This window comes from Capricornis sumatraensis, chromosome 22, assembly GCF_032405125.1.
Source record: "Capricornis sumatraensis isolate serow.1 chromosome 22, serow.2, whole genome shotgun sequence".
NCBI classification, from domain to species: Eukaryota; Metazoa; Chordata; class Mammalia; order Artiodactyla; family Bovidae; genus Capricornis; species Capricornis sumatraensis.
In genome coordinates, this window is record NC_091090.1 from 30045527 (window position 1) to 30117615 (window position 72089).

The 72089-nt window shown below is 41.9% G+C and overlaps 2 protein-coding genes across 2 annotated transcripts; one reads left to right on the top strand and one right to left on the bottom strand.

Annotated features, from left to right (window-relative positions):
- Positions 1 to 26554: 26554 nt before the first annotated feature.
- Positions 26555 to 35831, top strand: LOC138097876 (boLa class II histocompatibility antigen, DQB*0101 beta chain-like). The gene is made up of 5 exons (XM_068994092.1): positions 26555 to 26698; positions 28569 to 28838; positions 33809 to 34090; positions 34568 to 34678; positions 35329 to 35831. Exons 1-5 carry the CDS (start codon positions 26590 to 26592, stop codon positions 35340 to 35342), a joined length of 786 nt encoding a protein of 261 aa, XP_068850193.1. The 5' UTR covers positions 26555 to 26589; the 3' UTR covers positions 35343 to 35831.
- Positions 35832 to 53289: 17458 nt separating this feature from the next.
- Positions 53290 to 59398, bottom strand: LOC138069499 (SLA class II histocompatibility antigen, DQ haplotype D alpha chain-like). Its single transcript, XM_068960817.1, has 5 exons — positions 59284 to 59398; positions 54907 to 55155; positions 54181 to 54462; positions 53743 to 53917; positions 53290 to 53573 (listed from the first exon to the last, which is right to left on the bottom strand). The coding sequence occupies exons 1-4, from the start codon at positions 59363 to 59365 to the stop codon at positions 53763 to 53765; spliced, it is 768 nt and encodes a 255-aa protein (XP_068816918.1). The 5' UTR covers positions 59366 to 59398; the 3' UTR covers positions 53290 to 53573; positions 53743 to 53762.
- Between the last annotated feature and the right edge of the window lie 12691 nt (positions 59399 to 72089).

The following is a 72089-nucleotide window of genomic DNA, read 5'->3' on the forward strand; positions in this document are numbered from 1 at the left end:
GAAACAGGCAAAGGATTAGAAAAGTCAATTTATAGAAGAAAATAACATGATCCATACATATACGAAAAGATGCTCAAGATCTTTTAAGGAACTACAGAGTAAAACAACAATGAGATTTTTCTTTTTACTCAGTATATTGGCATACAAAAAAAGGTGGATAATAACCTTAGCATATTTTATGTTTAAACATAAGTGTTTGCTAAGGTTTTTGATACTTTGGTTGACCAGATGGCTCCTGATTGAAAATCCATGTACATTCTCCTAATTAAGGTCATCAGTGAAATTGAACAGAAAGTCCTCTGGAAGAGATCTCAGGAGGCCCAGAAGCTAGTGGCAGCTCTGAAACAGATTTCTTCAGTGACCCTAAGTGTAGACTTTCAGTGCCGTATTCTCCTTCTAAGATTTAAGGAGGACGAGACCTACTTTTTCCATGTATCACTGAAATGTGATCAAGATTGATGGCTTAAGACAGAAACTGTTTCTAACACCTTGGAAGACCAGGCACATTATTCAACATCTGAACCTATAAATCTGGCAAAACCAGTCTAATTACTTAATTTGGGGAAAATGCTCACTTAGAACCTTACAATTTTACAACGTGCATGGTGTTTAAAGCTGATCAAACTCAGTATTTTTCAAAACGTTCCTCAGATTGAGAGTGCTGACTCAGACTGGTTATTAACTGGTTGACTCTCAGAGGGTGTAGATTTAGAAGCCACACACAATATCAACTAAACACACAGAGCTATTGTGCTTGTTTCACATGTGAAGTACCCTTTACCCCACCCTGGGCTACACTATGGTTATGGCATTTGTGTAAACTGGCATTGAAACAGTACAAAAACGCTTTGTTGCATTTTATAAAAAATGTTTTCTTAAATGATGTAACGTTATTTTTCTGAAGTAAACTAAAACCCAGTTTCTCATAGTTTATGCCGCCTTCTTTAGTAGCATTTGAGGGAGGATCTCCTGTACATTTGTAATAAGTGAAAAACAATACAGATTGAAAGTCCTGTTTTATTTTTTCCTTTAAAAAATTTAAACCATGTAAAACTTTGGTCCAAATTATGCTAAGTTAAACTAAATTACACTGTATTAATCAATATAAATGTATTCCTGTAAACGTATTTAAGTTAAAATACACTATGTTTAAATGAAAAACTCCCAGCTCACCGAGAATCCACCCTGGGGGTGGGAGCTTTGCCCTACCCCTCCTCAACAATATGCTAAACATACAAATGTCTTCTCTGTAATAAGTGATGCTCTATGTCAAGTGTTATACTTTTATCAGCTTATTCTACCCTCAAGGTTCTACTCTTACTTTATGGATGACAGAGCTGAGTCTGGGAGGGGTTCAGTAACTTACCCAAGGTCCCATAGATGCTACAGCCCACAAGCTTAAGAACCAAAAAGCACTCTGCCACTTTCTTCTTAAAACAAAGCAGCAACATTTTTATTGATTTTAAATATTGAGGGTTTTTTTTCCCCCTGATACTGTTGAATGCTTTCCATGGAGACTTTAGGTAACTAAAATGCAACTCTTAATAGTGTTATTTCTTTGCTTGACACCCTTGAGTAGCTTCTCCTTACTTAGGGCAATGATTCTCAAAGTGTGGTCCCTGGGAGCATCACCTGGGAGCAGACCAGCAGCATCACCTGGGAAGTGCCAGAAATGCAAATTCTCAGACCCCATCTCAGACATACTGAGTCAGAAACTGAGGGCAAGCCTCAGAAATCTGGGTACAGACAAGCCCTCTGGGTGTTTCTGATGCTGTACGCTCAAGTCGGATCTCTGCACGACATTCCACACGGCAGTATGGAACGGATTAGCTACTCTAGCCTTATCTTGCTGTTCACGGGTTCACTCCTCAAAGTGCATTTGTATCCGCTAAGCATACTACAACTACTTCCCATCCAAGGACAGTGTCCCCTGGTGGTTGAGAGCAAGGATTCTGGAGCCAGACTGGCTGGCCTTGGATGTCATACTAGCAGTGTGATCTCCATTAAGTGACTAAATTGTCTGAATCTTAGTTTTCCCACATACAAAGTGGGGATGAAGATCTAGATTATATCTATTATCTACAAAATAGATAATAGTATCTACTTAATTTGTTGTTATGAGGATTAAATGAATCACTACCTGTGGACACCTAGAATAATGTCTGGAACACAGTGTTACTCTACAAATACATTATTGTACAGATGGTCCCCAACTTAGGATGGGATTGATTTATGATGGCTCAGCTTATGATTGTTTTGACACTATGATGATATGAGAGTGATATGCTTTCAGTAGAAACCATGTTTTAGCATTTTGAATTTTGATCTCTGGGGCTAGTGATATGGGGTAAGATGCTCTCTGGTGATGCTGGGGAGTGAGCCCCAGCTTTCCATAAGCCACACAATCACGAGGGTGAACAACTGATACACCCATGTCCATTGGTGCCCAGATAACCACTCTGTTTTTTCACTTTCAGGAGAGTGTTCAGTTAAATTATATGAGATAGTCAACACTATGATGAAATAGGCTTTGTGTTAGGTGATTTTACCCAATGTAGGCTCCTGGAAGTGTTCTGAGCACGTTGAAGGCAGCCTGGGCTAAGCTGTGATGTTGGGAAGTTAGGGGTATTAAATGCATTTTTGATTTTTGCTATTTTGAAATTAATGATGGATTATATTGGGACATAACCCCATTATAAGCTAAAGAAGACCTGCATTTGCTTGCTGTGTTAATTTCTTGTGGCTTTCATATCAAAGTACCACAAACGTGGTGCCTTATACACGATAGGCTTTGATCTTTTAAAGTTCTAGAGGCTGGAACTCAACATCAGTTTCGCAGGGCTGAAGTTAGGGTTCTCAGTAGGTCAGCACTCCCTCTAGAGGCTTTAGGGGAGACTACACCCTGTCCCTTCAACTCTTGGTAGCAGCCCGATTCCTCCACTGAGGGACCTGTCTGGCTAATCTCTGCCTGAATTTTCACTTTGCCTTTTTCTCCTCTGTGTGTGTAGTCTCTCTCTACTTCTCTCCTAAGGACACTTGTGACTGAGTTTAGAGCCCACTCAAATAATTCAGGATAACCTCCCCAAGGCAAGATTTTTAATCACATCTGCAAAGGCCCCTTTCCTTACATTTGCAGGTTCCAGGAATCAGGGCTTGACATCTTTGGGTGGCCATCATTCAGCTTACCACACGTGTGCTATCCTGTTTTCCCCTGGTACCCTTTCCTCTGTTTCTGCCTTCTCAGAAACTTCTTTGACTCAGAGCTCGCCTCCTTCAGGAAGCCTTCCCTCACTTCCTCTGTGCCAGGTTTAGTTTGGCTCCTCCATGCTCCCGTAACATCCCAAACACATCTTCTCACTATCATTTATTTAAAAATAAACTTTATTATTATTTGTAGTAGTTTTTTCTCCCAGTTTAAAAACTGTTAGTTTTACCCATCTGTTTGGCTGCACTGGGTCTTAGTTGCTGCGGCAGGATCTTAGCTGTGGCATGTGGGATCTAGTTCCCTGACCAGGGGTCGAACCAGAGCCCCCTGCATTAGGGGCATGGGGTCTTAACCGCTGGGACCATCTTCCAGTTTTATTGAGATATAGTTGACACAGCACTGCATATGTTTAAGATGTACAGCATAATGATCTAACTTACTTACTTTATGAAATGATTACCATAGGTTTAGTGAACATCCATCATCTCATATAGACACAAAATTAAAGAAATAGAAAACAAATGCTTTTCTTTTGATGAGAACTTTTAGAATTTACTCTCTTCACCCCTGTTATATACAACATGTGCCTGTGTGCTAAGTCGCTTCAGTCGTGTCTGACTCTTTGTGACCCTTTGGACTGTAGCCTGCCAGGCTCCTCTGTCCATGGGGATTCTCCAGGCAAGAAAACTGGAGTGGGCTGCCATGCCCTCTTTCAAGGGGATCTTCCCGACCCAGGGATCAAGCCCGTATCTCCTGTGGCTCCTGCATTACAGGTGAATTCTTTATTGCTGAGCCACCAGGGCAGCCCCACATACAACCTACAACAGGGTAAGTTGTATTTATCATATTGTACATTATATTCCTAGTCCTTACTTTTCTTAAAACTGGAAATTTGTGCCTTTTGACTACCTTCATTTTTTAGAGCAGTTTTAGTTTTACACAAAGTATGGAAAGTACGAAGAGTTTCTATATACACCCTCTTCCTGACCCCTCTTTACAAGTTCCCCTATTATTAATGTCTTGCACTAGTATGGTGCATTTGTTATAATCGATGAATCAGTATTGATTCATTATTAGTGAAAGTCCATAATTTACATTAGGGGTCACTCTTGCTGTTTTATTGTTCTAAGGGTTTTGATACATAATGTTTTGTATCCACCTAACAGACAGAATGGAGAAGGCAATGGCACCCCACTCCAGTACTGTTGCCTGGCAAATCCCATAGACGGAGGAGCCTGGTGGGCTACAGTCCGTGGGGTTGCGAAGAGTCAGACATGATTGAGCGACTTCTCTTTCACTTTTCGCTTTCCTGCATTGGAGAAGGACATGGCAACCCACTCCAGTGTTCTTGCCTGGAGAGTCCCAGGGACTGGGGAGCCTGGTGGGCTGCTGTCTATGGGGTCGCACAGAGTCGGACATGACTGAAGCGACTTAGCAGCAGCAGCAGCAACAGACAGAATAGTTTCGTTGTCCTAGAAGTCTCTGGTGCTTCACCTATCCATCCTGTTCCCATTCCCTTGAATTCTCGGCAACCACTGACCTTTTTATTGTCTCTATACTTTTGCCTTTTCCAGAATGCCATGTAGTGGGAACCACACAGTACGTGGCCTTTTCAGGTTGACTTCTTTCACTTAGCCATATGCGCTTACATTTCCTCCAAGTTTTGTGTAGCTTGCAAGTTTATTTCTTTCCATTGCTGAACAATATTCCCTTGTTTGGATGTCCCACACTTTATCCATTCACCTATTGAAAGACAACTTGGTTGCTTTCAAGTTTTGATAATTTTGAATAATGCTTCTATATAACATGCCTGTGAAGATTTTTCTGTGGATGTAAAGTTTCATCTCCTTTGTGTAAATATCAAGGAGTGCAATTGCTGAACTTTGTGGGAAGAGTAGGTTTAGTGATGTGAGAAACTGCCAAAATAATCTTCCCAAGTGGCCGTTCCATTTTGCATTCCCACCAGCTGTGAATGAGAGTTCCTGTTGCTCTGCTTCCTTGCCGGCATTTGGTGTTGTCAGTGTTTTTGGATTCTTACAATTTCAATATGTGATTTATGATTGTTCTAATTTGCATTTCCCTGATGATATGTGGTGCAGAGTGGATTTCGTATGCTTATTTGCCATGCGTCTATCTCCTTTGATGAGGAGTCTGTTCAGAACTTTTGTCTGTTTTTAAATTGGGTAGTTTTTCTTATTGTTGAGTTTAATGTTTCTTTGTGTATTTTAGATACCTGTCTTTTATCAGATATGTGTTTTGCAATATATCAGAGAAGTCTCCCAGTCCACGGTTTGGTTTTTCATTCTTTTATCAGTCTTTTTCAGAGCAGTTATTTTAATTTTAGTGAAGACCAACTTAATTTTTTTCCCATGGATTGTGCTTTTGGTATCTAAAAACCATTGCTAAACCTAAGGTCCCTTAGTTCTATCCAGATTTAATACATCAATATTTATTTAGAAAAAATGAATGTATTTAGACTTACCATGTATCTTCTAGCAATTTTATCCTTTTGCATTTTATATTTAGATCTGCCTTCCCTTTGAGTTATGTCAGTGTCTTTTGATTGTTCCTGCCTCTTGCTTTTTGTTACCTGTCTGTGTTTTCCTTGAGATTATGGACATCTTATGTATTCTAGTACTCTTACTAATAAGTAGGCCTCAAAAAATAGTTGAGGGTGTTGACAAAAATAATCAACAAACAATCTATAATAGGAATAGAAATGAGTTTTATTTGAACTAAACTGAGAGCTATAGCCCAGAAGTCAGCCTCTCAGATAACTCTGAGGAATTGCTCTGCAGAAGCAGGGTTTTCAGCACAGTTTTATGTCTTGTTACAACAAAGAACAGCAAATAAGTCAGGGGATACTTTCCCTTAGGATTTCAGGAAACTAGATCAGCATAGACACAGCAAGTCAGCATGGCCCTGGCACCTGGGAAAGGAGTCTTATGATCAAAGTAGGCCCAGCACTGTCCACAAAGGGAGACTTTTAATCTTTATTGTTAGCATGGACATTCTTTACTTCTGGTTCATGTGCCCTTTTCTTTAAAAATTAAATCAGATGTACAATGTACGAGGGCTCTCTTGGTGGTTCAGTGGTGAAGGATCCACCTGCAAGGCAGGAGATGCCAGTTCAAGCTCTGGATCAAGAAGATCCCCTGGAGGAGGAAATTGCAACCCACTCCAGTATTCTTGCCTGGAAAATCCCATGGACAGAGGAGCCTGGTGGGCTACAGTCCATGGGGTCATGAAAGAGTTGGACATGACTCAGTGACTAAAACAACAACAACAACAAAATGTACAATTGACAGGTCACAACCAGGCAGTTCTAATTAGCATCAAATTCAAGTTAACTCATGTATGTGCCCAAATGACTTCCCCACACCTTAGAGCTGAACATTTTTTCATTGCTATCAAAGGGAGTATCTTTATCTTGCTGAACAAGAAGTATAGTTGATTTATAGTATTGTGTTAGTTTTAGGTATACAGCAAAGTATATATACTGTATATATTCTTTTCCCATATAGGTTATTACAAAATATTGAATATAGTTCCTTGTGCTATAAGTAGGTGCTTATTGTTTATCTATTTTATATATAGTAATGTGTATATGTTACTCTTATATTCCTAATTTATCCCCACCCCTGGCTGCTACCCTTTTCCTTTGGAAACCATAAGTTTGTTTTCTATGTTTGTGAGTCTATTTCTATGTTGTCAATGAGTTCATTTGTATCACTTTTTAGATTGCACATATAAATGGTATCATATGATGTTTGTCTTTCCCTGTCCGACTTACTTCGCTTAGGAGATAATCTGTAGGCCCATCCATGTTGTTGCGAATGGCATGTTTCCTCTGCAGCTCAACCCTTCTTAAAGCAGCATGGCTGCTTGGGGCTTGGCCTGCAGAAAAGACTCAGGACCCTTGGGCTGGCCCTTGCTGCGTAAACATGAAGCAGCTGCTTCCTCAGGCCTCCAAGGACTCGCACGGTGATGCAGGAAGGTCTCCGAGTGTCAACAATGCTGTCTTGTTAAAAGACAAAGAATAGATGAGGGTTTTGTTTTCCTCGGAACTGGACTGACTTACTTCCAGCAGCATCCTACAAAAGAATGTCCTATGGGAAGGGGTCAAGGTGGGATTGGAGAGTCAAAGTTCAAGGGTTATGTGCCCATTCTGCCACCAATTCATCGTGACTCACTGGGTTATATATTATTTTTCTACTTATACGCCTATGGATTTGTAAATAAAAGCAAGCCCCTTAATCAGGGAAAGAATATAGAATATGTGTTTCTATTCTAAATGAGAGAAATTAACTCCAATTTCCTTTTTCATGGGGAGATATACACAGAAATCAAATGTGAGATTCTATTGGTACAGTGATCAAACACACCATTTTTCTGCGACAGTGTCAAACAAATGTGATTTAACTTAAAGTTTCAAAAACTTTTTATACAAACACATTCACAAATTAGGAAAATTCTTTTTTGGTCTCTCTTGGAGGGTGTCCCTGGGACATTCCTCTCTTGGAGCCTGAGGTTCACCAAGCAAACATTACTTTCTTTCCAGATTCTCCTTTAAAGTCTTAGAGCGTCGCCCTTAAGCTTAACAAGTCAAGCTGCAATTAAAGTACAGTGCAGCGATTTTGTTTATTCCCCCTGTGCTCTTTGGGTTTCCCAGTGGCTCAGCAGTAAAGAATCTGCCTGCAGTGCAGGAGACAGAGGAGATGTGGGTTCGATCCCTGGGTAGGGAGAATCCCCTGGAGTAGGAAATGGCAGTCCATTCCAGTATTCTTGCCTTGATAATCCCGTGGACAGAGGAGCCTGGTGGGGTACATCCATGGGGTCGCAAAATAGTCGGACATGACTGAGCAACTAAACAACAGCAGCGTGTTCTTCGCAATGAAAATGTGTACTTATCCTTTTGAGTATTTTGGGGGAATATATTTTTAAAGGATCGGTGGTTAACTTGTGTTTGGTGGACTATTTGACCATCTAGTAAAAGTCAGATTTTACCTCTGGGCCTTCCAGCAGGGAGGGATTGTCAGTAGGGAATGTCCAATGGTCAGTTTTGCATGGAACAGTGATTGGGAACCACAGAAATATGAAACAGATCACCTCTGACCTCCAGTTCCCCACCTTTCAAATATAAAGATGAAAACAGCTCTCAGTCCTTCCAGGTGCTCAGAATTAAAAAGACAGTTCTCTTTTTGATAAATCATAAGTCTCAGTTTCTTAATCCAGCAACTTTCTTCATATTAGTGAAACTTTGAGGCTGTTCAAACCTTGTTGGCAGAGAAATGAATATCAGCTCTAGTAACAGTCATTAGGGGTGCTTACAAGAAGGAAATTCATTATAATTTTCCTCCCCCATCTTTTTTTAAGCACACTAGGAAGTTCAGACAAAAATTGTGAATTGTTAATTAACCTTCTTGCAGTTTCGAATAAGTCCAAGCAGAGACACCTTTCTAGGTAAGATTGGCAGCTACAATCATGTGCTTCATTGACTCAAGTAGTGCATTTGCTGAGTTTTTTAAGGTATATTTTGTTGTTCAGTTCAGTTGCTCAGTCGTGTCTGACTCTTTGGGACCCTTTGGACTGCAGCATGCCAGGCTTCTCTCTCTTTCACTATCTCATGAAGTTTGCTCAGACTCATGTCCATTGAGTCAACGATGCCATCCGATCATCTAATCCTCTGTTGCCCCCTTCTCTTCCTGCCCTCAATCTTTCCCAGCATTAGGATCTTTTCTAATAAGTTGGCTCTTCACATCAGGTGGCCGAACTATTGGAGCTTCAGCTTCAGCATCAGTCCTTCTAATGAATAATCAGAGTTGATTTCCTTCAGGATTGACTGGTTGGATCTCCTTGCAGTCCAAGGGACTCTCTCAAGAGTTTTCTCCAGCACCACAGTTGAAGAGCATCAATTCTTTGGCACTCTGCCTTCTTTATGGTCCAAGTGTCACATCCATACATGACCACCGGAAAAACCACAGCTTTGACTATAGGGACCTTACATATGGGCACTAAAATGGATGAGTCTTAAAAAATGCTAATAATTTGGAGTATGATGGGATCTTATTAATCTTTGGTTATAGAAAGAAGTACAGTTATGAGCATAGAGGTCAATAGATGTTCAAGAAACAGTTCAAAAAATTTTTTCCATCATCAGCTATGTAACACATAGAGAAAACGCATATTTTTTTACTTCAGTGGAAGATATTATGACATAGGACAAAATACCAGGAAACACAGAATTTTCGCTTTCATAGATTTCTTAATTATAAGGCTTTACATACACACACACATAAACACACAGAGTCCTTCCTGTTCATAGTCTGTCGTTCACTCAGGAAGGTCGGTTCTGATCCAAAGTGGATGCAGCCCTAGATTCTGAGGTGGGGTGGGTAGGTCATTGCCATGAACTTTCCATTCTCAAGGCTGTCTAGTATAAGCCTGAGCACCTTGATTAGACCTCTCTGCCTACGCAGATCTCCCTAACCAGTTAGTGTTCAATGACGCAGGGACATATTTGATCTTGGGTTAAGGGCTCGGTGCCACTGGAAGCTTGACCCTACAGTCCAGGTTACCATACATGAAACTAATAGTCAGAGGCTGAACACGGAGATCCCAGCATCAGCAACCGCTGCCGCTTCACTCCCCAGACCACTGGCCAAACGCGCAAGGCTTGAGGGCCAAGGTCAACCCTGGCTCCGATAGAACAGTGACTTAAAGAAGGAGGCTCAGAGTCTGCGATAAGGTGGGGCTAACAGAAGTGGTGCCCGTTGCTTGGCTTTTTGGAGTGTCACAGGTCTGAGCTGGGAAAACTTCACTGCTCTCCCTAAATAGGGGAATCCCTGCAAAGTAGACAGAGTGGCACGAAGGGAGGGGATTAAGAGAGAATATGACCATTCAATGGTTCCATTCACTCTCACTTTTTGAGAAAGATGTAGAAAATTACCTAAAGGAAGTGTTTAGGTGACTGTGATTCCAACTTTTATGTGTAGCCATGCCTTCTATTGGAGAAGGCAATGGCAACCCACTCCAGTACTCTTGCCTGGAAAATCCCATGGACAGAGTAGCCTGGTAGGCTGCAGTCCATGGGGTCATGAAGAGTCGGACACTTACTGAGCGACTTCACTTTCACTTTTCACTATAATGCATTGGAGAAGGAAATGGCAACCCACTCCAGTGTTCTTGCCTGAAGAATCCCAGGGATGGTGGAGCCTGGTGGGCTGCCATCTGTGGGGTCGCACAGAGTCGGACACGACTGAAGTGACTTAGCAGCAGCATGCCTTCTATTACCAAGAATAATAAAGAGTCAACTGACTTCTAGGGAAATGAGGAGAAGTCAGTGATTTAATGATTGATGGCAATTTGGAATGAAAAGCAAGATTATTACTGTGAGAAAAGCTCCTCGAAATGTTGCAGAAACCAGTACTCGAGAAACCAAGCACTACACTTGGAGAGTTGGAGAACTCTGGTTTATTAGGCCAGCGGACCCAGGGGAGTTAACAGTCCAAGCTCTGAGCCCTAAACAAAGGGGTTACAGAGTTTTTATAGACAGGCTATAGACAGACTAGCTGTTAGTAGGCTGGTTTAAACTAAAGGGCTTCGCGCGTGCAGGAACAGCAGTCAAGATGGGGAGGGGGATGCCTGACCTTTACATGGACAGGCATGATTAAGCAGGGGTGCAGGGGCCGGGCAACTGCAAAGAGCAGGACAAGGACAGTGTGATAAGCTCCAGTTCCTAGTATTGTAAGTCCCCACTTTCTGAGACTACGTGACCTACATGATCCAGACTTTGCAAGGAGCAAGCTCAGTTACAGAGGCAGAAGGAGCAGGAGGTTATGTCATTATCTAAAATTTTAACTTTTCCTCTTCAGGTATCCTGGTTGACGAGTGAGGAAAGGTGTTGGCTTTCTGTAGACTTCAACCAAACATCCCAGATTCTTTAGGCAAATGCTTTTTATCTAAGGAAAATGATATTAAAACCTAGGCTATGCTTGTTCCTTAAGGCAAGCTGGCAAATAGAACATAGACTTTCAAACATTTTGACTATGAATCACAGTGAGAAGTGTGTTTTATATCATAGTCAGTATATTTGCACTCTGAATCTGAGTCTCTCTCTCTCTCTCTCTCTCTCTCTCTCACACACACACACACATAGGAAATATTTTAAATGCAATACTCTATGGGAATAAAAGGGTGAGATATTTTCTCTTCTTCTCTGCCCTAGTGCATTAAAATTACAATTATTTGCAATCCACTGAGTTACTTTACTACTGGGTCATAATTTGCCATTTAGAATCTGGTAATGTATCAGCCCTGGGATTTCTTTGGAAGGAATGATGCTAAAGCTGAAGCTCCAGTACTTTGGCCACCTCATGCGAAGAGATGACTCATTGGAAAAGACTCTGATGCTGGGAGGGATTGGGGGCAGGAGGAGAAGGGGATGACAGAAGATGAGATGGCTGGATGGCATCACTGACTCAATGGATGTGAATCTGAGTCAACTCCAGGAGTCGGTGATGGACAGGGAGGCCTGGTGTGCTGTGATTCATGGGGTCGCAAGGAGTCGGACACGACTGAGTGACTGAACTGAACTGAACTGAACTGAATGTAACAGAGGATGGACAGAACTAACACCGTGTTGAACTGCCTCCCTCCTTCTTTGTCTATATATTCTATTACCAGGGCCTTCCTATTGCTTCCTCCTCCCAGGCCCTGGAAACCACCAATCTGCTTTCTGTTTACCCACTCTGGATATTTCATATAAATAGAATCAAACAATATGTGTCACTTTGTGTCTGACTTCTTTCCTGTGGCATAATGTTTTCAAGATTCACCTATGGGGTCACATTTATCAGTTCCTCATCCCCTTTTATGGCTGAATAATACTCCACTGCATGGACAGACCATGGAGAAGGCAGTGGCACCCCACTCCAGTGCTCTTGCCTGGAAAAATCGCATGGACGGAGGAGCCTGGAAGGCTGCATTCCATGGGGTCGCTGAGGGTCGAACATGACTGAGTGACTTCACTTTTCACTTTCATGCATTGGAGAAGGCAATGGCAACCCACTCCAGTGTTTTTGCCTGGAGAATCCCAGGGACGGGGGAGCCTGGTGGGCTGCCGTCTATGGGGTCGCACAGAGTTGGACACGACTGAAGTGACTTAGCAGGAGCAGCATGGATAGACCACATTTGTGTGTCCATTCATTCACTGATGGACATTGGGTTACTTCGAGTTGTTGTCTGTTGTGTATAGTGCTGCACAGAACATGCACATGGAAAATAACGCTCTTCCTTGAGCCTCCTCAGAAGATGGGGATTGGAGAAACTTCACCTGACTTTACTCCCAATGCTTCTACTTAACCTCTTCAGTTTCGGTCTTATCCCAGATGAAAGCTTGTTTCATCACTGGACGGGAACAGGCAGCGCTCACGTGGCCTTTGGACGCAGCATAGTGTGTTGGTGTGTGTCTGCTTAGTGTACCCTGCCCAGTAAGTTCAGCACTGACCCTGCAGACGACCAGGAAATGCTGGAGAAATGATTCCCACATGTGGTCAGTTATACGGAACTCTTAACTTGGTCCATGATGATAAATGATTTTTCCAAAGCCTGGAAGATGTCAGTCCTTTGTGGTGACAGGCTAGGTTCCTCGCCCTTCAATCCTTCTCTTCTACACTGGATTACTTCTACCCACCATAGTTCTCTGCCTCAGAGCCCACTCTATAAAACTGGGAGTCTGCTTTTCTGTTAGTAAGTCCTTCAAGGCACTAGGGGCTTTGATGGGCTCTGTCTTGAGACCTAAATCAACATTTCCTCGGCGCCTCTATCACTGTTGCCGGCCCGGGTTCTTGGACACTTTAATCAAAAGACATTGATAAGAGGCCAGATGAGGAATTCAGACAAGGCTTTGCTGGGACCTGCAGACCTAGAACAACTAACATGTGCCTTTGCTCTTTCCCCACAAGGGGGCGAGCTGGTTTCTTAAATGGGGTGAAGAGCAGGGGCGGATCAGCAAGTCGGGCTGGAGGGGTGGTTTAGGCGGTCTGCTCACCCCTGGGTGGTGCTGTGTGCAGGGGTCACACGCAGGACCCTGCTTTTGCTCAGTTCAGTCGTTCAGTCGTGTCTGACTCTTTGCGACCCCATGGACTGCTACATACGCCAGGCCTCCCAGAGGAGTAACTCCCGGAGTTTACTCAAACTCCTGTCCATTGAATCGGTGATGCCATCCAACCATCTCATCCTCTGTCGACCCCTTCTCCTCCTGCCTTCAATCTTTCTCAGCATTAGGGTCTTTTCTAATGAGTCAGTTCTTTGCATCAGGTGGCCAAAGTGCTGGAGTTTCAGCTTCAGCATCAGTCATGTCAATGAATATTCAGGACTGATTTCCTTTAGAATGGACTGGTTGGATTTTCTTGCAGTCCAAGGGACTCTCAAGAGTCTTCTCCAACACCACAAGTCAAAAACATCAATTCATCGTTGCTCGGCTTTCTTTATAGTCCAACTCACACATTTATACATGATTACTGGAAAAGCCATAGCTTTGACTAGATAGACCTTTGTCTGCAAAGTAATGTCTCTGCTTTTTAATATGCTATCTAGGTTGGTTATAACTTTTCTTCCAAGGAGCAACCATTTTAATTTCATGGCTGAAGTCACCATCTTCAGTGATTTTGGAGCCCCCCCCCCCAAAAAAAAACCTCTGTCACTGTTACCATTGCTTCCCCATCTATTTGCCATGAAGTGATGGGACCAGATGCCATGATCTTAGTTTTCTGAATGTTGAGCTTTAAGCCAACATTTTCACTGTCCTCTTTCACTTTCATCAAGAGGCTCTTTAATCCTTCTTCACTTTCTTCCGTAAGGGTGGTGTCATCTGCATATCTGAGGTTATTGATATTTCTCCCAGCAATCTTGATTCCAGCTTGTGCTTCATTCAGGCCAGTGTTTCTCATGATGTACTCTGCATATAAGTTAAATAAGCAGGGTGACCATTTACAGCCTTGACGTACTCCTTTCCCAATTTGGAACCAGTCTGTTGTTCCATGTCCAGTTCTAACTGTTGCTTCCTGACCTGCATACAGATTTCTCAGGAGGGCAGGTCAGGTGGTTTGGTATTCCCATCTCTTTAAGAATTTTCCACAGTTTGTGGTGATTCACACAGTCAGAGGCTTTGGCATAGTCAATAAAGCAGAAATAGATGTTTTTCTGGAACTCTTTTGCTGTTTTGATGATCCAGTGGATGTTGGCAATTTGATATCTGGTTCCTCTGCCTTTTCTAAATCCAGCTTGAACATCTGGAAATTCACGGTTCACGTACTATTGAAGGATGGCTTGAAAAATTTTGAGCATTACCTTGCTAGTGTGTGAGATGAGTGCAATTGTGTGGTAGTTTGAGCATTCTTTGGGATTGCCTTTCTTTGGGATTGGAATGAAAACTGACCTTTTCCAGTCCTGTGGCCATTGGTGAGTTTTCCAAATGTGCTGGCATATTGAGTGCAGCACTTTCACAGCATCATCTTTCAGGATTTGAAATAGCTCAACTGGAATTCCATCACCTCCACTAGCTTTGCTCATAGTGATGCTTCTTAAGGCCCACTTGACTTGGCATTCCAGGATGTCAGGCTCTAGGTGAGTGATCATACATTGTAATTATCTGGGTTGTGAAGATCTTCTTTGTACAGTTCTTTTGTGTATTCTTGCCACCTCTTCTTAATATCTTCTGCTTTTGTTAGGTCCATATTATTTCTGTCATTTATTGTGCCCGTCTTTGCACCTTGGTATCTCTAATTCTCTTGAAGAGATCACTAGTCTTTCCCAGTCTATTGTTTTCCTCTATTTCTTTGCATTGATCACTGAGGAAGGCTTTCTTATCTCTCCTTGCTATTCTTTGGAACTCTGCATTCAAATGGGTGTATTTTTCCTTTTCTTCTTTGCCTTTAGCTTCTCTTCTTCTCACAACTATTTTTAAGGCCTTCTCAGACAACCATTTTGCTTTTTTGTATTTCTTTTTCTTGGGGATGGTCTTGATCCCTCCCTCCTGTATAATGTCACGAACCTCTGCCCATAGTTCTTCAGGCACTCTGTCTATCAGATCTTTGCTCTCTGCTTTTGCTTTTGCTCTCTGCACCCCAGAAGTGGCAGCTGAGTTTTGATCTTTTTGTATTTTGTTCATAATTTATCCCAGATATGCACATAGTTATCATTAGTCCCTTAACAGTTTCTTTGCATTCTGTTGCTGGAGATGTTTATCCAGGTGCAAGCACTGCAGCAAAAGGTCCCAGATCCCAGGTTCCCCTGTCTCATCACCACACTCCTTATTGTCACAATACTTACTTCTCTGAGCTACAGTTGAATTATTTCCATAACCACTATGCCCACTCATGAAAAATGGGGATCCTGACTTCTACCACTCAATGATTACGTAAGATAAGCAATGTTCCTCCCAGTACATGGAAGGCTCACATTAAATGAGAGTGGTTGTCTTACTACAATCCTCCTCTCCTTACCTCTTGCTGAATCACTCTGAAGTTGGTCCCTGTAATTTTCCTTTCCTGCCAACTGCTCTCTGCCTGCATGCTTGATTTCTGCTTCAATCCTTTCCTCACTCCTGGGCCTGCCTCCAGTCATACATTGCATTCCAGGACTCATGTATCCTTTCCATGTGCAGGCCTCTCCTACAGGGCAAGTCCATGATCTTTGACCTCTCAGTCTAGGGTGATTCGCTTGGTCAACATGACTACAGAAGAAATGAAGGGCCGCTTAGGTACATACAGGCAGCTTTCTTATTTGAAAGGTGAAACAGTTGTGTTAAGGATGGAAATGGGCTCTGTAAGCAATATAAGATGCTGCTCTTTGTCACTCTTCTGAATCACTGTAATCAAAGCTGGCACAAAACCAGATCAAGCTCTCGTTGTTTCTCCATTATGGGAGAAGGAGCTGAAGGTGGGAGGTGGAGGTTGGGTGGGGTGGGGAAATGACTTTTCGAATGCGGCAGTGAAGTCTCCCAGGCCAAAGGTTTGGGGCAATAATATGCATCATTTTATATTCCTTTTAGTTTATAAGAAACATTGCATTTCATTCTCACAGAAGCCAAGGGTAGCACAGCCCTCACGTGCAACCTGTGAGGATGCAAAGAAAGAAAGTGTAAACAAGAATGGTGTCTTGCACATATGAGTGAAGTGAGAGTCACTCAGTCATTACCGACTCTGCAACCCAATGGACTACACAGTCCATGAAGTTCTCCAGGCCAGAATACTGGAGTTGGTAGCCTTTGCCTTCTCCAGGGGATAGTCCCAACCCAGGGATCAAACCCAGTTCTCTCGCATTGGAGGCGGATTCTTTACCAGCTGAGTCACTAGGGAAGCCCCTTGCACATATGAGGGCATCCCTAAACGTCCCTTTCATTTCCTCCCTGGCTGCCTATTCCTCTTTCTTAGTTTCTGGTGTCAGTTAGGCGATGTTTCTGGAGAGACCTGCAGACAAAGGATCCAGGCTGCCACCAGCATCTGGCCTCCTGGATGCCACCCACTGCCTAACGCACCCTAGCTTCTGATTCACCTGAGAGAGGTGGCTGAGCAGGGGCACAGAGGCTAGTATTGATCAGGTCATACGGAAGACAAGAAGGTATCAGGGTCTTTCTTAAGACCTACCCTAATGTGGCTTCAACCTAAGTTTTAAAATTTATTTCTCACCATTTCCACCACATGCCTTCACTCTACTTGACAATTTTCTGACTCAGGAACGCATAACCACTCCCTGCCACCCTGCCTTTCTTGATTTCCTCTACACAGAGCTCTTTCCCCACTTCTCCTTTGAAAGCCCACAGTCTTTAAAAGGCATCATTCCCAAGAAGTCTGGTGCCCTGTAAGCAAGCCTTCTTACTACTGTTCCTCACTCCATAGCCCCATGGTGCTCAATCCACCAGACGATGCCATCTATTTCCCTTGAACTCGCAAATACTATCTTTGCATCTCTCATGCATTTCTACCCAGCCTTCACACAGAAAGGAATCAAGGCAGAATTTTGTGCTTCAGTTATTTCCATATCTCCGTGAGGTCTCTAGGGTGTAACCTACTGAGGTCAGCAGTTATATCCTCATCTTTGCATGTCCCTCCACTACTGAACTGATTTTTCCCAGCTCGGTAGTTCAAAAATTTATTGAACTGATTTCAACTTATTTACCCCTGTTTTAGTGGAAGCTGAAGGAGGGAATGGGATCCTCAGAGTTGTCAGATAAAACACAGGATGGTCTGTTAAATCTGAATTCCAGATAAACAGAGAGAAATTTTCAGTATATCTCAAATATTGCACAGGATACACTTAAACTAAAATTCTCTGTGTTATGTAAAGTTCCAACTTAACTGGCTAGCCCATATTTCTATTTGCTACACCTGGCAACTCTGGGAAACATGCTGCAATGGGTAACAGTGGGGGAACACACCGTATTCATTTGACGTATGTTAGAGGCGGAGACTCAAAGTCGATGCAGTTAACGAAGTTTTTTGATGGGCTACTTAGAAAACTGCTGCAACTTTTGTGTCTCACCTCTTCTGTCTGTTGCCAGCATTCATCTCTTCCACAGTAGCATCTTCTCTCACCCGAGAGACACACAGGTTGCTGTGGCCCTAACGAAGCTCCCGTGATGTCAGCAGGTGGGCCCAAAGCCTGTTGCACCTTGCTGTTCCCTCACTCCTTCTTGAGCCAAAAGTTAGTTCAAACAGAAGAGAAGGATCAAGGAGATCAAGGAGATGATTTTTCTAGACAAAAGCACTAGGTTAACCCAAGTGACGTGTCAAGCCAAGAATGACTTCTTTCTGCCATATCTGAGTAAACATTTGTGTCTTTTACGTAACTTTGCCATCTGTGTGCTCAGTCAAACAAACGAAGCAGCAGCCTCTCAAAAGTCACCTTCTTACCTCTCACTCTCCTTCCATCTGCTGCCACAAAGCAGCTCATCTGATGTCTCCTTGTCTGTCCATGGCCCGTCCTGGACCCTGCTCTCCCCTCTCACTCTCCTTCCACCCGCTGCCACAAAACAGCTCATCTGATGTCTCCTTGTCTGTCGCTGGCCCGTCCTGGACCCTGCTCTCCAGGCCTTTACTCTGTTCCTTTTCTAGTTATCATTTCTTCTACCTGATCTTGGATGTAATTCTATCAATTCTTCCTCCATAACATCTCTTGGCTCTTTCCCTTCCTTTTGATTCCCATCCCTCTGTCACAATCGAAGTTTATTTTTTAAAATTAATGAACTTTTTCATTGAAGTATAGTTGATTTACAATGTTATACTAGTATTAGGTATACAGTAAAGTGCCGGGGGCCAGCGTGAGGAACTCCGCCCATGGTAAAGGTCATGAGGAAGGAGGCTTGGCATACGCAAAGGCATGATCAAGCCTCAGGAAACCGCCTGTTCCTGAGCATCTACCCCAAAAGCAGAGTCTGTTTTATGCTCTCACCTACACCTCTGACTTTACGGGGGCTCTCCCCCATAACCGTTTCTCTTGGAGAAGGAGTAAACTTGCAGCTCCAAGGCAATAAAAATTCCTGGGTGTAACAAGACTGTTTCAGCTTATGGACTCCTCTGAAGGTTATCTAGCCCGCCTGTATAGGTTAGTCTGGCCACATGTGATTGTTTACAGCCTCCCAACCTGAGAGGCACGAGATGTTTTAGACTTACTTAAAGCAAATTCTTTTGGGGAGTTAGAAATTATTAGTATAGTGGGTTGGTTAGGAATTATATTGGCGAAGGGTTTTTCATTTGTTGTGCCAACAATTGCTGCTAATTCCCTACCCTGGGTGTGACAAGGGTGTTTCAGGTCAAACCTCTCTGCTGACAGACTAGCTTGTGTGACAGGATTATCCATACTCCTGCTACTACGCACATGATTGTTTACTATCTCTCAACCATAAACAGCACAGAGAGTTTTGGAGTATTTTGAGAGTCTTAATTAGCATAGGGCTTTTTCTTCTTGTTGAGTCAATGATTGCTGCCAGGCCTCCATATCCTTAGGCACCTGGGAATATATTAATCAATGTATTTGGACTATAGAAAAGGAAATATAGTAGTTTTTAAGGTTAGCAATACTAGACTTTTTGAGTTAATGAATTTTCTCTTTTGTAATAGATCACTGTACTGTATTATAAATCCCCCATGTCGTTTCTTTCTTGCTCCCTGTTTTTCTGGCTGAATTCCCATCTGGAGCATGGATGCTATTCCACGTAGACCAAGTTATTCAGCCCCTTTTTCTCTCCTACTATTTTCTGGCCGAATTCCCATCTGGTGCATGGGTACCCACCAAGCCTATTAATTTTGCCTGGGCTTCTAAGATCGGACTGGGGCGGCCTCAGTGCCTCCTCTCCTTCGGGAGAAGGGGAGGACGCCTGTGGCATACTTAGGTGGTGATTGGTATCCCATGTGAACCAAGTTATTCAGCCTCTTTTTCTCTGCTAATCTTCTAATCCCTCTCTATCTGTGATTAAACAAGTTATTTCCAAAGACGCCGACGCCGTCCCCACCTTCGAATTCCCTGGATCCACTGGGGCTGGACCCTGGTAGTAAAGTGTTCAAACTGATGAAGACTTTCAAGCCAAGGGCAGCAGAGCATTGAAACAAGTGTGGGGCCTTTCTGAGTACAGGGCCCTGTGCGGCCACTGGTCCTGCACCCTTGAGGCTGGCCTTGACTTTGAGTGTGGCGTTTGGGTAGAGGGACAGCTCACACTGGCATCCTGCTCATTTAGAGTGGAGGAATGCAACCCACTGTCAGAGTAGTGGGCCCCAGACAGAACGGTGCAGGAAATTCTCTTACAATCATTTCATGCTCTTTAAAGAGAGAATGGAATCAATCTTCCACACTGTTGTTCTGAAACAACAAGGCTCACACACGTGTGCATGCACACATGTGCACATACACATACAAACACACATGACATTTGAGTCAAATCCACACCAGCCTTACCTAGAGTCCTCTCTGTATTCACAGGGATGCCCAGAGGCCTGAGAATGTTAAGTTAGAAATCAGCTGGAAACAACCTTTATTCAGCCACTGTTTCCCAGGGCTCACTGCAGGCTGGGTGCTGTCCTTGAGGCTTACAAGGCACAGCTGAACACAGAAGCCCCTGCAGCCTCAGGACTCACTGGGAGAGGCAGAGAGTAAACATAACATGTAAATCATAACATACAATCAGATCATGACATGTGCAATGAGGAAAAACCGAGGAGAGGTGTGGAGCGTGACTGTGTGACCTCTGTTTAGACAGGGGTCAGCAAAGGTGTCTGGAGAGGGCCCCATTTGTAGGAAGAGGACTGGACTGAGGAGTGAGCTGCCCGAGAAGTGTGGTAGAGAGCGGAGAGCATCCCAGGCAGGGGGAATGGCAAGCACAAAGGTGCTGGGGCAGGGTGTGCCTCACAACTTAAGGGATGGGAAGGAGCCCAGTGTGATTGAGCGCGGTGAGCTAGGAGATGAGATCTGAGCGGTAGTGAGGGAGGTCCTGTGCCCCTTGCAGGCTGAAGGTGGGTTTAGGGGTTTAAGAGACACCAACCTCAATTTTGAAAGATGATAACAGTCACCCAACAGATAAGGAGGATGAAAAATTCCAAGTAGCGAAACAGCTCAAGCAGCGGTGCCGAGATGGGGCTGGCTGGTGTCTTGGGAGAGTAGCTGAGAGTTGATATTGGTGGAGCTGAGGGCGAGGAGAGGTGAGCCTGTGAGGGAGGTGGGGGCCAGGCCAGCCCCCTACGGAGCCGCCGCAGAGTGGGCCTGGTGTGATGGCAGGCCCTGGGGGAAGGGGTCTGCTGAGATCTGTGCAGTCCCCAGCAGAGAAGAGCTCATCCAGCCCTCGGGGGATTTCTTTCGCAGCCATTCTCTCCTCTTTGCTGAGCTCCGAAGCTCTGCTACTTCTCCCTGAGATGGGAGGAATTTCACAACGGGGCATGGCTGTGTGCTTGGAGCTGGGAGGCTGAAGGGTAAAGCACAAAGCTTGTGGACGAATGAGCAGTTTGGGGCAGGAGGGGTGGACCTGCTGGGAGCCAGGCTGGAACCTGAGGGACACAGTCTTCTCTCGGTGGGGGAGGGCCTGTTCCCACGGGCCTGCTGCAGCCTCATCTCACGCCACCCTCACATCAGCTCCCAGGAAGCAGTGCTGGCTGGTTTTTGCTCTGGTCTCAGTGACAGTGTCAGCGGCTTGGGCTTCACGGTCACTGCCATCAGGGTACTGGGAGGCTTCTGCATCAAGTTCTCATTCCCAAAGGCCAGGCGAGGGGCCTAAGGTTGGGCGGAATGGGCAAAGAGCCACTCACTTCTGAGAGTGGAGACTGGAAACTGCGCTTTTGCTCGCTTTGCCTACAAAGAAAGACATGATTTTAGAGGAGTGCTTAATCTGACGCAGGAAAGCCTCTGCAGTGACTGGTAGTGGAGAGCTGTGATGGAATAGAGCTTGCCTCCTTCTGTGGAAATTATGTGTTCCCTCATTTCTGTGACCAAAATTTTTGGAGTACCTCCTATATGACAGGCGTTGTTCAAGCTGCCCCAGTTATAAAAGTAAACATATATCCTGTTGTTAAAGTAAACATATATCCTGTTGTTTCATATTTTAATATTATTTAGGGATAAGAACAGAATCAAAGAAGATTGAGAAAAGTCTTTCTCCTCTCCTAGTATATCTTAATAATGAGTCATCACAGAACATTCTAGAACACTGAGAGGGGCTGGTGACCTGGCTAGATCATTCGAGAAGCTTAGCACATGTCAATCATTTCTGACTGGCCAATCAACTGGGGGGCTCAGACTAGGAGACAGTAGGTAAGTAATGTTGATTAGTCTTTAATTTGTGTCTGATTCTTTGCAACCCCAAGGACTGTAGCCTGCCAGGCTCCTCTGTCCATGGGATTCTCCAGGCAAGAACACTGGATTGGGTTGCCATTCCCTTCTCCAGGCGATCTTCCTGATCCAGGGATCAAAGCTGATCGCAAGCAAATTCTTTACTGAGACACCAGGGAAGCCCCCAGAAAAATAATAGGTATTCTAAAAGGTAGGTAAACTTTGAAAATACAGAGATATGCTTCATCCAGTAATCACCAAGTTTCAACTCTTTCTGATTACTTTCCTAAGGCTGCTGTTAACAGTACAACTAACAAGGTGGTTTAAAATGACAGAAATTTTTTCTCTCGTAGTTCTAGAGGTTAGAAATCTGAAACCAAGGTGTCAGCAAGGTTACGATCCCTCTGAATGCTCTAGGGAAATATTCATCCTTGTCTCTTCCAGTTTATGGTGGTTTCTGGTTGTCTTTAATTTTTAACATTTTAGTTATAGTGTATCTTGGTATGGATCCTTTGGATTGTTACTTAAACTCTCAGCTTCCTGGATCTGGATGTCTATTTCTTTCCCCAGGTTAAGGAAGGTTTTATCTATTATTTATTCAAATAAAATTTCTGCCCCATTCTCTCTTTCTTCTCCTCTAGGACTTTTAGTGAAGTTGCTCAGTACTGTGTGACTCTTTGCGATGCTATGGACTGTAGCCTACCAGGCTCCTCTGTCCATGGAATTTTCCAGGCAAGAGTACTGGAGTGAGTTGCCATTGCCTTCTCCAGGGGATCTTCCTGACCCTGGGGATTGAACCCGGGTCTCCTGCATTGCAGGCAGACACTTTACCCTCTGAGCCACCAGGGAAACCAAGCGAGTTAGTTTGCTTGAGGTTGTCCTGTAAGTCCCTTAAGCTTTTTATTCCGGTCCCCCACTTCCCTGCCTTTTTTGCTTTTTTTTTTTTTTCCTGCTCTGATTAAACAAGTTATTGCTCTGGTCTTTCTCCAGGTTCGCTGATCCTTCTTCTGCCTCATTTATTCATGTGTTTGAACCTCTCTCATGTATTTTTCAGTTTAGTTATTATATTTCAGCTCTGTGTGTTCTGTTTTAATTTTCTTATATTTTCCCTCTCTGTCGAAGTTCTCACTGTATTCATTTAGTTTTTTGATCCCAACATCTACCCACATGAAGTACACACTTCCCTCATCCTAAGCTCCCTGTAGGGTGATTCAGGTGACTACCTGGAATCAGAATGTTTGTCCATTTTGCCTTCTTGCAGGCCAGGCCAGCAGTGACTGTCCCGAGTAACTCAGCAGAGATAAGGATGGTGCAGAGAACTCTAGAAAACGTAGAGAATGCAGTCTGGCTTAGGGGGAAGCAGCAGGCAGAAGCCCAAACCACAGCCTTGCAGATGAGGTTTTAGCCAATCAGAAAAAAGATTTTAAGCTGACACCCTTGTTGGTAGTAGAAATATTGCGTGAAGAGGCCTGTGAGATCCAGAAATTCCCAGATGTGTTGCAGCCTCCACTGTACAGCCCCAGAATAGAGTGGAGGCCACTTCCCCCTTATGACAGGGGGGAGGGGATGGGCCAGAAGCCTCTGTTTATTCTGAGAGACCTTGAAGTGGAGCCTGAGGGGCTTCAGAATCCCTCTCTGAATTTCTTTGTTGCCCCCTTCAACCCTATTACTGGTCTCAGTTTGATGTTCCCCCTTTATGCTTCTATCCCACCCTGGAAACCCTCCTAGCCTGGAGCTACCCTTGTCCTGAGTGCACCACTGCAGTTGTGGAAGCCCAGTGACAGGTTCTAAGTCTCAGGTGCTCTGGGATTATGCACATACTTCAGAATATTGAAATAACCCATTGTCGTCATGTGCCACTAAAGGAAACTTCTTGATGTTGCTTCTTCCCTATTTCTTTTTACCTGGTAAACTTATTTATTTATTTTTTAAAAATCCTGTTCACACTGTTTTCGGAGAAGGCAATGGCAACCCACTCCAGTACTCTTGCCTGGAAAATCCCAGGGATGGGGGAGCCTGGTGGGCTGCCGTCTATGGGGTCGCACAGAGTCAGACACGACTGAAGTGACTTAGCAGCAGCAGCACACTGTTTTGAAAGGAGACCCTAAAATTCAGGAGAGAGAAAGAAAAGAGACACTTACTGTCTTATTAATTTTTCCAGGTACTATTCTAATTGCTCTATAATCTTTTAATACTGCCCCTAATTATGGGTAAGATGTATCTGATAAATGAAAAAAATATTAAAAAAAACACAATTGATATTTCTGCTACTGGAGATTTGATGCTTAGGCCTGGCACAATTCAATCTGTATCTACAAGCATCCATTCCCTCATTAACACTATTGAAGCTCCAGGAAATGCTTCTCCACAACTTTTGCTGTCTTCTGTGTCTGAATGGTGTTAATGTTTTTGGATTGTGTCTCTGCTGACATCAGATGGTTCAGGGAGGATCTGAATAGCTGAAGAGATTTTTAAGAGAAAAGTCAACTTAATTTTCTAAACATTTTCATTCAAAGAAAAGAATGCAGTGTATTCTTGTATAGCAAAAAATCACTTGCCAACAGGACTGGTTGACAAATTTTGTTTGTTTTCTTGTTCAACATATCGACCTCATGGTAGATGAGGAACATTTTACAATATTAAACAAGTCATATCACATGCTAGCAATGTAATGTTCAAAATCCTTCAAGCTAGGCTTCAGCAGTATATGAACTTCCAGATGTATAAGTAGGATTTAGAAGAAGCGAAGAACCAGAGATCAAACTGCCAAACCCGTTGGATCATGGAAAAAGCAAGGGAATTCCAGAAAAACATCTACTTCTTCACTAATTGTGTTAAAGCCTTTGTGTGGATCACAACAAACTGGAAAATTCTTAAAGAGATGGTAATAACAGACTACCTTACTTGCTTCCTAAGAAACTTTTATCCAGGTCAAGAAGCAACAGTTAGAACCAGACATGCAGCAACACACTAGTTCAAAATTGGGAAAGGCATATCTCAAGGCTGTATATTGTCACCTTGCTTATTTAATTTATATGTAGAGTGTATCATGTGAAATGCTGAGTTTTATTGCTCTAAGTACAGAGGGATGAATCACAAGCTGGAATCAAGGTTACTGGGAGAAATAGCAACAACCTCAGCAAGATGATACCATTCTAATGGCAGAAACTAAGACGAACTAAAGAGCTTCTTGATAAGCGTGAAAGAAGAGAGTGAAAAAGCTGGTTTAAAACTCAACATTCAAAAACTAAGATCAAGGCATCTGCTCCCATAAATTCATGGCAAACAGATGGGGGAAAAGTAGAAACAGTGACAGATTTTATTTTCCTGGGCTCCAAAATCACTGTGGATAGTGACTGCAGCCATGAAGTTAAAACATGCTTGCTCCTTGGAAGAAAAGCTGTGATAAACCTAGACAGCATATTAAAAAGCAGAGATATCACTTTGCTGACAAAGGTCCAGATATTTAAAGAGATGGTTTTTCTAGTAGTCATGTACAGATGTGAGGGTTGGACCATAAAGTAAGCAGAGCACTGTAGGATTGATGATTTCAAATTGTGTTGCTGGAGAAGACTTGTGAGAGTCCCTTGGACTGCAAAGAAATCCAACCAGTCCCTCCTAAAGAAAATCAGTCCTTAATATTCATTGGAAGGACAGATGCTGAAGCTGAAGATCCAATACTTTGACTACCTGATGTGAAGAGCTGACTCTTTGGAAAAGGCCCTGATGCTGGATAAGATTATAGGCAGGGATGAGAAGGAGGTTACACAGGATGAGATGGCTGGATGGCATCACTGATTCTGTGGACATAAGCTTGAGCAAATCTGGGAGACAGTGAAGGAAAAGGAAGCCTGGCAAGCTGCAGTCCATGTGGCCGCAAAGAGTTGGACACATCTTAGCGACTGAACAACAACAACATTATTCTTAAGCTTGTATATACGAAGGCCTAGACGTAAAATGAAGCAGGATTCACATTTCACATAGATAAGTCTGAGGCAAAAAGGTTCAATATTTTGCTGATTGTCATAAAGCATAACAATGGTAGAACTGCAGCCCAAAACCATTTCCTTCAAGAGCTGTGTTCTTCCCACGGCATCTTAAGGCCTCGCAGAGTGTCTAAGCTAATAAGGTGAGCATCTCTGTGACAATAATTTTATCTCCTTGAAATATGATCCCCACTTATTTCCCCCACCCCCAAACCCCAAAACAATAGGTTTTAAATAAATATCACAGACATGTCTACTTCTGAATCACTTTTTCTTTTCATTCTTTAAACTCCTGAGACATTCAATCTTCATATCTTTTATAACTGAGAGAAAATCTTCACCTGAAATTTTTACTCAGTGTAATTTGATGAAGACAGTGCCAGATTGAGAACCTTAGAAAATAATGTCTGCCCAGGGACAGATGAGGTATTTCAACTCCAGTGCTGATTGGTTCCTTTCTGAGGGACTCTCCAATCCTGCCATACATGGGAGCGCCCATAGACTTTTATTCTGTGAAGTGAGTTCACCAGATTCACTGGGTTTGAGCTGTGTTGACTACCATTACTTCTTCCTTTGTTCTCTATTATGTCTGGGATGGTGGCTCTGCGGATCCCCAGAGGCCTTTGGATGGCAGCTGTGATGGTGACCCTGGTGGTGCTGAGCATGCCAGGGGCTGAGGGCAGAGACTCGCCACGTAAGTGCAGGGCAGCTGCTCCCTGGAGCCACCACTCTGGGGAGCAGGCTCTGAGGGACCCTTGGGCTGGGGTATGATCTCCCAATACTGTCTTTCATCACACATTTCCTTCCATTGTGAATGAGGGCTATGTTACATTCTCATTTCCACCCTCTAAGGACAAGGTGAGGACAATCCCCCTCTTAGAGGTTTGAGCCTGGGTGTAACAGGGAGGAAGAGACAGAGTGTGTATCCACTATAAGTGCCAGGACAAAGTGAGCATGGGCATCTCTCTGCTGCCTTTTTTTTTTTTTTTTTTAGAAGATACCAATTTCTCCAAAGAAGACACAGCAGAATTTGTCATTTCAGGGTCCCCCAAGATCTTGTCTGGACTAAATACTGTGGGATCCTGGGTTGGCGGGAAATGTAGGGCAGTAGTAGTCCCTGTAGGTTCAGAATTTGAGGAAAAGACTCTACAGTCCTGACTCTGAGTGGAGGGTTTATGAAAGCAACTCCTGGTATTGGAGGAGCTCCCTGGGTGATCACAGACAGAACCTTACCCTCAGGTTTCACTGATTTATGGTCAAGCTTCCCTGGTGTCTCAGATGGTAAAGCATCTGCCTGCAACGCAGGAGACCCAGGTTTGATTCCTGGGTCGGGAAGATCCCCTGGAGAAGGAAATGGCAACCCACTCTGGTACTCTTGCCTGGAAAATTACATGGATGGAGGGGCCTGGTAGGCTACAGTCCATGGGGTTGCAGAGTCAGACACGACTGAGCGACTTCACTTAGTGACTTGAGTGGGATTCAGAGACTTATAAGTGGGGATGGACCGGATTTAGGAGCAAAGAGAAGGTAAGAACGGAATGATATAACTATTGAGAAACCATTCACCTCAGACACAGGATTAATATCTTAATATAAATTCTCTCTCAATCTTCCTAAAAGCCCTACATGTCGGTATAATGACTTTTTCCACAATTATACTTATGATACAGATACACTATTAAGGAAGCTGCACAAGCTGGTAACTATCTCAGTTTAATTGGAATCCAATTTATCTCATTTTAAAGTCTGTGCTCTTTCCATGAATAAGATGTTCCTTTCTATGACTGGGAAGTTGTTGGTTCCCTCTAACCACACAGGTGTCGGTGGGGGTGGCAGAAACTAGGAGTAAACCCAGGTGTAGGGAAGACACTTTGCCGGGGACAATGAATTTGTGCATCCGTCAGGCTGATTCCCTGGTGGCTCAGACGGTAAAGTGTTTCCCCCGCAATGCGGAAGACTCATCCCTGAGTCAGGAAGATCCCTAGAGAAGAAAATGGCAACCCACTCCAGGACTCTTGCCTGGAAAATCCATGGGTGGAGGAGACTGGTGGGCTGTAGCCCATGGCGTCGCAAAAAGTCAGACACGACTGAGCGATTTGATCTCACTTTCTTTCAGGCTGAGGACAAAATTCTCCGCCTCTTTTGTCATTCGCTGAACTCTTGCGTTTACGTCATTACTTTGCCTCTGAGGTTCTCAGTAGTTAAGGGAAACTGAGATTTCCTGTGAGAACATCCTGATCCCTCTAAGTACAGAGGGATGGATGAATAAGCCGACAGACACAGCCCCGTTTACTGAGTTCTCAGCCTCCTCAGTCTCCTGAGGTCCCACAGGCTCCTCACGTCCTGGGAGCCTCAGAGGGGGCGGGAGGCCCGGGGAGGAGCCGCGGGAGGACCCGGGTCGCAGCGGGAGGCGCAGGGCCGGGCTGGAGCGGAACAGGGGCCGAGCGGCGGCGGGTTTCCGGTTTCGGGACCCCGCTGGCGGCGGCCGGCACCTCCCCATCTGGCCGAGCGGCCCGGCGTGGGGCTGTGGGGCCGAGCCTGACCGAGCGGCTGTCTCCCCGCAGAGGATCTCCTGTTCCAGTTTAAGTTCCTGTGTTACTTCACCAACGGGACGGAGCGGGTGCGGCTCGTGACCAGATTCTTCTACAACCAGGAGGAGTTCGCGCGCTTCGACAGCGACTGGGGCGAGTACCGGGCGGTGACGCCGCTGGGGCGGCCGGACGCCGAGTACTGGAACAGCCAGAAGGACATCCTGGAGCAGACGCGGGCCGAGGTGGACACGGTGTGCAGACACAACTACCGGGTGGATGCCCCCTTCACCTGGCAGCGGCGAGGTGAGTGCCGGCCGCCCTCCGCCCGAGACGCAGCGCGGGAGGGGCCGGGTCTCCGGGGCGGGGTCCCCAGGCCCGCGGAGGGGTCGGCGAGGCCGCGGCGTCGGCGCGGAGGGGCGGGGGCCGAGGCGCCGCGGGGAAGGCGCACTCGCAGCCCCGGACCTCTCCCCGCAGGGGCGGCGCGGCCTGCCCAGTGTGGGCCAGCTCTGAAGGCCGCGCGCTGGGCAGCTCTCTCCACGAATTCAGCTCGTTCCCGCCTCACTCGCGCCTTTGGTGTGGTTGCTTCCCGAAGTCTGACCGCCCCGCCTGGTCACGGCAGCTCCACTGCTTAGTTCAGGGCACCCTGCGCACGTGGTGATAAATAACAGTCATGAAATAATACCTTTATCACTTTTTGGTTTCACATCATTATTCAACTTAATCTTGGTTTCTTAAATGGATGTCACTGTATCACTTGTTCTGGACCTCCTTCGAGTAAGGGACGGTGTTGATTATTACCGTGTGCCTGTTGACACATTGGCAGGTAGTGTGAGTTCCCTACACCTTTGTTAAATTAATGCATAAATGTACTTGGTTTTCCAACCACTTAGGATCAAGAGAAAACAAGTAAATGGAGTCTTAAAAACTGATTTTATTAATTATTCTTTACTATTTTACTTAACTCTTCAAAGTTAACTCTTATTGACTTGGCTCTTAACAACTTAAAATTTCTGAAAGCAAAGTCTGAGGAAAGAAGTGTTTACTAAAAATAGAAACAACTTGAATGGTGTTGTAAGGCTGAGTTACAATTTCTTACAAAAGGTCAACAAATGGCATAATAAAAAGAGTTGCCATTTTGGGGTAAATAAGTCTATGCCATTTAATTGAATAAAAATTTCTTCAGGTTTATTTTGGCCTAAACCCTATCCTCTACCTCCAGGCCCCTATCGTCACCACCCACCTCAGGGATACACCTTCTGAAAGTTAACTATAGTCATTTAGTGGGAACCTATTTTTAGACAATTATATTACCAAATACTTTCTGTATTATGCCACTTAATTTCACAACAAGTGAAACTTGAGTGTTAACAGTTAGCATCAACACTTTATATATGCTAATGTTGGGCTGCCGTCTATGGGGTCACACAGAGTCGGACACGACTGAAGTGACTTAGTAGTAGTAGTAGTAGTAATGTTGGTACATATAAACAGTTTAAGTAGTTACACACAGTTATTCACTGTCCTGTAGTGTCCCCCAGTATACAGCAGTCATCATGTTCTTTACTAATATATATAGAGTCTAATGGAAGCAAAACCTCCTTAAGGTCAGTTATGACCGGAGACAGCAGTGTGAGTCTGTTCCTGCCTATTTTCAAATTGGTGGGACAAAATGATACATTGAGGAAACTGAAAACTTACTGATTAATCCCTAGTCTGACCTCAGTGTTATCTATACACGTTCACATAACTTTTAGCTTACTTTACACTCTTTTACCTTCTTCATCCTCATGATACCAAGTATTAATAGATACTTATATTTTTTGCTGTTTCAGTTCTTTTTCCATATACATTACTCTAACGTTTCTCTCTTGAACTTGTGACCTTCATTTTTACTCCCAATCTGTTTGAGATGAACAGATTTTGTAAGTCCACATACCTGACCAAGATTTCAATCAGACTCCAGCAAGGAGGACCTAAACAAGAGTTAAAGTCCCAATTGAAAGCATGATTCTTTCCAGATGATGGCTCATGAGTACCATGTAACTAGGGTGACAAGATTGCCTCCTGACCTCAGCAAGTCCCAGTTATACTTTATAGTTCACAGTGCTTTCTCTTTAACCTTGGCCAACTTCTGCAAGAATTGCAGAATGTTTTCTATAGAGAACATACCTGATAATCATGTCTGATTTCTGAACAAGGAAGTTATTCTTAAAAGCAAGGGGATGGAATGGGTAGGCAGGTAGTAGTTAAACTCACTTGAATGTTAAAAAGAAATTGGGGGGCGGGGGGAAGAAAAGAGTATGTAATGTGTTATCAAATAAATAAGTAAAACATGTATGAAATATTTATTATAGTTTAACACTAAGAGAATGAGGGAGATACAGTGAAACAACTGGAGAGGTAGAGGATAAGATGTGTAGAATAGATAAGGAAGTGTGTTGTATTTGACCATGAGTAACATCTGAGAGGATAAAGGAATTGAGGTATGGGCAAACATGATGTTTCATCAGTGTTGCTTGTTTTTAGGTTCCCTTTTTTTTCTTTCAAAAATTACAAAATGTTACAAAGTTTGTAGAATGTTACAAGCCAGGCTTCAACAGTACATGAACAGTGAACTTCCAGATGTTCAAGCTGGATTTAGAAAAGGCAGAGGAACCAGAGATCAAATTGCCAACATCCACTGGATCATTGAAAAAGCAAGAGAGTTCCAGAAAAACATCTACTTCTGCTTTATTGATTATGCTAAAGCCTTTAACTGTGCGGATCACAACAAACTGTGGAAAATTCTTCAAGAGACGGGAATACCAGACCATCTGACCTGTCTCCTAAGATATCTGTATGCAGGTAGAGGAGCAACAGTTAGAACTGGACATGGAACAGACTGGTTCTCAATCAGGAAAGGAGTATGTCAAGGCTGTATATTGTCACCCTACTTGTTTAACTTATATGCAGAGTACATCATGTGAAATGCAGGGCTGGATGAAGCACAAGCTGGAATCAAGATTGCCAGGAGAAATATCAGTAACCTCAGATATGCAGATGACATCAATCTTATGGCAAAAAGCAAAGAAGAACTAAAGAGCTTCTTGATGCAAGTGAAAGAGGAGAGTGAAAAAAGCTTAAAACTCAACATTCAGAAAACTAAGATCATGGCATCTGGTCCCATCACTTCATGGCAAATAGATGGGGAAACAATGGAAACAGTGACAGACTTTATTTTTGGGGGCTCCATAATCACTGCAGATGGTGATTCCAGCCATGAAATTAAAAGATGCTTGCTCCTTGGCAGAAAAGCTAGAACCAACCTAGACAGCATATTAAAAAGCAGAAATATTACTTTGCTGACAAAGGTCCATCTAGTCAAAGCTATGGTTTTTTCCAGTAGTCATGTGTGGATGTCAGAGTTGGACTATAAAGAAAGCTGAGCACTGAAGAATTGATGCTTTTGAACTGTAGTGTTGAAGAAGATTCTTGAGAGTCCCTTGGACTGCAAGGAGATCCAACCAGTCCATTCTAAAGGAGATCAGTCCTGAATATTTGTTGGAATGACTGATGCTGGAGCTGAAACTCCAATACTTTGGCCACCTGATATGAAGAACTGACTCATTTGAAAAGACCCTGATGCTGGGAAACATTGAGGATGAGGGGAGAAGGGGTTGACAGAGGATGAGATGGTTGGATGGCATCACCAACTCAATGGACATGAGTTTGAGATAGCTGTGGGAGCTGGTGATGGACAGGGAAGACTGCTGTGCTTCAGTCCATGGGGTTGCAAAAAGACAGGACTGAGCAACTGAACTGACTGACTGATTAAGTTTGTAACATTGTGTGTGTGTTTGATCTCTGTTACTAGATCGCAAAGTCTGTAAAAGCAGACACTATGGTCTGTTGTTATTTTGTATTACGAGAGAATCCAAATTGTCATATATATAATTGTTGAATGAATGAATAAGTGAATCAACAGTTCAATCAAATAAGTATATGTGGCATAAATGAAGTAGAGACAGAGTGTATGCTGTGTATGTATTGGGCTTCCTTGATAGCTCAATTGGTAAAGAATCCACCTGCAAAGCAGGAGACCCCCGTTTGGTTCCTGGATTGGGAAGATCCCCTGGAGCAGGGATAGGCTACCCACTCTGGTATTCTTGGGCTTCTCTTGTGGCTCAGCTGTTAAAGAATCGACTGCAATGCTGGAGACCTGGGTTCGATCCCTGGTTTGGGAAGATCCCCTAGAGAAGGGAAAGGCTACCCATCCAATATTCTGGCCTGGAGAATTCTATACAGTCCATGGGGTTGCTAAGAGTCGAACACGACTTTCACTTTCACATATGTGGCATAAATGAAGTAGAGACAGAATCTATGTTTTTAATTATGTAGATTTCTGTGGGGTGTTCACCACAGAATGGCATTGGAGCTAAGATAAGGCTAAAGCCTAGAGAGATGCTTTGTTGACCAGTAACATGTGGGAAGTGCTTTTGCTCTTAAATTCTGTGTTATGGGGCTGAGGATTATAGATGTAGCCTGTCTGAGAAGAATTGCTTTGTAGGAAGGATGTGATGGTTGCTCTTGTCCTGTTTGATTGTACACAGAAATGTTTATTGATCCCTAGTTAAGGACGATCCACTGGATGAGGGCATGGCAACCCACTCCAATATTCTTGCCAGGAGAATCCCATGGACAGAGGAGCCTGGCAGGCTACACTCCATAGGGTTGAAAGAGTTGGACATGACTAAAGCAACTTTGCATGCACACATGCAGAAATGTCTGTGCTTTCTTAATTCTCAGTCCGTGTTGCTATTCTGTGGCTGTTGTTGATCATCTCATGACCAACAGATGGGAGTCAAAACAGCTGGGTTTTCTCTACAGTGAGGACTACTGGGATCAACCTTGCATAAGTCACTAGAGCTAATCCTGATGGGCACCTTCAATAGGTGTGGGGAAAACAAGTCTCGGTTTTTTATTTTTATTTGAAAAATTTTAATAAATAGTAGCTTGTATAATATAGCAATTTATAATTTAAAAGTGCTTCATGTTTATCAGTGTCAACAAAGTAACTCCCATAGAATGATGACGTTTATCTCTTGAGACTCCAAAGAGTAAACTGATGAATGTTTCTATTCAAGCTAATAATGTGGACAAGGTTGGATCCAAATCCAAGACTTGGAATCCGGGGATCTTCCCACTCTGGTACCAAGGGATGACTCCTGCCCATGGGAGACGTGCTGTGCGGTCTCATGTCTCACTGTGTCTTTTCCTGTCTGTTCCTCCCTCAGTGGAACCTACAGTGACCATCTCCCCATCCAGGACTGAGGCTCTAAACCACCACAACCTGCTGGTCTGCTCGGTGACAGATTTCTATCCAGGCCAGATCAAGGTTCGGTGGTTCCGGAATGACCGGGAGGAGACAGCTGGCGTTGTGTCCACCCCTCTCATTAGGAACGGGGACTGGACCTTCCAGATCCTTGTGATGCTGGAAATTACCCCCCAGCGAGGAGATGTCTACACCTGCCACGTGGAGCACCCCAGCCTCCAGAGCCCCATGTCGGTGGAGTGGAGTAAGGGCACTTGGTTTCCTTTCACTGTGGGCCCTACAGGACAGGGCAGACAGGGCTTCCTGGGTCCATCCCATCTCACCTCTTGTCCCCAGCATCCCTACTGAAATCAGAGGACACGAGAGTGCTCATACTTCATAGTAGGGGGCATTGGAAGAGCTTAATTACATTGTCTTTCCAGATACAGGAGCTCACTGCACACACCATGGCCCCAGAGCCCCGCCCAGGGAGCTCTGCAGGATTGACAGGTCCCAGGTTATGCATGTGTCCTTGAGGGGCAGGGATCTGCTTTCCCTGCTCATTCACCTGCCCACTCTGTCCACGGATCTTTCGCTGGGTCCCTCACCTGGGGGTGGTTAGAATGAGGAACTGAGTTCTCCTGGTACTTCCTCTTCCTGCACCTCAGACTGGACTTCAGGATTCTCAAGAGACACTGTGGGATGTGGAGACAAATGCTGACACTCAGGCTCTGCTCCCCAGGGGCGCAGTCTGAATCTGCCCAGAGCAAGATGCTGAGTGGTGTTGGGGGCTTCGTGCTGGGGCTGATCTTCCTCGGGCTGGGCCTCATTGTCCGTCACAGGAGCCAGAAGGGTAAGGAACTCTGGGGAAATGGGGAAGACTATGGCCGAGACTCTCTTCTCAGGGAGGCTTCTGTCTCTAGATGTAGCTCTTTTTCCTGACCCTGACATAAAGGAGGTTAAGGTGGTGGCAGGAAGAAACAAGCAACCTAGGGAGACACTGAAGTCTTACTTTACGGATTGAAAGGTAGCCCTGCCGCAATACTGGCAGCTGGAATTCATTCTAGGGCTTCCTTAAAGTTCATCATTGTCTCACAGACTCCTTTCCAAAAGCTTCCTCTTTTAAGAGGGTCAGAGCACTGACTTCCCTTTCTTCTAGTGACAGTTTCATTCACTTGGGGGATTTTAACTTTGAACAGTTAAGACTTTGTGACTGATGGATAGGGAGGAAATAAATTTAAAGAAAGTGCGTTATCATTAAATTTACTGAAAAGATTGAAATCTTCATATCCCCCAGAAGGATAACAGCTGCTCCCTAGCTGCCCGCACATCTGTCAGTCTGGAGTACTCCATCCTCTTTGGGAGAGTCACCTTTACCCAGATGTTGGGGAGGTGACGATGGCATGCCCTGGAGCTCAGCTTTCTCTGATGCTGCAGGGACCTTAGAGGAGGTGAGGGGCGCCTCCCTCAGGGTGCTGTGTGTGATCACTCTCTCTTCTGCAGGGCTCGTGCGCTGACTCCCGAGGATACTTTGATGAAGATTGGACTTCGCTCTTCTGTAATGGCTGCCTGTTCTTGCCCAGAATTCCCAGCTGCCCGTCTCTCTGTTCCTCTGAGATCAGATCCTATAGTGACTCTGATGGAGTCACCAGGTCACTTCCTGTGACCACCCGCCCCAACAGGGATCTGGCTGTAACGATGCTGCTTCCTGCACCTGCCTCTGTGCTGCCAACCGCATCTCCTCAGACCCTGAGAATTGTTTCTATTCCCATTTTCATTCCCCTGTTCAGCCTGTCCTCCTCTGAGATCAGAGTCTTTCTTAGATTAACTCTGACACAGTCACCAGGTCACCCCTGGTGACCCCTGCCCTAAGGATTTGGCTGTGATGCTGCTTCCTGCATGGACCCTGGAGCCTCTGCCTGTGCACTGCCAACAGCATCTACTGAGACCCCAAGGGATTTTTCTGTTTCCATTCTCCCTCTGCAGATGGTTCAAGGGAAGCACATTGAAGCCATTACCTGGTTATAGAGTATATTGTAATTAAACATGAATATAAATTATCTGTACCTTGAGCCTTCTTGTTTATTAAGAATTTCTATTGAGGCATAATTGATATATAACATTAATTTCAGGTATACAGCATGGTGATATATTTGTTTATATTGCAAAATGACCACTATAGTGTCTAGCTAACAAACATCCTGTGTCACAACTGAGACGTCACATAAGATACAGTAGGCAGAGCAGTACTCCAGCCCTGAAAGCTGCAGCTATATCTTCATTCGTTCAGTCACATCAGCATATTTCCATGTGTTGAAGTTTATTGTGCCCTGTTAAAGAAATTTGTGGACTATTTTAGTTTTCAAATAACAGAATTGCAAATAGTGGAATCTTTACAATATTTTGAATGAAATGAGGAATACCCATGACAATCTTTTGTGTCACAGAGAGGTTTGTGAGTTATTGTGGGTCAAAATAATTAAAGCATAGCCAAACTTAAAAAGATTTAGCAATTTTCAAATATGCAATACAGTATCGTTTACTATAGTAACCATGCTGCACATCACATCCTCAGGACTTACCTATATCATTAATATAATTGGAAGTGGATTCTTTACTGTTTGAGCCTCTGGATGTTGGCATCGGGTATGTCATACATGGTCTTTATTATGTTGAGGCTTCCTAGGTGGCGCTAGTGGTAAAGAAATCACCTGCCAATGCAGGAAGACACAGGAGATGTGGGCTTGATCCCTGGGTTGGGAAGATCCCCTGGAGGATGGCATGGTAACCTGCTGTAGTATTCTTGTCTGGAGAATCCCATGGACAGAGGAACTTGGCCAGTTACAGTCCATAGAGTCATGAAGAGTTGGACATGGCTGAAGTGACTTAGCACAGCACATGAACCCTCTAAACCCACTTCCATTGAGAGTTTTTATCATAAACAAGTGCTGAATTTTGTAAAAGCCTTTTCTGCATCTATTGAGATAATCATGATTTTTATTCTGTGATTTTTTTAATATGATGTATCACACAGATGTTGAATTTTGCAGCCACAGAATCCAGGGCCCCAGGTGGGTGTAAGAGCTCCCTTCTGAGAGCCATTGGCACTGAGGAGCATGGCAGGGGAGAGTGAAATGATAATGCCACCCTCCAAGGTCTCTGGAAAGGGTTAAAGTCAGTCCTTAGATCTTTGTTTAGTTAGAAACCTACCCCTCAGGCTACAGCTATGGTGGTAAGCTAATAGGCCTCTTTCACAGAAATACTGTTGCCTCTTGCTGTGCCCTGGGTTGGTAGCTATTTAAGAACTTCTCTACATTTGTTACAGTGCTTTGTGACCCGTGAGCCTAAGCACCACTAGTCACCAGAGCCAGTCAGTATAGAATTATCTCCTGGTATTACCAGCTGGAAGAATTAGGGCACCAGACAAATGTATAAGCTGCTTTCTGAGAGATACCAGTGAGCTGGAGCAAGGCAGGGGAAGTGTGCAAAGATTTTGTCTACTGGCTTTGGATTCATGAGAGCACCTCTATAGCCTGCTAGAACCGTGTCAAACCAGAAACCTGCCCTCATACCAAAGCTCCTGGATAAAAAAAATAGGCCTCTTTCTTAGAAAGACCGGGAGTGTGTTTCAGTCTGCTCTCTGTGCAGTGCTCCGATGGACTGCAAACTTCCGTGGCCTCCAGAGCCAGGTGATCCAAAGGCATCCTCTGGGTGGCAGCCATAAAAACGGGGACAGCCAGCCTATGTAAAAGCTCACCTGGATGACATAGTGGTGCTCTGGAGGGTGGCACAGGGAAAGTGTAAAGCCAGCACCTGCTGGCTACAGTGATGCAAAGGAGGAGTTAAAGACTGAACCTCTGAAAAGAAAAAAAAAAAATTCCTAGAATGAAAAAATAGATGCCTGCCCATTTCAGCACAGAAGAAAGAGAGAGCAAAATTGTGCCTGCCAGCCTCTGTCCCAGGAGAGTATCCCAGCAGGCCCCTGTCCGTTAGGCTAACATTTTAAGGTCATCAAATGAGCCTCGTTCCCATAAAGTCTGAATACTTTACAAATGGCTGCTTCTGCACTGGGAGCTGGGTCAAGTGAGTCTGTGTGTGATTCCTTTGAGAGCCATTTTTGAGTTCACTCAAAACATGAGACCCATTGGCTTTCAAAGCTAGATGTTTGGGGGGTTATCTCTTAGGTACAGGTCTTACCGGTTGGGATGCCCATTGTTGTGATCACACCCCTTGCTCCTCAGGAGAAGCTCTTGGTTTTGAGTTCCTTCCCAACTGTGGGTTGCTGTGCCCAGGGTGGAGTTTATGGCAAGCTTGTGACTCTTCCTCTTCTGCCTTGATGTGGTCTTCTTCTCATTTGTCTGATGTGCAGGCATTGTTGAACCAATTTTTAGACTTTTTTTTTTCTTCCAGAGGAAATTATTCCATTTGTAGCTGTAGACTGAGTGTGTCCATTGGAGGAGGTGAGTTCATGACCTTCCTTCAGCTACTTCATGACCCAGACTCTTTCAGCAAGTTTTGAATATGCCATCATTCTCTGTCCTTAAATGTCAAGTTTCTGTTGAGAAATCTGATATCCTTATTATGTTTTCTGTGTAAATTACCAGCTTAGTTTCTCTTGCTGCTTTTAAGATTATCTTCTTATCTTTGATTTTTTTGCAGTTATTTTTTTATAGTGTGTCTTTGAGAAGATCTATTTAAGTTGCATTTGTTTCTTAACCTTTGAGCTTTATGAACTTATAAACAACTCTCTCCTCTGATTTGGTAAGTTCTCAGTCATTGTTTCTTTAAATAAGCTTTTTGTTCCTTTTCCTCTCTCTCTTCTTTTGGGATGCCAGCAATTCAAAGAGGGTTACATTTGATGGTATTCTATAGATCACGTAGGCTTTCTTCACTTTTTATTCTTTTTTTATTCTGACTTGGATAATTTCAAAGTTCTTAGCTTCTAATTCTTTCTTCTGCTTGATACACTTTATTCTCAACACTACTGCATTTTTCATTTAATCTGTTGTGTTTTTCATATTCCTAATTTCTGTTTTTTATGATTTCTATCTCTCTATTAAACTTCTAATTTTGCTCATGTATTGTTTTGCAGATTTTATTGAATTGTCTTACTGTGTTTTCTTGTGACTTATTGAGTTTCTTTAAAATAAACTTTTATTGGGTAAATTATAGATTTCCATGTCTTGGTGTCAGTTACTGGAAGATTATTTGGTGATATTATGTTTCTTTGATTTTTCATGTTTATTGAAGTCTTGCATTTCTGTCTCTGCCTTTGAAGTAGCAATCATCGCCTCTCAGTTCAGTTCAATCACTCAGTCATGTCTGACTCTTTGCAACCCCATGGACTGCAGCATGCCAGGTTTTCCTGTCCATCACCAACTCCTGGAGCTTGCTCAAACTCATGTCCATCAAGTCGGTGATGCCATGCAACTATCTCATTCTCTGTTGTCCCCTTCTCTCACCTTCAATCTTTCCCAGCATCAGGGTCTTTTCCAATGAGTTAGCTCTTCACATCAGGTGGCCAAAGTATTTGAGCTTCAGCTCCAGCATCAGTCCTTCTGATGAACACCCAGGACTGATCTCCTTTAGAATGGACTGGTTGGATCTCTTTGCAGTCCAAGGGACTCTCAAGAGTCTTCTCCAATACCACATTTCAAAAGCATCAATTCTTCGGCGCTCAGGTTTCTTTATGGTCCAACTCTCACATCCATACTAGTTTTTACTAGCTGACTTCAGGAAAGAAATACTGGGTTGGTCAAAACTTTTGTTCAGTTTTTCTATAATATCTTTTTTTTTGTCGGTTCTTCTGGGGCTTCTTAGACCCTCTCAGACCTTTTATGGATGTACCTGCACCACACTTCTTGTTCTTTCTTGCGACAGAATTCTTTAAATTGTATGCCCTCTCTTAATTCTGCAATGCAACATGCTGGATGCTGACAGCTTCCCTTTTGTTTTCCCAAGAATGGAGCTGAAGTTCAAGTTCCTGTTCTCTCCTTGGCCTACAGGGACTGGCTTTGGACTGGCTTTCTGTGCTGCTTTTTAGTTGTCTGCCAGAGCTCACTCTTGCTGCTGTCAGGAGTGCACACAGGGAGCTGACTACAGTGTGGAGTGTGTGTGGGTGAGGTGCAGGTACTGTTAGGAGTGCCTGGGCAGGTTGATGGGATTCAGTGATGAGGCCTCCCCAGTGGATTGTTAGTAGACTTCTTGAGGAATCTGTGCCTTTTTCATATCTTCCTAGAGTTCTATCTGCCACTGTACCAGCCTCTTCCCACCCCAGTTATGTAGCTCATGACATAGTGTACTCTGGATAGTGTAAGAGAGAAATGAATCTCTGGCAGTTTCCTGCACAGTTGAAGAAGACAGATGTTCCCTCACAAGTTCTCACTTTCCCCTCCAGGATAATTCATGGGTTGAGAAGGTCCTTCCTGGCACCAAGCTGTGCTGCCTTGAGGAGGAGTGAGGTCTTCCTCCTACTCTCTCCAGTGTGTCCAAATTATATTTCTCTGCTCCAGTGGTGTCCTTGAAGTTCTCCACTGGAAAGTTGGACTTCCACAAAGTGTCTAAAATTGTTCTCCAGGGGCTTCCAGATCATAGCTAAGAAGCTCTGAGCCAGTTTATGGGCCATTGCAGGGTCCCTAGCCATGACCAAGTTCTGTATGCTTGTTATGTGATGCATGGGTGGGCCTGTCTCCTGGATTATTTAGCATATGCTGTTGGATTCCATAGCTCCCACAAAGACATCTTTGTCCAGGGATGGATGTCAAATTGTTGTTGAGAGGGAGATACGAGAGAAAGACTCTTTTTTGATCATGTTGCCGATGTCATTCCCCAAGTACATTCTTATTTCCTGATTAACAGCCTCACTTTACTGAGTCACATTCTTAATCAGTTTCCATTAAAATCATATGTGGTAGGTTCGTTTTGTATCCTTTCATGTCTAACAGTACTTATATTCTTTCTTCGTACCTGATTGTGATTTTGCAAAGGTATATATTTATTAACAGAAAATAATTTTCCTTTAGAACTTAGAGGTGTTTCTCATTTCTTAATGATAGAAGTATTTGACAATTTAACATAGGTCTGTTTTGTTTGTTTAGTTTTGTTTCCTCTACTGAGATGATCTTCTTTTAACACTTGAGATTTTCAGAATTTTGTTGCTGTTCAGCCTCCAAGTCATGTCTGACTCTTCACGAATCCACGCCAGGCCTCCCTGTCTCTCACCATCTTCTGGAGGTTGGCCAAGTTCATGTCCATTGAATCGGTGATGCCATCCAACCACCTCATCCTCTTTTATCCCCTTCTTCTCCTTGCCTCAATCTTTCCCAGCATCAGAGTCATTTCCAATGAGTTAGCTGTTCACATCAGGTGGCCAGAGTATTGGAGATTCTGCTTCAGCATCAGTCCTTCCAATGAGTATTCAGGGTTGACCTCCTATATGATTGACTGGTTTGATCTCCTTGCTGTCCAAGAGACTCTCAAGAGTTTTCTCCACCACCACAGTTCAAAAGCATCATTTCTTTGGTGCTTTGACTTCTCTCACATTTGTAGGTGACACTGGAAAGACCATAGCCTTGACTATATGGACCTTTGTTGGCAAAATGATCTCTTTGCTTTTTAACACAGTTTAGGTTTGTCATAGCTTTCCTTCCAAGAAGCAGTCGTCTTCTGATTTCATGGCTGCAGTCACTATCTGCAGTGATTTTAGACCAAGGAGAGGAAATCTGCTTCCACCTCTCCCCCTTTTACTTGCCTTGAAGTGATCAGACTGGATGCCATCATCTTAGTTTTTTTTAATATTGAGTTTTAGGCCAGCTTTTTCACTCTCCTTCATCCTCATCAAGAGGCTATTTAGTTCCTCTTCACTTTCTGCTATTAGAGTGGTATCCTCTGCATATCAGAAGTTGTTGATATTTCTTGGGACAATCTTGATTTCAGCCTGTAACTTACCCAACCCAACTTTTCACATCGTGTGCTCTGCATATAAATTAAATAAACGAGGTGACCATAAACAACCTTGTCATACACTTTTCTCAGTCCTGAACCCGCCAGTTTTTCTATACAAGGTTCTAAATGTTGCTTGTTGACCTGCATACAGGTTTCTCAGGAGACAGGTAAGATGGTCTGGTATTCCCATCTCTTTAAGAGTTTTCCACAGTTTGTTTTGTTCCACACAGTCAAAGGCTTTAGCATAGTCAATGAAACAGAGGTAGTTGCTCTTCTGAAATTTCCTTGTTTTCTCTAAGAACCAGTGAATGTTGGCAATTTGATTTCTGGTTCCTCTGCCTTTTTTTAACCCAGTTTGAACATCTGGAAGTTCAGTTTACATACTGCTGAAGCCTAGCTTGCTGGATTTTGTGTATAACCTTACTAGTTTTGGAAATGAATGCAATTGTCTGGTAGCTTGAACATTCTTTAGTACTGCCCTTCTTGGGAATTGGGATGAGGATCGACATTTTCCAGCCCTGTGGCCACTGCTGGGTTTTCCAAATTTGCTTACATATTGAGTGCAGCATTTAATAGCATCATCTTTTAGGATTTTAAATAGCTCTGCTGGAATTCCATCACCTCCACTAGCTTTATTGGCAGCAGTGCTTCCTAAGGCCCAGTTGACTTCACACTCCAGGCTCTAGGTGAGTGACCACACCATTGTTGTTATTCAGATCATTAAGGTCTTTTTTGTACAGTTCTTTTTATTCTTGTAATCTATTCAGCTTCTATTAGGTCTTTACTGTTTCTCTCCTTCATTGTGCCTATCTTTGAATGAAATGTTCCTTTGATATTTCCAGTTTTCTTGAAGAGATCTCTGTTGTTTTCCTCTATTTTTTTGCATTGTTCTTTGAAGAACACTTTCTTGTCTCTCCTTGCTATTCTCTGGAACCCTGCATTTAGTTGGGTGTACCTTTCCCTTTCTCCCTTGCTTTTTGCTTCTCTTCTTTCCTCTATTCATTTATAAGAGGTATTTATAAAGCCTCCTCAGACAGCACTTTCCCTTCTTGCATTTCTTTTTCTTTGGAACAGTTTGTTCACTGTCTTCTGTACAATATTATGAACCTCTGTCCTTAGTTCTTCAGGCATTCTGTTTACAAGATCTAATCCCTTGAATCTATTCATCACCTCCACTGTATATTCATAGGGGATTTGATTTAAGTTGTACCTGACTTGCCTAGTGGTTTTCCGCACTTTCTTTGGTTTAAGCCTGAATTTTGCTGTGAGGAACTGAGCTGATGATCTGAGGTACAATCAATTCCAGATCTTGTTTCTGCTGTCTGTATACAGCTTCTCCATCTTCAGCTACAAAGAATATAATCAATCTGATTTTGATATTGACCATTTGGTGATGTCCATGTGTAGAGTCTTCTCTTGTATTGTTGAAAAAGGGTGTTTGCTATGAACAGTGCATTCTCTTGGCAGAATTCTGTTAGCCTTTGCCCTGCTTCATTTTGTACTCTGAGGCCTAATTTTCATGTTACTCCAGGTATCTCTTGACTTCCTACTTTTGCATTCTAATCCCCTGTGGTGAATAGGACATATTTTTTTGGTGTTAGTTCTAGCAGGTCTTCTAGTCTTCACAGAACTGATCAACTTCAGCTTCTTCAGCATCTGTGGCTGGGGCATAGACTTGTACTATTGTGATGTTGAATTGTTTACCTTAGAAACAAAACAAGATCATCCTGTTGTTTTTGAGGTTGCACCCAAGTACTGCATTTTGGACTCTTGTTGATTATGAGGGCTACTCCTGTTGATTATGAGGGCTACTCCATTTCTTCTCTGGGATTCTTGGCCAGAGTAGTAGATATAATGGTCATCTGAGTTAAATTCACCCATTCCTGTCCATTTCAGTTCACTGATTCCTAAGATGTTGATGTTTACTCTTGCCAACTCCTGCTTGACAACCTCCAGTTGACCTAACCTAGCATTCCAGGTTCCTATGCAATACTGTTCTTTACAGCATCAGATTTCACTTTCATCACCAGACACATCCACAGCTGAGTGTGGCTTCTGCTTTGGCCCAGCTGCTTCACTCTTTCTGAGCTATTAGTAGTTGTCCTCCACTCTTCCCTCTTTCCACTCTTCCTTGGACACCTTCTGACCTGGGGAGGGAGTGGGTCTCATCTTTTGGTGTCATATCTTTTTGCCTGTTTATACAGTTCATGGGGTTCTCAAGTATAATGGAGTAGTATGCCATTACCTCCTCCAGTGGATCGTGTTTTATCAGAACTATCTGCTATGACCCATTCACCTTGGGTGTCCATACAAGACATGGCTCATGGCTTCATTGAATTATGCTATCCCATTTGCCACAAGGTAGTGATCCATGAATGGCTTTTAAATGACTTTAAAATTTAAAATGTATATAGTGATGAGTCTTTTTTCATTAATTTTGCTGAATATATCAAAGTCCTCATTCTATGTAAAGAATTAAGTCATTCATAACTGGAAAATTTTCTTTTACTTCTTTCCATAGTTTTCCTTCTTCATGTTTCTCTTTCTCTTTCTAACTCTGTTACTTGATATTCTGAGGTCAAGTCTCTGTGTTTTGTCTTTTCTACCATATATTACATTTCTTTGTCTTTTTTTTCAGGGAGATTTTGTTGATTTTATTTTCAATCTTTCTATTACATTTATTACATCTTCCTTTTTTTTTAGCCTCTCATTATTATTTTTAAAAATACAATTTCTTTTCATTAGGATTCTAATTAGAAAGAATTTAAATAACTTTCTTGCTCTTACATAAACTTTTTTTTACTAAGTCTGTGATAATTTTATTTTATTTTCATAATCTCTTTTGTACTGCAAAATTTTCTCAAACCTGTGCTCTGCCCTCCTTAACCTTGTCCTTCACTTACTATAAACCATATTATTTCATCTCACTTATTCAAGTCTTCTCTAAACTCTGCCAAATTATACTTGGTTTCTGTGTAATACTTTAACATATTGCATTTCTATTTTCCTTAGCCTTTATAATTATATATTTGTGAAATTATTCCATATGTGTATATTTCCTCCTTCTAGAGTGTAAATTCTTCAAAGACAATGAATGTGTCTCTTCTCATATGACATTAATATACTTGGGGGACTTCCCTGGAGGTCCAGTGGTAGAGAGTCCACCTGCCAGCACAGGAGACACTGGTTTGATCTCTGTGCAGGAGAATCCCACTTGCTACAGGGCAGCTGAGCCTGTATGCCACAACTACTGAGGCGGCGTGCTGCAGCTGCTGAAGGCCACGAGCCCTAGAGTCCATGCTCCACGACAAGAGAAGCCACCACAATGAGAAGCTGGCACACTGCAACTAGGGAGTAGCTCCTGCTCTCCAAAACTAGAGAAAGTCTGTGTGCTGCAAGGAAGACCCAGTACAGCCAAAAATTAATAAATAAATAAATCTATTTAAAAATACACTTGGAATGTAGTCTGGTATGTGTAGCAGCAATGCTGCTTAATGACCATTTATGCATTATAGATTGAATTAATAATCATATCAATAAAGTTTGGGGCTTAGTTCAGCCAATAATAAAGTGAGCATTAACTTTGCTTTCCTTTGCTGTTATTCCTCATGGCATGAATACTCTTTAGGGGTACATGTCTGAGAGGTTCTGTGCTCTAGAGCAGGATTTGGAGTCTCTGGGTTTCCTAACTGCAATAAAAATGAGGAAAACCCTCAAAACCAGCATAACTTCAAATAGAATGTTTCTCTGCTTACTTCTTCTTTGGGCATTCCAGAATACTTAGAAAGACCATTGTATTATGGAAAATTTCAACTATATACAGTAGTAGGGAGAACATTATCATGTATCAGTAGTCCAGTTTTAACAATGGCCAATTCATGGACAATTCTGTAAATTCACCCACTTAATGTTACATGCCTACTGGATTATTTTAAAGATAATCTTAGATATTATATCATTTCATTCCTAACTATTTTACTATGAAAATCTAAAATATAATAACTCTAGAAATATAAAAACAATGCCATTACCATACCTAAATTTTGGTAAATAATTGCTTAATACAGTCACTGTTCATTTTTTCTGTCTCACAAGAATTTTTAAATAGTTGTTTAGTTTGAATATGAATCCAAAAAAACCTAGCATTTGGTTTATATGGTTCTTCAGTTTTGTTTTAAATGTGTAAATTTCCCTGTTCATTATATTTCCTTGCAAATTATTTGCTGAAGAAATGTGATTTTTCAATTATGTAACTTTTAAATAGCACTATATCAGGTATTAACAAAGCCTTTATTTTTTAGAATTAAATTTTTAAAGTTTGTATTCAGTTCAGTTCAGTTCAGTTCAGTCGTTCAGTCGTGTCTGACTCTTTGCGACTGAGACATGTTTTTAAACAGCGTAAGCTTATTAGTTTCAGTTCACTTCAGTTCAGTTGCTCAGTTGTGTCCAACTCTTTGCGATCCCGTGAACTGCAGCATGCCAGGCCTCCCTGTCCATCACCAACTCCCGGAGTTTACTCAGACTCATGTCCATTGAGTCAGTGATGCCATCCAACCATCTCATCCTCTGTCGTCCCCTTCTCCTCCTGCCTTCAATCTTTCCCAGCATCAGGGTCTTTTCAAATGAGTCAGTTCTTTGCATCAGGTGGCCAAAGTATTGGAGTTTCAGCTTCAACATCAGTCCTGCCAATGAACACTCAGGACTGATCTCCTTTAGGATGGACTTGTTGGATCTCCTTGCAGTCCAAGGGACTCTCAAGAGTCTTCTCCAGCACCACAGTTCAAAAGCATCAATTCTTATTAGTTTTTACACTAAGCTAATTATATAATACCTTCATTAGTCATTCAGAGCAAAATAAATTCCAATTAATTAATTGTAATTTGTTTTATACATCAAATATTTCTAGTCACATAAACTTTTTGCTATATAACACATGATTTTGTTTTTTATTTTTAAAATTTTATTTATTTATTTGCTTATGAATATTTATTTATTTATTTACTTTACAATACTGTATTTGTTTCGCCCTACATTGACATGAGACCGCCACAGGTGTACATGAGTACCCCATCCTGAACCCCCTTTCCACCACCCTCTGCATATCATCTCTCTGGGTCATCCCAGTGCACCAGCCCCAAGCATCCTGTATCCTGTATTGAACCTAGACTAACTTTTCATTCTTATATGATAGTATACGTGTTTCAATGCCATTCTCCCAAATCATCCCACCCTCTCCCTCTCCCACAGAGTCCAAAAGTCTGTTCTTTACATTTGTGTCTCTTTTGCTGTCTCGCATACAGGGTTATCATTACCATCTTTCTAAATTCCGTATATATGCGTTAGTATACTGTATTGGTGTTTTTCTTTCTGGCTTACTTCACTCTGTATAATCGGCTCCAGTTTCATCCACCTCATTAGAACTGATTCAAATGTATTCTTTTTAATGGCTGAGTAATATTCCATTGTGTATATGTACCACAGCTTTCTTATCCATTCGTCTGCTGATGGACATCTAGGTTGCTTCCATGTCCTGGCTATTATAAACAGTGCTGCAATGAACATTGGGGTACACGTGTCTCTTTCAATTCTGGTTTCCTCTGTGTGTATGCCCAGCAGTGGGATTGCTGGGTCATAAGGCAGTTCTATTTCCAGTTTTTTAAGGAATCTCCACACTGTTCTCCATAGTGCTGTACTAGTTTGCATTCCCACCAACAGTGTAGGAGGGTTCCCTTTTCTCCACACCCTCTCCAGCATTTATTGCTTGTAGACTTTTGGATTGCGGCCATTCTGACTGGTGTGAAATGATACCTCATTGTGGTCTTGATTTGCGTTTCTCTGATAATGAGTGATGTTGAGCATCTTTTCATGTGTTTCTTAGCCATCCATATGTCTTCTTTGGAGAAATGTCTATTTAGTTCTTTGGCCCATTTTTTGATTGGGTCATTTATTTTTCTGGAATTGAGCTATATAAGTTGCTTGTATACTTTTGAGATTAGTTGTTTGTCAGTTGCTTCATTTGCTATTATTTTCTCTCATTCCAAAGGCTGTCTTTTCACCTTGCTTATAGTTTCCTTTGTTGTGCAGAAACTTTTAATATTAATCAGATCCCATTTGTTTATTTTTGCTTTTATTTCCAGTATTCTGGGAGGTGGATCATAGAGGATCCTGCTGTGATTTATGTTGGAGAGTGTTTTGCTTATGTTCTCCTCTAGGAGCTTTATAGTTTCTGGTCTTACGTTTAGATCTTTAATCCATTTTATTTTTGCATATGATGTTAGAAAGTGTTCTAGTTTCATTCTTTTACAAGTGGTTGACCAGTTTTCCCAGCACCACTTGTTAAAGAGATTGTCTTTACTCCATTGTATATTCTTGCCTCCTTTGTCGAAGATAAGGTGTCCATAGTTGTGTGGATTTATCTCTGGGCTTTCTATTTTGTTCCATTGATCTATATTTCTGTCTTTGTGCCAGTACCATACTGTCTTGGTGACTGTGGCTTTGTAGTAGACCCTGAAGTCAGGCAGGTTGTAAACAGCAATCAAAAAAAATTTTATTTATTTTTTGATTGCTGTTTACAATGTTAGTTTCAGGTGTACAGAATAGTGATTTGATATTTTTATAGGGTTATACTTCATTTAAAGTATCCAGCACATTTACTCCAGGGTATATATCTGAAGGAAAGAAAAAAAAATAATTCAAAAAGGTATATACTCCCCAATGTTCTTAGTAGCATAACTTACGATAGCCAAGATGCAGAAGCAAACTAAGTGTTCATCAACAGATTAATGGTTAAAGAAGATGTGGTGTGTGTGCATATATATATAATGGAATATTACTCAGCATAAAAAGAATGAAGTTTTCCTTTTGCAGCAGCACAGGTAGACCTGGAGTGTATCATTATGCTATGCTGAGTTCTTACCTTATGAATCATTTATACTTAAATTTTCTTACTCAAAATCCTATTGCCAAAATGTACATTTGTTCATATGCAGGTGATCTATCTTTTTTATACTGAAATTTAGATTTTATATGTTTAGGATAATAATTGCTGATATTTTCTTTCACTTAAAAATATACATAGTATATTGATGCATATACATGGCATCTGAAAAAATTGATATAGACAGTCTTACTTACAAACCAGAAACAGACACAGATGTAGAGAACAGATATGTAGATATGGAGTCTGAGGGCGGGGGAGGGGGGATGAGTTGGAAGAGTTAACATTGACACATGTTCACTCAATTCAGTTCAGTTCAGCTCAGTTGCTCAGTTGTGTCCGACTCTTTGCGACCCCATGAATCGCAGCACGCCAAGCCTCCCTGTCCATCACCAACTCCCGGAGTTCACTCAGACTCACGTCAATCGAGTCAGTGATGCCATCCAGCCATCTCATCCTCTGTCGTCCCCTTCTCCTCCTGCCCCCAATCCCTCCCAGCATCAGAGTCTTTTCCAATGAGTCAACTCTTCGCATGAGGTGGCCAAAGTACTGGAGTTTCAGCTTTAGCATCATTCCCTCCAAAGAAATCCCAGGGCTGATCTCCTTCAGAATGGACTGGTTGGATCTCCTTGCAGTCCAAGGGACTCTCAAGAGTCTTCTCCAAAACCACAGTTCAAAAGCATCAATTCTCCGGTGCTCAGCCTTCTTCACAGTCCAACTCTCACGTCCATACATGACTACAGGAGAAACCATAGCCTTGACTAGACGGACCTTAGTCGTCAAAGTAATATCTCTGCTTTTGAATATGCTATCTAGGTTGGTCATAACTTTTCTTCCAAGGAGTAAGCGTCTTTTAATTTCATGGCTGCAGTCACCATCTGCAGTGATTTTGGAGCCCAGAAAAATAAAGTCTGACACTGTTTCCACTGTTTCCCCATCTATTTGCCATGAAGTGATGGGACCAGATGCCATGATCTTCGTTTTCTGAATGTTGAGCTTTAAGCCAACTTTTTCACTCTCCTCTTTCACTTTCATCAAGAGGCTTTTGAGTTCCTCTTCACTTTCTGCCATAAGGGTGGTGTCATCTGCGTATCTGAGGTTACTGATATTTCTCCCGGCAATCTTGAGTCCAGCTTGCGTTTCTTTCAGTCCAGCGTTTCTCATGATGTACTCTGTATGTAAGTTAAATAAGCAGGGTGACAATATACAGCCTTGACGTACTCCTTTTCCTATTTGGAGCCAGTCTATTCCATGTCCAGTTCTAACTGTTGCTTCCTGACCTGCATACAGATTTCTCAAGAGGCAGGTCAAGTGGCCTGGTATTCCCATCTCTCTCAGAATTTTCCACAGTTTATTGTGATCCGTACAGTCAAAGGCTTTGGCATAGTCAATAAAGCAGAAATAGATGTGTTTCTGGAACTCTCTTGCTTTTTCCATGATCCAGCAGATGTTGGCAATTTGATCTCTGGTTCTTCTGTCTTTTCTAAAACCAGCTTGAACATTAGGAAGTTCACAGTTCACATATTGCTGAAGCCTGGCTTGGAGAATTTTGAGCATTACTTTACTAGCATGTGAGATGAGTCCAACTGTGAGGTAGTTTGAGCATTCTTTGGCATGGCCTTTGTTTGGAATTGGAATGAAAACTGACCTTTTCCAGTCCTGTGGCCACTGCTAAGTTTTCCAAATTTGCTACTATATGTGAAATAACTAGCTAATGGGAACATGCTATATAGCTCAGGGAGCTAAGCTTGGTGCTCTTTGATGACCTAGATGGGTGGGATGGGGGTGAAGTGGGTGGGAAGTCCAAGAGGGAGGGAATATATGTATACATATAGTTGATTCACTTTGTTGTACAGCAGACACTAACACAACAATGCAAAGCAATTATACCCCAATTAAAAAACGTTTAAGCTAAAAATAAAAGTAAATAACCTAAAAAAAATACACTTGCAAAGTTAAGCAGAAGGTAAAGAGGTTTCTCACATACTGTTGCTCCATCAAGCATATCCTATGCTACTATCAACATCCCCTACATTTTTTTTTACACTAGATGAATTTACATTGACACATCATTATCACCCAAAGTTCATCGTTTACTTTAGGGCTCACTTGATACGTATTCTATGGGTTTGGACAAATGTATGACATGTATCTCTTATTATAGTATCAGAGTAGTTTTAGTTCCCTGAAATCCTCTGGGCTCTGTTAGCTACCTTTTCTTGATCACCTCTGGCTCAGATTTCCTGCATTTACTAATTCCTACTCTGCATTTTCAATTATTCTCTTACTTCTCCCTCACAGCTTTTTCTCCTTGAATCTTCCCTACACCTTTTCCAAATAAACATGCATAAATATCCATTTACATGTAACACAACTTGGCTAAAAATTATAGGTTATGGGAGAGGGGAACATATTTTTTGTTCAGTTCAGTTCAGTTGCTCAGTCATATCTGACTGCGACCCCATGAATCGCAGCACACCAGGCCTCCCTGTCCCTCACCAACTCCTAGAGTTTACCCAAACTCATGTCCATTGAGTCGGTGATGCCATCCAGCCATCTCATGCTCTGTCGTCCCCTTCTCCTCCTGCCCCCAATCCCTCCCAGCATCAGAGTCTTCTCCAATGAGTCAACTGTTTACAACAAATCCAAAATCAAATGTTACAACTTTCCTGAAGCATTCTCTTAGCAACCCCTTCACCAGTGATAGGTCATTGGCAACTGGACCCTATTTATTCTCTCAGTCTAACTCAATCTCAGCTTCTCTCATTCTGGAAAAAAATAACTGTCCAACTAATATATGAAAAAATTCATCTATACTCCATGTTTGAATCTCTTAAATCACTAAAAGGCTCAGAAAATGTGCTTTCTATATGATTTGATCTATCCTTTTAAATAAACTAATTGTGAATATAACTAGAAACTTTTTTTTATGTATTTGTATACTGTGTGTAAGACACTTCCTATAGAACAAGACTATTTGAATTCTGTCACTAGGTCTACAACACCCCATATAATGGATGAAAAGACTACAGCTTAGAAATGTTAGATACTTTAGCCAAGGTTATAAAATATAAATACTAGGTATAAAGTACTGAGTCCTGAACCTGGATTTAGGTTTCTTTGCACCAAACTAAGCTGTACTATATTGTGTTAATATTGTGTCTTTTTTTCCAATTATATTTTGAGCTCCCTGATGCAGGCATGGGCAGGGACAGTCTCATACGTTTCATAGCTGTTCCATAATACCTTCCAAGATGCATAGACTCAATAATTGCAGGGTGGAAAGTCTGAGGCAATGTGCGTGAAACATTCTCAAAGGCACAATGACTCCAAGTCAAGTCACACACACTCTCGAGAGTGACGTTTGGACACACTCAGGGAAGCCAGAGGATCCATCTGTTGATTCACTTCCTCCGCACGGATTTCCGCTGGAGACAGTGAATCTAGAGGAGAACATCGCACTCATAGGTGCTGCTGCATTACCTCAATGACGTTGTCCCTCCTGGGATTTCTCTCCCATAGATTCATGCTTTCCTTAGCCAGGAGGGTCATGGGCAGAGGGCTGGGGATATTGGGGTGTTTTGCTATTTCCAGGGCAAACAGGGATGTATAGGAATCCAGTGGGCCTGGCTTAGGCTTATCTGCCTGGAGACACCCTGCAGTCATATTCACTCTCCCATTCCTCACAGGCCATGCCAGGAAAGTCTGTGTGCTTATATAGCAGGAATTCATCTAGCAGGTGAGACAAACTACACCTGTCTTCTAGGGACCCCAAGCATGCCTGTGATTTCTACTCCCTCCCCTCTCCCATTAGGGTTACTAACCCTAAGTAAGGACAAGTTTTTGGTCCTTCTCAAATATCTGTATTATTACCTTACTCTAATCCTCTCCTAACTGACTTTCCGTTCTTTCTATATCTAGAGAATTCTTATCTCCTTAAGGGTGAGGACAGGAGGCAATGCTTTTACTCTTATAATGCATTCTTCACAAATTTAAAGTATTGGAAACAAATTTTGACATTTGGTATCAAAAATTTGACTTTTGGTACTTTTGAGTTCAAAATTCTTTTCTCTTATTTTTCTGTCATAGCTTTAAAAAGCTGTATTGAAATGGGTACAGAATTGGGAATTCCCTGGAATTCCAGTAGTTAACATCCAGCTTTCTTTGCTGTGTGGTTCTGAGTTCGATGCCAGGTTGGAGAACTAAGATCTCACAGGCTGGACAGTGCATCCAAAAAAAAAAAAAAAAAAAGATGAATACAGACTTCTCTCTTGGTTTTTGTATTTCTGCTATAACAAATATAAACCAAGGAATAAAGGTATATATTACTTTCACTGATGCCTGAATTAAGGGGTGGATGGCAGTGCCAAGAGCCAAGATTGGAAACAGTAGGAAGAGAGAAATATTAACCATAGTGAACATACTGAAATATTATGAATTTATACAAGTTTCTCTTATGTTCTTCAGCATGAAACATGATCTGAGAAATGAAATTAAGGGGCCTAAAGTGTAAGAGAACATGATCTTGGTCAGCTCTGAGATGAAAGACAGGAAAAATTTCTATTAAAGTGGAGTTTATTGCTTCCATGGTGATATGGGGTCGGAGTCACTAGGGAGTAGGTAACTGGGTGGAATACCCCAGTGATCTCATGGTAGGCAACTACTGAGAACAGAAAAAAATATCAGAAAGTCAGGGGAGAACTCTGAGATATATGTGAGCTCTGAGATGATACAGCATCTTAAGTCCCAGGGAGGAGAGGAGGGGCAGAGTGTAGGGGAAGAGAGAGTATATGATGAACTTGGCCAGAAACTAGTTCTAGGTCGTCTAGCGCATCCACTCTTCTGCTCTCATAGATGGGCAGAGCACCTGCAACAGGAAAGACACGAGACTGATGAGTCCTAGGGAGCTTCTGTGCCGTAGTCATGCTGGTTCCCAATTCTCCCACAACTTCTCAACCACGTTTGTGTCTACAACTTCTTCCCACTTCACTTTCTCCTGAAGTGCGTCTGTGGCACTGACAAATATGAATCCTTACCTTCCTTTCTAGGGTGCGACTCACAAGGGACCCTGGTGTCTGGAGGCCCCACCTGAGCGCAGGCCTTGGATGATGAAGGTGGTGCCCACCACGATGCCCACGAGGCCCACGGTCAACCCCAGGGCACAGACCACAGTCTCCGTCAGCTCTGACATAGGCGCTGGAATCTCAGGCTCTGCAAAAGTGAAGTTATGAAAATCAGAATACTGAGTGTTGGTTCATGTGCCTGTTCATGAGATTGGGCAGGAGGTGTGGTGTTCATGCTACAAAAACTCAGGGCACCAGGCTTAGGGAAGAGAATGAAGGTTTCTATAATTTTGGAAACCTTGAAGTGTGGAAGACAAGCTTTGGACTGTGAGATTGAGGGACCAAAACTCAGAGTGTTTTGTAGTTGGTAGAAAAAGAGAGAGTACTGAAAGGGGTGGAACTCGTGCATACCCCAGTGTTTGAGCAGCGGCTCATCCAGGCCCCAGTGCTCCACTTTGCAGTCATAAACGTCATCATCAGAAGGGAGGAAGGTGAGATAACCAATCTTGAAGAAGGAATGACCATCCTTGGGGAGGAAGCTGGTCTCATAAACACCCTCCGTGACTGCATGCCCATTCTTCAGCCATGTAATGTTGATCACAGGGGGGAAAATGTTGTCCACGTGACAGATGAGGGTGTTGGGCTGACCCAGCATCGTGGGAGACTTGGAAAACACAGTCACCTCAGGAACCTCTGTGGTGAGGAAACAGCACAGATGTGAAACGGGAAAAGCTTGGCCCTGATTCTGCACTGCCTCCTGGGGGAGCCCGCCCACCAACGTTTCCCAGTCTGACAGAGGAGGAGCTGTTGTTTGCCTTCTGCTGGGAGATGCTATGCTCTGCCCACGCTTTATCCCCATGCTGTCTGTGGTCATGCTTGTTAAGGAGGGAGGTCTGTGGGACTCCTCCTTGAAGGATTCAAGGAATATGCTATGGGAGTAAGGGTCCTTATATTACATGGAAATACGTGATCTTTGAGATGGGAGAGGATGAGTGGTCAATAATTACTATGAAATCTGGGGCAACTTGGGAAAGTTTCATAGCATGGTGAAGGATATCTCTCCTTAGAGAAGGAGGGAGTGAAGCCTGATATGAAAGAATAGATTCGGTAAAGAGAAGTAGAATGGTGGACACTTACCGTTGATAACTGGGGTAGAGTTGGAGCGTTTAGTCAGGATATCCAAGTTGTGTTTCGCTGTAGCTATGTTACTCAGTGCACCTTGAGGGTCAAAACCTGCAAACTGGCTAAACATAGGCAGCCGCCAGACAGTCTCTTTCTTTTCCAGGTCCACATAAAACAGCTCATCTCCGTCAAATTCCTGGGTGAACTGGCCGGAGGGACCATGAGATTGGTAGATAGTTGTGCCATAGGAGCCAAAGTGGTCAGCTGTAAGTGAGGGTGAGGAGCAGGAAGGTGGAAAACAGAGAGAAAGAACATATTAAACAAAGTAACAGAAGAGACTAACTTTCAAAGACTGTGGGGTTCATCTTTAGCACAAAGTCTCTAAGCAAAATTCCCAGTATCGGCTTCCTTTCCCCTCAGTGTTGGTAGCAGTCCTGTTAGAATCCAGGCTGTTTTTGCACTGTAACACGTGTGATTCTTGGGCTTCCTTTGTGGCTTGGTGGGTAAAGAATCTGTCTTCAATGCAGGAGACCTGGGTTCAGTCCCTGGGTTGGGAAGATCCCCTGGAGAAGGGAAAGGCTAGCCACTCCAGTATGCTGGCCTGGAGAATTCCATGGACTACAGTCCATGGGGTCGCAGAGTTGGACATGACTGAACTACTTTCACTTTTACTTTCATATGCTCACAAGGACAGGATTTCACAAGCTTTGTTTACTGCTATTTCCTGCCTGCCCAGCTCAGTGCCTGGCACATTGTAGGTCTGTAATAAAGAATATAATGGAAAGAAAGAAGAAAGAAGGGAATGAATGAATTATCCTGGTATTAGCTTTCTTCCCTCTTCTTCAAAAGTTTTTTCTCTCACTTAATTTTTCATCAGATAATAATACATTCATTGTGATTCTTCTCCCCTCAGGCTGACTCAGAGCAGAACATTTTCTCCACAGGGATTCCTTCTTTCTTTTTTTTTTTTTTTTAACCAAGGAAAAGCCCACATGATTTTACTAGTTTAAAAGAATATCCTCTTTTATAAGGTATAAGAAACAGTATGACAAGGACAGTGGCAATATAGCAAAGCATATAAAGAATAAACAATGCTTCTAAGGTGTCCATCTTGTTAACTGTAGTGATTCTTAAAGAAGCATGCCTGATTCCTTCTGAAATTAAAAAAATGGAAGTTTTATTTTGGATTTCTGACATTTCCTTCCCCTATTTTTTTCTTTAAAGTGAAAGTCACTCAGTTGCGTCTGACTTTTTGCGACCCCATTGACTTTAGCCTGCTGGGTTCCTCTGTCAGTGGAATTCTCCAGGCAAGAATATTGTAGTGGGTAGCCATTTCCTTCTTCAGGGGATCTTCCCAACTCAGGGATCAAACCCAGGTCTCCCACATTGCAGGTGAATTCTTTACCATCTGAGCCATCAGGGAAGGCCATTTTTTTTTTTTCTTTAAGGAGGTAATGAAACTTCTTTTTCTGATTCAACACATACTTGTTGAAGACTCAGAGTGAATTATAACCCTTTTCTTCAAATGGACAATGTACTTTTCTGAGGATGCTAAAGCAGAATGGCAACCAACTCAGTTTGACTCTGCCAAAATCTGGACAATTTTGTCCAGACACATATTAATCTTTTAATATTTTCTCTTTCCCAGCTTCCTCATTTCATGAATATCAGCAGGGTTTCAAACATTGGGAGAGACAAAGAATAAAACATCAATCAGGCATGGTCTCTGTCAAAAAGGAGTCTGTTGAGTAATGGGAGTCAGGTGAGAAAAGGACCAAGTGCTGTGTACTGATCAGTTCTGTGACGGGTATATCCTGCGCCCTCATCTGACCTCATCTGTCAATCAAACCAAATGAGATTTTCCTTTCATGTTCCTTGGTTGTTTCAAGGGTCTGTTTTTCACCCCTGGAATGAAATAATCTTTTAAGATTTTTTTGGACACCTCTAGCTCATTCCTGAAGTTTCTACTTAGTTATCAACTGTTTTAATCAAGTGCTCTCATTACACATTTTTATTTATTTATTTTTTTAATTACACATTTTTAAAAATTGCATTATAATCTCCAATCTCCCCATTCCAATGTCCTGCTTTCAAGTTAGTCTATTGCTCATCCTTACCCCCTTTCTGGATCAGTTATAATTAAAGGCCTTCTAACAAAACTTCTTTATCCTTGTAATGAATACTCTTGACTCCTTTTCAAACATGAATATATGCAATTATTCCTTTTCATCTGGTCCTTGTCCTGAGTTGCCCACACTGAACCACATTACACTGCTGTGCCAGCTGGAACCAATCACATTTATAGCTTCAGCCTCAGCTGGGTCCATTGCCCTGGTCAGCAATACTCCTGCTTTTCTACACCATTTTCTTAGCATGACTAATCTTAGCACCCCGAATGAGGCAGATAGCATGTCTTTTCATTTTTGAATCCCCCAAAACTTAGCTTGCTATGTGCTCAAAATTGTGTACAAAATGTCAGTTACTATTCTTGAGGATCAAAGAAACTTGGGGGAAGACTTAAAGACACAGAGGTAGCAGAACTATATGATGGTCAGAATCAGCAGTGACCAGGGAAGCATTATGACTTGTGAGCCTTAAGCACTGTTGCTCAGGTGGGCCCACCTCCATAAAAATACTAAAGGTTATATTTTATGACCATGTTGGCATAAAGACAAAAATAATACAGGCTAAAATAAAATTAAAATATTTTCTTCTACCATAAATTTTCACTTTTTCTAATTAAAATAATATTTTCATGGGGCCTTATAAGCATTCAGGCCCTTGGCACCATGCCCACTGTGCCTAATGCGTAAGTTGAGCTTGACCAGGACACTCTGGTGTGATGCTGAAGAAAGAAAATGCGGAAGTGCTTTGGAGAAGCAGGTGAAACTTGCTATCACACAAAATTAGAATGGGAGCAGCCACAGCTAATAAAGTTGCTGAAGATTAGAGTAACCTCCTTTTCTCTTCCCCTTTGAACTACCTGGCCATTCTACTTTGGTTTTAAAAGCTCACTCTTCTTGTCCATAAACAACAGAGATGTGGGCAAGGGATGGATTTTGGAAGGAAAGGAAGATGAAGAAATGTATGAACAGAGGGTAGAAAGAGGGGGACAGCAAAGGCAGAGGGGCCTAAGGAACCAAATAAATAACCTGTGCTTGCCCATTCTTCTTGAAGGACTTCTATAGATGGGGTGAAGAACAGGTAATTTGGACTGACAATTTGAAAACAATATAATTTAATTCACCAAGTTTTTTTTATATCATAAAGTTCTCAATTTTAAAATAAAAATAAGGAAGATTTTTACTTTGTTAAAGAAAAAAAATCAAAGCTACACTTATAATGGTAATACTAAAAAATAGGAGTAATCTTTGACATTTGTGTATCTTAATTACTTAGAAAGCATTCCTACGCAACTTTATTTGTGAGGTGACATATAAAGTAACTGAGATCAAGTGATGACCCTGTGGCAAAGTGCTTTATATAAAGGTACTCAACTGGGCTTGCCCATCTACCCCCTGTGCCAGATGCCAGCATGGAAATGCATGTAGATCTGAGACTAAGAAAAGGTCAACCTTCTTCATATCCACACAGTATTTATAATTCATGGAACTATTCACCCCAAGATAAACTTTAGAAGAAATATATAAAAAGCTTCCAAAGTTGTTCAGATAAATTTGGGAGTGATAGTTCATGGAATTTTTTGTAATAAGACGTCTACTTGTGATAACATCGCTAATCTTTGAGGCAATAAAAAATGAGCTGATTGCCCTAGAGCCCTCCAGAACATATTCACTGGCTCCAATATCAGAAACTGAGTGATGACCTTGATAAACTCTGCAACAGTACCGGTAATAGAGAGAGTGTGTCTGGACTCTGGTTTTCTGAAGGAGGAAAAACTGTAATTTTTAGATTTGCCTAATATTGATAAGACTCTTGAGAGTCCCTTGGACTGCAAGGAGATCAAACCAGCCAATCCTAAAGGAAATCAGTCTTGAATATTCATTGGAAGGACTGTTGCTGAAGCTGAAGCTCCCATACTTTAGCCACCTGATGCGAAGAACTGACTCATTGGAAAAGACTCAAATGCTGGGCAAGATTAAAGGCAGGAGGAGAAGGGGTTGACAGAAGATGAGATGGTTGGATGGCATCACTGACTTGATGGACATGGATTTGAGTAGGGTCCAGGAGTAGGTGATGGACAGGGAAGCCTGGCGTGTTGCAGTCCATAGGATCGCAAAGAGTCGGAAACAACTGAGCAACTGAACTGACTGACTGAATATGGAGAAAGGTGTGAGGATCTCTACAATTTCTAGGCCAATCTTTCTTGATTTTCCCTCTGATTCCCTGTTCCCCAGTTCTAATCTCTACATCCCTCAACTGTGCACTCACCTACAATGTCTTCACCTCTACTGGGGCTCATCATGGTGGTCAGGGCGAGGGCCCCCAGAATCAGAGCTCTGTTCAGGACCATCCTCTTCTCACGGTGGACTCAGCAGTGGCTGTTCTGAGTTGCAGAGCAATGATGACGGCTGAGCTAAGAAGGAACTTTGAAGACACCCAAACCATATTCTGCCAGGTCAGGTTGTAGCCAATCAGAAAAATTCCCTTTGATGACTCCTCAGTTGCTAGATGAAGACTTTGTACTAAGAGGCCAGAAAGGGACTGAGAAATCCCCTGGTTCTGATGCAGCCTCCACTCAGAGTGGACCAGAGAGATCTTCCTATGAAAGGAGGGAGGATATTAAATCAGCATCTTTTCACATGTGCGTAAACCTGCTCCAACAGGATTTTCTGGATTACAACTCCCCAGAACTCTCCCTTGAGTTGGTCCCCTCCCTGGGAAGCCCTGCCACCTCCCCTTTCCCCTGCCTCCATGCTGTACTGTGCTTAATCTCTCAGTCATGTCTGAATCTTTGTGACCCTGTGGACTATAGCCCACCAGGCTCCTCTGTCCATGAGGATTCTCCAGACAAGAATACAGAGTTGACTGTCATGCTCTCCTCCAGGGAATCTTCCCAATCCAGGATCAAACCCAGGCCTCCCACATTACAGGCAGATTCTTTACAGCTGAGCTAACACAGAAGCCCAGGAATGTTGGAGTGAGTAGCCTATGCCTTCCTCAGGGGGTTTCCCCACCCAGGAATCGAACCAGAATCTCCTGCAATGCAGGTGGATTCTTTACCAGCTGAGCTACCAGGGAAGCCCAATGCCTCCATATGTAGATTAACTGTCTTTCTCTTTGCTTCCATAGTGCATATGGAATTCTCTAAATATTGAGCTGACCCAGGGGAATTCTGTTAGTGGCAGCCAAGAAATACCTTTGCCCATCCTCCACCTAGCAGCACTGGTTGGTCCTGGCAGTGCTTTCTGCCACCATGGATGACACAGGCCTAGTCTAAATGGAAACCCTAGTGGTATAACATAAATGAAACAGACCAGAATAGCACTGAAGGGGCTCCTAAAACAAAACTGCCTTCAGAACCACACCTTGAAAATTAGGCCAGGAACAAGTGCCAAGATCAAGAAGAATGTTGTTCAGTCTCCAAATTGTGTCCGACTCTTTGCAATCCCATAGACTGTGGCACACGAGGCTTCCTGTCTCTCACCATCTCCCAAAGTTTGCCCAAGTTCATGTCTCCTGAACCCACTCATCCACCCCTAACCCACTCCAGCTACCATCAGTCTCCTGATAAAAAATCAGAGTTCACCTGAATTCCAGCCACACCCTAGGTATTGTGACATGCAAGGCATCTCTTAATATAGTCCAAACTGACACATCCATACCTATTGGAGACTGATTCCTCAACTCTTAGAGTGATCCAGACCTGTGGACATTATTTGCCCGAGACTCTATCTTGTGTTTATTTCTTCCACAAATCAACACCAGAGAATCAACTTACTCATTATGAGGGAGAACTTGAAGTAGTAGACAGCTTTGAGACAGTGAAGCTTTGAATAAAAGAAGCTTACTATGCCATGAAGATCAAGTTGCTGTTGTCAGTCACTAAGTCGTGTCCAATTTTTGAGACCCCATGAACTGCAGCACTGCAGGCTCCTCTGTCCTCCACTATCTCCTGGAGTTTGCTCAAATTCACGTCCATTGAGTCAGTGATGCCATCTAACCATCTTATCCTCTGCCCCTCCCTTTCTCCTTTTGTCTTCAATCTTTCCCAGCATGAGGGTCTTTTCCAATGAGTTGACTCTTCACATCAGATGGCCAAAGTATTGGAGCTTCAGCTTCAGCATCAGTCCTTCCAATGAGTATTCAGGGTTGATTTCTTTATAATTGGGTGACCACCAGCTAAAATAAAATATTTGAACAGGATCTAGAGTTTCCTAACATAATATCCAAAATGGCCAGGATGTAATAAAATATCACTCTTGTCATACCAAGAATCAGGAAGAGAACCTTGAATGAGAAACAACAGTCAACTGATACCAAGACAGGTCAGATGTTGGAAGTGTCTGAGAAGAAACTTAAAACATCCATCACAAAATGCTTTGATCAGTAATTATAAATTATCTCAAAAACAAATGAAAATAGTAGAAAATTTAAGTAAATAAATAAAAGTTATAAAAAAGAACAAAGTAGAAATTATAGAACTAAAAAATAAATTAAATAATTGTCAAAAAGATAGACAAGTAGTAAAGAAAAAAATTGTCAAAAAAGATAGACAAAAAGATTGTCAAATAGTAGACTGGAGACAACAGAGAATAGAATCAGTGAAGCTGAGGACAGATTAATAGAATTTACTCAATTTGAGCCATAAAGAGAAAACAGACTAAAAAATATGAACAGAGACTCTGAGACTTATGGAGTAATAGCAGAATACCTAACACTTTAATAATCAGAATCCAAGAGAAGGAAAAGGTGTAGTGTTGAAAAGTATTTAAAGAGATAATGGTGGAAAAATCCCCAAATTTGGATAAAGACATAAGAATCCTACAGATTCAAGAATCTAAGCAAAACTCAAATAGGTTATACTTAAAGAAATTCACACCAAGAGATATAGATTATTAAACTCCTGAAATTAAATGGAAAAAAAGTCTTAAAATCTGTCAGAGAAAAATGATACATTATGATAAGGGAACACCAAATTACATGACAGATGGCCATGGATTTGTCACCTGAAGCCACAATGGCCAGACAGATGTGATGCAACGTTTTTCAAGTGCTGAAAGTTAAAGAACTGTCAATCAATTATCCTGTATCTGCCAAGACTATCCTTCAGGAATTAAGGGGTATGACCAACCTAAATAGCATATTCAAAAGCAGAGACATTACTTTGCCAACTAAGGTCCGTCTAGTCAAGGCTGTGGTTTTTCCTGTGATCATGTATGGATGTGAGAGTTGGACTGTGAAGAAAACTGAGAACCAAAGAATTGATGCTTTTGAGCTGTGGTGTTGGAGAAGACTCTTGAGAGTCCCTTGAACTGCAAGGAGATCCAACCAGTCCATTCTGAAGGAGATCAGCCCTGGGATTTCTTTGGAAGGAATGATGCTAAAGCTGAAGCTCCAGTACTTTGGCCACCTCATGCGAAGAGTTGACTCACTGGAAAAGACTCTGATGCTAGGAGGGATAGGTGGCAGGAGGAGAAGGGGACGGCAGAGGATGAGATGGCTGGATGGCATCACCGACTCGATGAACATGAGTCTGAGTGAACTCCGGGAGTTGGTGATGGACAGGGAGGCCTGGCGTGCTGTGATTCATGGGGTCGCAAAGAGTCGGACACGACGGAGCAACTGAACTGAACTGAAAGACATTTCAAGATAAAAGAAAACTAAGAAAATGTTGGTAGTAAATCTCTCCTTTTGGAAAGAAGTTCTCCAGACAGAAAGAAAATGATAACAGAAGAAAGTTTGGAATTTCAAAACAGAGGGAATGAGTGAATGGGTAGGAATGAATTCTGCCAACATCCAACAAGTTTGGGAGAGGACTCTACAATTTAGATAAGACCTGCAACCTCAGTTTGTGACTTCAATGTGGTGAGACCTTAAGCAGAGAGTCTGGCAAACACTTCTGACCAAGAACACTGGATAATATATGAGTGTTCTTTTAAACTGCTGAGTTTGAGTTAATTTATGGCACTGACTGAAAATAAATACAACATCTCTTGCTCATTTAAGTTTTACATACTGCATCTTAAGCACTTCAAAAAGAATTATTTTATTGAAGTGTACTTGATTTACAATATTGTGTTATTCCTACTGTACTTCAAAGTGATTCAGTTATACATACACACACACACATATTCTTTTCCATTATGGGTTACTTTTTTAAAAAGCATAACTAGAAAACTTAATGATTGATATGTGCTTCGCATAGTAATTCCTGATTTTTCATGCAAATTGTGGTTATGTTTATGATGACTTGTTTTTCTCTAAGAAACTATTTTTAAATTAATTTTTATTAGACTGTAGTTACTTCACAACATTTTGTTAGTTTCTTGCTATACAGCAGAGTGAACTAGTCATATGTATACATATATCCACTCTTTTTCAGATTTCGATTTTTTAATGTAGAAATACAAAGTTTTAAACAGAGTTGAACATTATTTTCTCTAGTTTCTTTCTTTTTTAAAATAAAATTATCTTACCACTTAAAATAAATATTAACTTAATACACATTTTTATATATTTTGAGTTCCTTCCTATTTTACATTTGAACTTTTAATCCATCTTAATACCAGCCATGTGTTTGTTCACCTATAGTCTCTTTTTACTTTCAAGTAACAAGCCAATTGACACAATGCCATTTTTAGCACATTTCCCTCACTCCATTGAATTTAAAAATTTACTTTTATTAGGTATATACTACTTTCTGAATTTATCCAACATAAAGGTAGGATAACTTGTTCTGCCTTGAAAGTAGTTCCCAGTGTAGAATTCTTTTAAATAGACAAGAGTAAATTTCCTTGGATATAATTAAAAAACAGTTCAAATCTTTATTCTAGTCTCTTGAGGAATGTCAAATTTGAATTGCATTTCTAACACCAAGAAGCATGACTTTAAGTTCTTTTCAAATATTGTCTTTCCCTAAAATCTCACACTAGAATTTCTTCACTCACCACAATTTTCTCACCACTATGCTGGTTTCATTTCCATTCCACCTCTAGGTGTCATGATGATCAAGCATATCTCAAAAGTCTCTCAAAAGACTTGTCTCCTGACCTCTCATACTCCACTAACTTCCAGTTTCCATGAGGTACTGTCCTTTACCTGACAGACCAGAATTGATTACAGGGGTGTGCAGTGGGTCCTTTTGTGCCTTGAAAAAGTGGAGAACACAGCCTATAATGTGAAAGTTTCTGTTTCCCATCTTGAAAATTCTCACAGGACTAATTGCTTCCTAGCAGTAATAAAATAAATAAAATAATTTGCAAAAATAAATTTCTCAGTCTCATTAATCTTAATGTAATTCAGTGCAATTTTATCCCACAGTTGTATTTTTTTTGTAGCTGTACAAACATACTTTAATTGTTTAACTTCATAATCACCTGTACACATCTACAGAAAAACTTGGGCCTCCCAGATGGCACAGTGGTCAGAAATCTGCCTGCCAGTGCACGAGATACAAGAGATACGAGTTTGATGCCTGGGTCAGGAAGGTCCCCTGGAGTACGAAACTGCAACCCACTCCAATATTCTTGCCTGGAAAATTCTATGGACAGAGGAGCCTGGTGGGCTACAGTCCCATGACTGTACATGACTGAACAACTGAGCACAGAGAGACTCACCCCGCTTCACCCCGCTTTTCTCATTAATAGCTATTTTTGTACATTTATTATTACTGAAAAAATTAAAGACATTTTACTAAAAATCTATCTTATTGATATTTAGATTAAAATAACTCCAAATCTAAATCTTGTATGGGAAATTGATAAAAGCTCTCCTGTTCCAGAACATGGTATCTTTCTTTATTTGTTAAACTACTTTCTGTTCAACTCCTGTTCTTTCCTTTGGATTCTAAAAATGGCTGGTAGAGTTTAAAACTTTGATATTTTGTACATTTATTAGTCTTCTAAATGAGTTGTTTTCTAGACCAAACTTAGTGGCTTAGTCTGCCAGAGACAAGTGACGCTGCCTTATTAGCTGTAGAGGAAAATATTTAATGACTTAACTAAAACACAACTTCTGTAATTTTTTTTTAAGCAACATTCTATATTTGGTTACTCTCTGGTCAAGTAACCACTCTCTGCCACCAAGGACACCTTCCTCTGTTCCAAGAGCTATGCATGTGATTAAAAAAGAGTCCTCCGTGGTCACTTAGTTATCATTTCTCTTGTCCTGAGTGTCTGGGCTGCTAGTCTAAAGCCTTTCTGGGCTGCTAACTAAAGCCTTTCTCTCAACTTCATACAGTAACTTTTGAATCACAACTATTTCAAGCTGATCTACAGTATAATAATTTCCCACAAGTGAGAAGAATATAGATATATATATTTTGAAGTAATATCAGTGCAAGAGCATAGGACAGACTGCCCAGATTCAAATATAACTTTCAACAAAATTGTCTTTCTATAAGGTGCTTTCAAAATAATAAAACATTGATTTGATCCATATAGGCTTAGGAGGTAATATGTCAATGAAAGGCAAATACTATGTGCTGATTTAGCACATGAGAAGATGAGAGGTCAATGAGGAAAAGGCCCTGCCCTAAAGGATAGAGTATGGAATGGGCAGGGAGGATTGATATGGTCTGAATTCTAGACACATACACTAGCTGCTAATTTGGCATCATCCATTATCATCAGCTAGAATGTTTTTGTGACATCCTGTGTTACGTCTCTGAAAACCTTAAGACCAAAATTGGGAGTCATTTCTGAAACCTGTCCACAGAAACCATTAAAATGGTTATATTCTCCTTTATTTTTCTTCATGCTTTTCTTGGTTTGTTTGAAAATTCAACTTACTTGGAATAACTAATACATGTTCATGACAAAAATTTGGAACAAAGAATCATTATAGTAGAAAATTTCTCATCTGTCTCCCAACCCAAATGCAGAGTTATCAACTGTGCCTCTGAGAAGGCAGCCATTGTTAGCAATGGTTATCCTTCCATAAATATTCTAAATATATACAAACAAAAATCATCTATCCCATCTATTATCTGAATATATATTATTGATATTAAATAATAACATGTTATTTATTTTGATTTTTCTAATTAACCATTGTTTTCAGATCTGGACCTAAATATCTGCCTCATTTTGAAGATAACCACTTAGTAGTCTGATAGTGATAAGCAGTCATGTAGTTTTCTATCTTTGTTCTTTTAAACAATGGTGCAATGAATAACTTTATACATTCATTAATTAATACATCTTCAAGAGAATATGAAGGGTAAATTGTTAGAGGTAAAATTGCTAGGTTAGAGACTTCATATTTGTAATTTTGATCATTAGTGCCAAATTTTCCTCCATTTGCAACTCATCATCAATGTATGAGAGTTTATTATTACACTTCTTGATCTTCCCAAGGAAAGATGCCATATTAAAAGTTCAGTGTCATTCTCTATTTTTGGTATGTTGGGACTCAGCTATGCCATTAACTAGATCACCCTTGTTGAGTACAAGTCTATTACTGAGTGCATGTATATCTTTCTTTCCTACTATGATGGCCATGCCATTTATGGGCTCATTGCACAATCATTGCTGTGGCCAAGGAGAGAGGCAAGAGGAAGTCCATGGGGTGAGTTGTCCTAGTCACTTTCAAGAATGATCTTTGATGCAGGTGCTTTTTGGTAAGACTTTACATGAAACACATTAAGTCTTACCAGAAAGAATAACACATGAGTGACACTTTGTTATTCATTCATCGAGGTCCACTTATATACTTCTTTCACATTCCTTCTGTCCCAGATCTACTAGACTTGGTCCTTTTAGAAGTTTGATCATTCAGATGAACTATTCCCCACTGCCCAAGAGTGAGTATCTATACCTCAGGCCACATCTTCTGATATTCTAAGGTGATAACCAACTCCTGGAGAGCCATCATCAAGTGAGGCTGTGATGCAGCAGCAGTCTACTTTCAAATAATGTCACCATGCAATCCAACCCTTTTGGGAACTGAGTCAGAATTCTTTCTTCCTCCACTAGCTGTTTAAACAAAGTTGTCATGATATATAGACGTAGGTTCAGGGGGAGATGATAGCTCGGTAGCAGTAGGTAAGATGTGGGAGCTTAGACTGTCCATTCATTAATGCACCTTGGATCTGTTCAAATCTGGTTCCATATATATCACTCTATTTACACAATGAATTGTGGCTGTGTATGCCCAAACCTATTACTCTATGAATCCTATGACATCCAGCATCAAGTCACACATCACACACTCATTTAATATTCTAAGTGCTTATAGAGAAGAAGAGGCACACTTGGTCTTATCTTTAGGGGATGTGAGTTCATATAAACTTACTGTTACAGAAGTTTTCTGCTGGTCAAATTTTGGAACATATGGTGTGATAGAAGTGATCAAAATTTTGAGTGAAGACTTTCACTTTAGGCTGTGACAGAGTAATTAGTAACAGACATTGCATACTGGTATAAACGACTAGAAAACAGGAAAAATATATAAGGTGATTGTTTTCAAATATTGGACAACAAGTCCTATTGGATTGTGATTCCTGTGAGAGACATAAGCAAGAGGAACCTGTAATTCATTTGGATTTCTGCATGAAGTACCTTTCAAGACATGGCACACAGGAGGAAGATTCAAGCAGAACAGGATGAATTTGATGAGTTGAAGAGAAAGTAATTTGAGTTTGGGAAGGCTAAGAAGGATGGGCTTTGAAGGGCAGATGTTAGAGAAAAACAAAAGCTGAAGAAAGAGCTCCAGAAATCTACATGGTGTCCCTTTGAAGTGAAGTCACTCAGTCATGTCTGACTCTTTGTGACCCCATGGACCGTAGCCTACCAGGCTCCTCAGTCTGTGGAATTTTCCAGGCAAGAGTACTGGAGTGGGTTGTCATTTCCTTCTCCAGGCGATCTTCCCAACCCAGGGATTGAAACCGGGTCTCCAGCATTGCAAGCGGATGCTTTACCATCTGCGCCACCAGGGAAGCCCGTCTATAACTTAATATGTAATGGAAATTCATTAACCACAAAGGGACTCTATGCTTTTTCTGACTGAAACTTGAATTCCACTCAGCGTGTGTGGAAACTCTTCAGATTACAGCTACTGGATTACTCTTTTCTAGACATTGTAGTTTCACCCTATGAATTACTGCCAAGTTCAATGTCAAGGATTTTACCACCCATGCTATCTTCTAGGAATTTTATGGTTTCAGGACTTTAGTTGGTTTTGAATTAAGTTTTGAATATGATGGTTAGTTTTTGCAACACTTTATTGTTGAGACTCTGATTTCCCAGTGTATATGTTTGGTTTCCTTTCTTGTAAGTTAACTGACCCATAGAAGCATCAGTTTAATTCTGGATTTTCTGTTCTGTTTCATTAATCTGTGTGTCTATTTGTATGCCAGTATCATATATTCTGATAGCAACTAGTCACGAAGAACTATACTACGAATACAGTTTTTTAAAAAATATATGTTTATTTACTTATTTGACCATGTTGTATCTTTATTGTGTCACACACGATATTTTGTTGCAGCTTATGGACTCTCTAGTTGTGACCCAAGGGATCAGCAGTGTGGTATGAAGGTTTAGTTGCTCTGAAGCATGTGGGATCTTAGTTCCCTGACCAGGGATTGAATTTAAAGCCTCAGCATTAAAGGTGGATTCTTAACCACTGGACCACCAGAGAAGTCCCTATAAATATACTAATAGTTTTGAAATATAGTTTGAAATTAGGGGCATATGATGCCTCTAGCTTTGTTCTTCTTTCTCTAGATGCTTTGACTATTTGGGGTCTTTGTGGTGCTGTACAAATTTTAGAATTATTTCTTCTATTATTTCTTTCTATATGTATGGAAAATGCCATTAGAATTTTGATAGGGATTGCATTGAATCAGGTAGGTTGCTTTGGGTAGTATTGACATTTTAACAATATTAATTCTTCCAATCCATGAACATAGGTTGTCTTTCCAATTATTTGTGTCTTTTTCAATTTCTTTTATCAATGTTTTATTGTTTTCAGTGTATGAGTCATCCATCTCCTTGGTTAAATTTATTCTTAGATTATTTTATTTTTTGAATGAAATTGTAAATGGGATTATTTTCTTAATTTCTCTTTCTAATAGTTATTAGTATATAGAAATGCATAGATTTCTGTATATTGATTTTGCAACCTGCAACTTTACTGAATTTATTTATTAGTTCTAATACCTTGTGGCTCAGCTGGTAAAGAATCCGCCTAGAGTGTGCGAGACCTGGATTTGATCACTGGATTGGGAAAATTCCCTGGAGAAGGCAAAGGCTGCCCACTCCAGTATTCTGGCCTAGAGAATTCCATAGACTGTGTAGTCCATGGGGTCGCAAAGAGTTGGACACGACTGAGTGACTATCACTTTCACTTTGGGATTTTCTATATAAAATATCATATGACATGTAAATTAGCTATGGTTTTATTTTTCCCTTTCCAATTTGAATGTGTTTTATTTATTTTTATTGACTAATTGCTCTATGACTTCCAATGCTCTGCTAAATAAAAATGGTGAGAGTACATATCTTTGCCTTATTCCCGATCTTAGAGGAAAAGTTTTAAACTTTTTGTCATTGAGTATGAAGTTAGCTGTGGGCTTGTCATAAATGGTCTTTATGTTGAGGCACATTCCCTCTATACCGACTTTGTTTATCATTTTTATCAAAAATGGATGTTGAATTTCATCAAAATCTTTTTCTGCTCCTAGTAAAATGATTTTGCTTTTATCTTCTGTTTTGTTAATGTGGTATATCACATGGATTGATTGCAGATGTTGAAACTTGCATTCCTGAAATATATCCTGTTTATCCTGGTGTATGACGCTTTTAATGCGCTGTTGAATTTGGTTTGCTACTATTCTTTTGAGGGGTTTTGGATCTATGGTTACCAGGGATGTTGTCCTGTAATTTTCGTTTCTTGTGTTGTCCTTGTCTAGCTTTCAGTTCAGTTCAGTTCAGTCGCTCAGTCGTGTCTGACTCTTTGCGACCCCATGAATCGCAGCACGCCAGGCCTCCCTGTCCATCACCAACTCCCGGAGTTCACTCAGACTTGCGTCCATCGAGTCAGTGATGCCATCCAGCCATCTCATCCTCTGTCATCCTCCTCTCCTCCTGCCCCCAATCCCTCCCAGCATCAGAGTCTTTTCCAATGAGTCAACTCTTCGCATGAGGTGGCCAAAGTACTGGAGTTTCAGCTTTAGCATCATTCCCTCCAAAGAAATCCCAGGGCTGATCTCCTTCAGAATGGACTGATCAGATCTCCTTGCAGTCCAAGGGACTCTCAAGAGTCTTCTCCAACACCACAGTTCAAAAGCATCAATTCTTTGGTGCTCAGCTTTCTTCACAGTCCAACCCTCACATCCATACATGACCACAGGAAAAACCATAGCCTTCACCAGACGGACTTTTGTTGGCAAAGTAATGTCTCTGCTTTTGAATATGCTATCTAGGTTGGTCATAACTTTTCTTTCAAGGAGTAAGCATCTTTTAATTTCATGGCTGCAGTCACCATCTGCAGTGATTTTGGATCCCCCCAAAATAAAGTCTGACACTGTTTCCACTATTTCCCCATCTATTTCCCATGAAGTGATGGGACCAGATATGTGATCTTCGTCTTCTCTCTCCACGTTCACTTTCACCAAGAGGCTTTTTAGTTCCTCTTCACTTTCTGCCATAAGGGTGGTGTCATCTGCATATCTGAGGTTATTGATATTTCTCCCAGCAATCTTGATTCCTGCTTGTGCTTCTTCCAGCCTAGCGTTTCTCATGATGTACTCTGCGTAGAAGTTAAATAAGCAGGGTGACAGTATACAGCCTTGACATACTCCTTTTCCTATTTGGAACCAGTCTGTTGTCCAGTTCTAACTGTTGCTTCCTGACCTGCATATAGGTTTCTCAAGAGGCAGGTCAGGTGGTCTGGTATTCCCATCTCTTTCAGAATTTTCCACAGTTTATTGTGACCCACACAGTCAAAGGCTTTGGCATAGTCAGTAAAGCAGAAATGGATGTTTGTCTGGAACTCTCTTGCATTTTTGATGATCCATCAGATGTTGGCAATTTGATCTCTGGTTCCTCTGCCTTTTCTACATCCAGCTTGAACATCTGGAAGTTCATAGTTCATGTACTGTTGAAGCCTGGCTTGGAGAATTTTGAGCATTACTTTACTAGCATGTGAGATGAGTGCAATTGTGTGGTAGTTTGAGCATTCTTTGGCATTGTCTTTCGTTGGGATTGGAATGAAAACTGACCTTTTCCAGTCCTGTGGCCACTGCTGAGTTTTCCAAATTTGCTGGCATATTGAGTGCAGCACTTTCACAGCATCATCTTTAAGGATCTGAAATAGTTCAACTGGAATTCTGTCACCTCCACTAGCTTTGTTCATAATGATGCTTTCTAAGGCCTACTTGACTTCACATTCCAGGATTATCTGGCTCTAGGTGAGTGATCACACCATCGTGATTATCTTGGTCGTGAAGGTCTTTTTTGTTCAGTTTTTCTGTGTATTCCTGCCACTTCTTCTTAATATCTTCTGCTTCTGTTAGGTCCATACCATTTCTGTCCTTTATCGAGCCCATCTTTGCATGAAATATTCCCTTGGTATCTCGAATTTTCTTGAAGAGATCTCTAGTCTTTCCCATTCTGTTGTTTGCCTCTGTTTCTTTGCATTGATCGCTGAAGAAGGCTTTCTTATCTCTTCCTGCTATTCTTTGGAACTCTGCATTCAGATGCTTATATCTCTCCTTTTCTCCTTTGCTTTTCGCTTCTCTTCTTTGCACAGCTATTTATAAGGCCTCCTCAGACAGCCATTTTGCTTTTTTGCATTTCTTTTCCATGGGGATGGTCTTGATCCCTGTCTCCTGTACAATGTCATGAACCTCCGTCCATAATTCATCAGGCACTCTATCTGTCAGATCTAGTCCCTTAAATCTATTTCTCACTTCCACTGTATAATTATAAGGAATTTGATTAGGTCATACCTGAATGGTCTAGTGGTTTTCCCTACTTTCTTCAATTTAAGTCTGAATTTGGCAATAGGAGTTCATGATCTGAGACATAGTCAGCTCCTGATCTTGATTTTGTTGACTGTATAGAGCATGG

Bases quoted from the DNA above. Each gene is read 5' to 3' on its own strand.
- LOC138097876 (XM_068994092.1), top strand. From the start codon at position 26,590: ATGTCTGGGATGGTGGCTCTGCGGATCCCCAGAGGCCTTTGGATGGCA. The intron at 28,839-33,808 runs GTGAGTGCCGGC...TTCCTCCCTCAG, and splicing joins CTTCACCTGGCAGCGGCGAG to TGGAACCTACAGTGACCATC. The intron at 34,091-34,567 runs GTAAGGGCACTT...TCTGCTCCCCAG, and splicing joins CCCCATGTCGGTGGAGTGGA to GGGCGCAGTCTGAATCTGCC.
- LOC138069499 (XM_068960817.1), bottom strand. From the start codon at position 59,365: ATGGTCCTGAACAGAGCTCTGATTCTGGGGGCCCTCGCCCTGACCACC. The intron at 55,156-59,283 runs GTGAGTGCACAG...CCTCACTTACAG, and splicing joins TAGAGGTGAAGACATTGTAG to CTGACCACTTTGGCTCCTAT. The intron at 54,463-54,906 runs GTAAGTGTCCAC...TCCTCACCACAG, and splicing joins CTCTACCCCAGTTATCAACG to AGGTTCCTGAGGTGACTGTG.